Source organism: Dreissena polymorpha, chromosome 12 (genome assembly GCF_020536995.1).
Source record: "Dreissena polymorpha isolate Duluth1 chromosome 12, UMN_Dpol_1.0, whole genome shotgun sequence".
In the NCBI taxonomy this organism is placed as follows: Eukaryota; Metazoa; Mollusca; class Bivalvia; order Myida; family Dreissenidae; genus Dreissena; species Dreissena polymorpha.
In genome coordinates this window covers 74,240,814-74,301,761 of record NC_068366.1, presented here as the reverse complement: position 1 = coordinate 74,301,761, position 60,948 = coordinate 74,240,814, and the positions used below count along the sequence as shown (strand labels likewise).

Sequence of the window (60,948 nt, the reverse complement as noted above, 5' to 3'; positions counted from 1 at the left end):
TTGCCAATACCAATTTAAAGTTATACCACATATATACCAATAATAACACTTTAAATTGTAACACGAGTCATTTCACATTAACTTCATCAAAACCTGTGGAATTTTTGGCTAAACAATTAAGACAAGGGACAAAATTGTCACAAAACCAGGTTTTCAATGTGAAAAAAGTCTGATAAAGGGAGACAACTCAAACTTAACTGATTGTTTATAATTAACCCCTTTGTTTAAAAAATAAATCTATTTTTAATAGACCTTGGAGATATTGATGTAATTTTTTCGTGCGACACACAGTCCCATGATGGTGAACAAATGTGCCGAATGATTTTAAAATCTCGCAATGAATGGCATAGTTATGGCCGGACAAGCTAATTTATGGCCATTCTTGAACTTGAAGTGTGACCTTGACCTTGGAGATATTGACGTTATTCTTTCGAACGACACACCGACTAATAATGGTGAACAAATGTGCCAAATGATTTTAAAATGTCACAATTAACGACAAAGTAATGGCCGCCAAGCTTGTTTCGCCCGCCCGCCAACATTCGCCAATGTAATAACCTTTTTATGCCCCCCTTCGAAGAAGAGGGTGTATATTGCTTTGCTCATGTCGGTCTGTCGGTCGGTCTGTCGGTCGGTCCGTCCAGCAGGTGGTTGTCAGACAATAACTCAAGAACGCTTGGGCCTAGGATCATGAAACTTCATAGGTACATTGATCATGACTCGCAGATGACCCCTATTGATTTTGAGGTCACCAGGTCAAAGGTCAAGGTCACGGTGACCAGAAATAGTAAAATGGTTTTTGAATGATAACTCAAGAACGCATACGCCTAGGATCATGAAACTTCATGGGTAGATTGATCATGACTTGCAGATGACCCCTATTGATTTTGAGGTCACTAGGTCAAAGCTCAAGGTCACGGTGACCCGAAATAGTAAAATGGTTTCCGGATGATAACTCAAGAACGCATACGCCTAGGATCATGAAACTTCATGGGTAGATTGATCATGACTCGCAGATGACCCCTATTGATTTTGAGGTCACTAGGTCAAAGGTCAAGGTCACGGTGACCCGAAATAGTCAAATGGTTTTCGGATGATAACTCAAGAACGCATATGCCTAGGATCATGACACTTCATAGGCACATTGATCGTGACCCGCAGATGACCCCTATTGATTTTCAGGTCACTAGGTCAAAGGTCAAGGTCACAGTGACAAAAATCGTATTCACACAATGGCTGCCACTACAACGGACAGCCCATATGGGGGGCATGCATATTTTATTTTCCTTCGGAAATTCTGGTTAAAAATGCGCTCTATGGAAGACTTGATTAAAAACAAGATGTGTTTGTGAAACACAATGTCCCCCTTTATGATGTTTGACCTTGTAGGATGACCTTGACCCTTTACCACTCAAAATGTGCAGCTCCATGAGATACACATGCATTTCAAATATAAAATTGCTAGCTTCAATTATGCAGAAGTGACATTACATGAGCAATTTTGACCCATATATTTGACCTTGAAGGTTGACCTTGACCTTTCACCACTAAAAATGTGCAGCTCCATTAGATACACATGCATGCCAAATATCAAGTTGCTATCTTCAATATTGCAAAAGTATGCATAAAATTAGCGATTTGGGCCACATATATTTGACCGCTGACCTTGAAGGATGACCTTGACCTTTTACTACTCAAAATGTGCAGCTCCATGAGATACACATGCATGCCAATATCAAGTTGCTATCTTCAATATTGCAAAAGTACTCATAAAATGAGCGATTTTGGCCACATACATTTGACATCTGACCTTGAAGGATGACCTTGACCTTGACCTTTCACCACTCAAATTGTACAGCTCCATGAGATACACATGCATGCCAAATATGAAGTTGCTATCTTGAATATTGAAATACTGCAAAAGTGTACATTAAATGAGCGATTTTGACCGATATATTTGACCTTTGACCTTGAAGGATGACCTTGACCTTTCACCACTCAAAATGTGCAGCTCTATGAGATACATATGCATGCCAAATATCAAGTTCCTATCTTCAATATATCAAAAGTTATTGCAAATGTTAAAGTTGGCGCAAACCAACCAACTGACCAACCAACAGACAGGGCAAAAACAATATGTCCCCCACTACTATAGTGGGGGACATAAAAACACAACTTTTATGCAATGAAATACTGAGCAATCTTAGGGAGATAAATTTTTATAGATCAATCACTTAATTTGGTGGGCTATTTTTCTTAAATGTATAGTTATAGCAAAAATAAAGAATAAATATTTTGGTTTTCTGTGGGAATTGCTAATACACCACTGGAAGGGAAACCACACTTCAACAAATACTACTTAGAAACAAACTGGGGGGGGACTTATGGTTTGCGCTCTGTGTGTGAGTCTGTCACACTTTTCTGGATCTTGCGATAACTTTAAAAGTTCTTCATAATTTTTCATGAAACTTGAAACATGGACAGATGGCAATATGGAGATTATGCATGCCATTTCATTTTGTTCCTATATCCAGAATTCTGGTTGCTATGGCAACAAATAGACAAGAAATATTGCTGAAAATGGTGGATCCTGTGATAAGTTTAAAAGTTCTAAATATTTTGTAATGAAACTTGACACATGGACAGATGGCAATAAGGAGATTATGAATGTCATTTCATTTCGTTTCTAAATAAAAAATTCTGGTTTCTATGGCAACAGATAGACTAGAAATATTGCTGAAAATGGTAGTTTCACCGGTAGGGGACCATATTGCTTGACAATAGTCTTGTTATAATTATTTGTATGCTTCCGAACGAGGGCATATAGTGATCACACTGTCCATCCAAGACTGTCTGTCATACTTTGTGGTTAGGTTTCTAAAAATGCTCATAACTTCTATGTCGCTTCAGATGTAACCTTCATATTTGGTATGCATGTGTATATGGACAAGGACTTTCCATAAGCACACAAATTTTGACCCCTTTGACCTTTACCTTAGGGTCCGCATTTAGGTTTCAAAATCTGTGTTTAGGTTTCGAAAAATGCTCATAACTTTAATCAAAGCGTTTTTCGGGGGCATATGTCATCCTATGAAGACAGCTCTTGTTTGTATTCAGATTTAGGCACATTTAAATATGCTATATTTTAACAGCTACTTAAATTAAACAAAATCCAATATACATATACAACCATTGTAAATAAAAAGGTATACACAAGTTTGAATGCTGAATCACATTTTGCAAGTTATATATTGTAGATACAAATGAAAAAAAAAAGAAAAAACAAACAATTTCAACATGTTAAATATTGAAACAAAAACATTTAACAGTGTAATGAGTCGTGCATTAAACTTAATATTACGTAAAACGGTTTGAGAAAGAATTCAGAGTATTAGCACAACAAAGGACATGACTCTTCACTTCACTAAAACTATAATCAGGAGACATTTCCATGTTCTTCAACAAATCAACGCTAATTGCCAGTCACAGACACATCGCCATCTTGTGAGCATTTGGATATGTTCAGAAAGAGCAACAATTTGATAAAATTGCACAATAATTTTCACAATATTGCCTTTAAAAAATGTGAAAACGTCTATAATTATACATACATGTTTATATGACACACTAAACACAGCTACTGTTTGTCTATACAAGAAAACAAACTTATTGTAAGAATAAAAGACAGTTGTAATACTATAACTGACATTCCAAGATACAAATGGAAGACTGCTTTATATAAGCTTATTCTAATTAAAATACATCACAAAAGATGACACTAATTCCTTGATTGAAAAAGCACTGTAGTTTCACTATGCAGGAGTGTAAAAACGTTGAAGGGGCATACATCCAAGTAGTTACATAACATAGTTATCTTATTATTGCTATATATATTGATAAGAATCGTACATATTTATCGCTTACTGCCATATCAAACTGCCAAACATTCATATGCGGACATACATTACATGTAGTTTATGTGAAATCAAAAATTGTTGCTAATAAGACACTTTCTTCATAAAGAACTAAATACCACAATCATTAGTCACACACTAACAGGCCTTTTAAACAGTCTACAAAAGTCTGCCCAATTTCAAAACCTGAATCCATGACTGAAGTCCTGACTAGAATTCTCTCTGCCTTGAGAAGTTTGTTTATTCACCTTACTATTTTATTGTATGGAGTTTTCATCATCTGAAAATAAATGCAATTATCATAGCTCCTACAGACGTCATTTTTCATTAGATTAGCTTAGGCACATGCTTATTCATCGCATATTGCGGAACAATGAAAGAGAAAATTATATTGGAACACAGCATAATGATCTATATCATGCTGAAAGAGGTAAGTTAAAAGCTGTGTAGCTAATAATACTGGTGAAAAAGCTAGTGTCTTGTCACCTTACCCATCACTACCACAACCATGCACACAACAGCTTCACCATCCTCATTATCACCATAAATATCATCATAAACACTATTGTGATATCAACATGGACAGCTGCAGCAACAATATCAGCTTTACCATAAATGTTAACCATCATCAACATCAACAACATAGCATCACCATCATCATGAACAACAATTTTTCAACTATTGCTTGTTTGCATAGTTTTGGAGAACACAACTAGATGATATACCTGTCAAAATTATTCTACTTTTTCAACAGAATTGGAGGTGTTTTAAAACTTATGGGAGCAGTGTGGAAAGGTCGTGTAAGCTACACTGAAACAAAATAAAACTAAAACAAGAGATGTGTTTGTCAGAAACACAATGCCCCCAATTGCGCCGCTTTGAAGCCATAAATTTGACCTTTGACCTTGAAGGATGACCTTGACCTTGAAGGATGACCTTGACCTTTCACCACTCAAAATTTGCAGTTCCATAAGATACACATGCATGCCAAATATCAAGTTGCTATCTTCAATATATCAAAATTTATGAAGAAGGTTAAAGTTTTGGTTAAAGTTTTTGAATTATTTTTTTTACCTTTGACCTTGAAGGATGACCTTGACCTTTCACCACTCAAAATGTGCAGCTCCATGAGATACACATGCATGCCAAATATCAAGTTGCTATATTGAATATTGCAAAAGTTATGACCAAGGTTAAAGTTTTGGTTAAAGTTTTGAAACACACACACACATACAATGACAGACAGGCTAAAAACAATATACCCCCGATCTTTCGATCCGGGGGCATAAAATGGTTGCCATGACAAAGGGGATATGGTGTCTGCCTAGAAACCATGAGGTCATTGGTCCGATCCCCAATGGTGGAGTGTTCTTTAGATCTGCCCCAAAAGACACTTACTGGTTCTACCCAGGTAATGGACTCCATAGGGTTTCAGTAAGCTTAAGGCTTTTGTTGCATTTGAGCTAAAATAAATAGGTTTAAATTAAATCAAAGTTAAAAATACAAAATATTTGTGCACACCTAACCTAGCCCAGAGTAGGTCTTGTATGTTGAGTCGTCATTGATGAGGATTTCCTGTTCCCTGTCGTCTACGAGAGAGTCATGTGACTCATTGTTTCGATACAAGCAGTAGTGCTGGACGATGAACAACACATCGAAAAGAATCGAGAAGAAGCCAAGACCAAATTTGGTCGGATCCCCGAAAATGGAGCCCCAGTCATCTGAAAAATGTAAAACAAGATGGGGCGATTGTTATAAGAGTTATTGCAATAAAGCAGAGTTGGCTAATCTGATTTCTGATCTTATAAATCTGATGTTCTCTATCTTTCTTTTGTGCACATTCCCACACTACTGTGTTGCATAATGGGAGTTAAATGCAAAACCTCAATAATATACCGACACTTACCACTATTGTATGACAGCAACACCTCAATAATATACCGACACTTACCACTATTGTATGACAACAACACCTCAATAATATACCGACACTAACCACTTTTGTATGACAACAACACCTCAATACTAGAGCTTTGTCACAGACACGACATATACCCCCACATGCCGCATTGACACAGACTATTTTGCGTGCTGTCTTCACAAAACAAGAGAATCTAAATGGCGATTTTTAAAAATTATTATGCCATAATTATTTATGGCCATTTTGACCTTTGAAATCTTGAATTCTTTCGCATGACACACTGTTCAATGACTGTGATCAAAATTAATGTACATAGTCATTTTAAAATCTCACAATTAATGACATAGTTATGGCCCGGACAAGCTCATTTATGGTAATTTTTCACTTTTGAACTCTACGGATGCCCTTGACCTTGAAGATATCGACATAATTCTTTCACATGACACATTGTCCAATGATTGTGAACAAATGTACCACGTAATTTTAAAACCTCACAATGAATGACATAATTATAATGGCCCGGACAAGATCATTTACGGCCATTTTTGACCTTTGAACTCACAGTGTGACCTTGACCTTGGAGATATCAACGTAATTCATTTGTGCGACACACCGTCCAACAATGGTGAACAAAGGTGCAAAATGATTTTAAAATCTCACAATTAATGACATAGTTATGGCCCGACAAGCTCATTTATGGCCATTTTTGACCTTTGAACTCAAGGTGTGACCTTGACCTTGGAGATAACGAAATAATTCTTTTGCGCGACACACCGGCCAATGATGGTGAACAAATGATTGTAAAATCTAACAATGAATGACATAGTTATTTCCCGGACAAGCTCATTTATGGCCATTTTTGACCTTTGAACTTAAAGTGTGACCTTGACCTTGAATATATCAACGTAATTCTTTCGCGCAGCACACCGTTCAATGATGGTGAACAAATTTGCTAAATAATTTAAAAATCTCAAAAAAAATTATAAAGTTATGGCCTGGACAAGCCTTTGACCTTTGAACTCCATGTGTGACCTTAACCTTGACTTTTTTCACATGACACACCGTCCCATGATGGTGAACAAATGTACCAAGTTATTTTAAAATCTAACGTTAAATGATATAGTTATGGTCCGGACAAACTTTCGGTCAAAAACACACTAAGTGACTCTGTGACCTAGTTTTTGACCCGGCATGACCCATATTCAAACTTGACCAATAAATCATTTAGATACAACTTGTGACCAAGTTTGGTGAAGATCGGATGAAATTTCGGGACAGACCGACAGACCAACCGACCGACCAACCGACCGACAAAGTGACTCCTATATAGCCCCCATTACCAATGGTAATGGGGGTATAAATATACCAACACTTACCACTATTGTATGACAGAAGGAACATCTGCAGCAGACTTAGTGAGCCTCCTGTAAAGTCCAGTAGCACGTTTCCAATACTCCAACCGTCCGTGCTCTTCCGACGGAAGTTCATATAGGCCTTAAATTTAGGAAGCATTTTAATCATGACATAATTACATGACAGGACAATGAAGACAATATATAATAATTTGTTTATCAATCGTTATGATTGCGTCAATATAATTATCATCATCAAAATCTTGACCACAGTTTTCATACTTTTTATCATCATAATTGTCTATTATCATAATTGATGATCATTGTTGTCGTCATTGTAATCATGATCATTATCATCATGATCAACACCACCATCATTATTGTCATTTCCATTATCATCATCATAACCACCACACCCAATCTCACCATGACAACCATCATCATCTTCAGAAAATAATAGTAAAACATCACAAAGTATATTACTAAATGAGCACAGAACAAGACTACCCTCTCACCTGCGGTATGTACTTGATGAGGGTCACCCCCAGTTTGATGTACGAGAAGTAGTAGAGATATGTAAGCCATGTGATCTTGTCACAGAGCGTCACAACCAATGAGATGCCTGCAAACAGCCACGCCCCTGTCACAAGCAACAGGCACACTTTGGAGACCTTCTGACCGCCTCTCTTTGAAATAGAAATATGTGTTTCGTAGGAATATAGCTTGCCAGCATTAGCCTGATGGTTGTGAATTCTATGTGTAGCAATTATATGCTTGAATTTTTTCCCTATAGTTAATGTTGGCTTTAGAACAGTCTAGACCAAAATACAAAAATCATACATCACATTTAATTATAAACTGTCTCAATGAATCATTTATTTTATAAACAGTCTCATCAAATTAAAACAAGATTTAGTGATAAATGTAGCCTCTAGAGTGGTTGAAAAATCAATATTTTTTAAGATTTGACAGTGTAACCTAGTTTTAAGACACATGTTGCCCAGAAATGAACAAGACCTTCATAATCCCAATTGAAGGATTTTTTTCTTTTCTCTTTTTACAAGTTGTTACAGTTATTTTACTTGGACTTTACTCCCTATGCCTAATACTGTACTTTAGATATTGAATGTCATACATAAATAACATATCAAACCATACAAACACGTCGCTTCGAGGTTTAATGAATGCTAAATTGCATAAATCTTATACATGTGTATTCATTAAATATAAAATATCGCACAATTTTTCAAATATCGTATAAAAAATCAAATTGTGTTACAAAATCTCACCTCATACATGAAACACTGTGCTATTGTTACTATGGTAATAGCAATGGCATGGAGGGTGAAGATGACATCATTCAGCTGTACAGGATTTATCCCCCTTGGATGATTATTGTGATAGGCCTCCTGAAATAAAATACAAGACATGCAAATACTATGAAATCATGGCTACCAGCTAGTCAAGGGCCATGCATCTTCTTTAAATTCATATTATTGTTTAAATTTAAATACAAAAGTACCTTAAAGATGGTACTTCAACAACATATTTCCTGATATGTATGAACTGATGCAGTGCCTAATTGCACCACTGACCAAAACCCGACATGCCAAATAAACATTTTGAAAAATAGGATTATTTTTCACTGGTCATTATCAATACAGAGGATTTCATTAACAAAAACAACAATTTGTTATTGATCCAACCATTATATTTAGAGAACAAGAGCACCGCATAACGGGTGCCACGCTCGGCTGCGAAACGAAAGCTTGTCAGATTTTTTATTTTTTTTAAGGTCACAGTGACCTTGACCTTTGACCTAGTGACCCAAAATGGGTGTGGCGTGTAGAACTCATTAAGGTGCATCTACATATGAAGTTTCAAAGTTGTAGGTGGAAGCACTTTGATTTTAGAGTCAATGTAAAGGTTTTAGCACGACGGCGGACGACAAGCAGGCTATGACAATACCTCGGGTTTTCTCCGAAAACAGCCTCGCTAAAAATTGTAGTTTGTACAATGAATTAAACATTCGATTAACACAAAATAAAATTAAGAACCACATACATGTTGATAAACTTATTATTAAAGTTATGAAATATGTATATTTTGTACTGAAACATGATTGGTTTGCTCAATACAGAGTGCAATGGTGTACAGAGAAGTTTCAAAGCCAACAGGGTGCAAAACCTATGGTCCTTGAGTTTAAGAGCAATACACATTCCCACATTACATATGTGCTCCAGCATTTTCCAGTTAACCCTTTACCAATTAAATTAAATTTAATTAAAGACCTTTCTTACTAGATTTTAGTTGTAAAGGCTTTATTTCCAATCCTCAGATACTGATAGCAGCAAACAGCATAAAACCTGAACAGACTGCGAGTTACTCACAGGCTGTTCTTGGTTTTACACTGTTTGCACATAGCAATTTTCACTTTGCTTCTGAGTTGGAAACGGTTAAACCAGTTTGAAAAGTTATCAAATGGTTGAAAAGCATTATGACTAAAAGAAAGCTAGTTTGCTTCAGTAATATTTTTAATTTATATATATGTACTTGTGATTATAGACAATACAAAATTATTATGACTGGCACAAATAATTTCTCTGTTCACTGGATAAACTGTGTAGCTAGACAACTATAGAATTATACAAAGCAAAATTGAGCCAATGAGCCTTAAGGTTTTAGAGAAGATTTGTAAACTTTGTATTCTTTTAATACGACCTTCATATGCAGTTGATTGGAATGATTTTAACTACTTTAGAAGAGGATCATTGCAAAAAAATGTGAAGCAGTTAAGAAGATGTAGTTTGAAGCAAGAGTGTTGACTGGGAAAATTCATACATCACCATAGTTCACCATGTGATCAAAAAGAACACAAAAACAGGCGGCAGAAGATGCTTATGTTTACCTTTACAGATGGTACCCAGTACATTCCCACATTGAAGAAACCGTAGGCTAGGAAGCCCGTAATATTGTAGAGAAGGAAGTCAAAATTCAGGCCAACAACACTGCAATTATATAATAAAGGTGTATCACAGCCAAAACTTATCCCATATGTACACAAGACAAGAGGGCCTGAAAGGCCCAAAGTCGCTCACCTGAGATTACAAGATATTATTGGGACAAATCTAATGACCAAGTTTCATGAAGATCGGAAAATAAATATGGCCTCTAGAGTGTTAACAAGATTTTACTATAGCCATATAAGGAAAAATGCCCGCCCTCTGATGGCAATGTTTTTCAACCAACCAGCATCATTTTCGAACTAATCCAAGATATTATTTGGATGAATCTTCTGACCAAGTTTCATGAAGATCGGACAATAAATGTGGCCTCTAGAGAGTTAACAAGATTTTACTATAGCCATATATAGCCATAAGGAAAAATGCCCCGCCCCTTGGCATCCATGTTTTTCAAGCAAATGTTACCATTTTCGAACTCATCCAAGATATCATTAAACCAATCTTCTGACCAAATTTCATTAAGATTGGACAATAAATGTGGTCTCTAGAGTTTTAACAAGACTTTACTATAGCCATATAAGGAAAAATGCCCCGCCCCCTGTCAGCCATGTTTTTCAACCAACCGGCATCATTTTCGAACTCGTCCAAGATATTATTGGGATGAATCTTCTGACCAAGTTTCATGAAGATCGGACAATAAATGTGGCCTCTAGAGAGTTAACAAAATTTTACTATAGCCATTTATAGCCATATAAGGAAAAATGCTCCGCCCCTTGGCAGCCATGTTTTTCAAGCAAAAGTTACCATATTCAAACTCATCCAAGATATCATTTAGACCATTCTTCTGACCAAATTTCATGAAGATTGGACAATAAATGTGGCCTCTAGAGTGTAAACAAGGTTTTACCATAACCATATAAGGAAAAATGCCCCGCCCCCTGTCAGCCATGTTTTTCAACCAACCGGCATCATTTTCGAACTCTTCCAAGATATTATTGGGATGAATCTTTTGACCAAGTTTCATGAAGATCGGACAATAAATGTGGCCTCTAGAGAGTTAGCAAGATTTTACAATAGCCATTTATAGCCATATAAGGAAAAATGCCCCGCCCCTTGGCAGCCATGTTTTTCAAGCAAACGTTACCATTTTCTAAATCATCCAAGATGTCATTGAGACCAATCTTCTGACCAAATTTCATGAAGATAGGAAAATAAATTTGGCCTCTAGAGTGTAAACAAGGTTTTACTATAGCCATATAAGGAAAAATGCCCCGCCCCCTGGCGGCCATGTTTTTCAACCAACCGGCATCACTTTGAAACTCGTCCAAGATATCATTGGGATGAATCTTCTGACCAAGTTTCATGAAGATCGGACTATAGCCATATATAGCCATATAAGGAAAAATGCCCCGCCCCTTGGCAGCCATGTTTTTCTAGCAAACGTTACCATTTTCGAACTCATCCAAGATATCATTGAAACCAATCTTTTGACCAAATTTCATGAAGATTGGACAATAAATGTGGCCTCTAGAGAGTGAACAAGGCAAATGTTGACGTCGCACAACGGACAATGCACAACGCACGACGGACAAAAGGCGATCACAAAAGCTCACCATGAGCACGTTGTGCTCAGGTGAGCTAAAAAAACACAAATGATTAGCCCCAAAAGTTGTGATTTTTTTTTACATAAACAGACGTTCTTCTTTAACTGAAAAACATGTTACAATTGAAGCGGAAAATAATACTTCATATTTTCCAGTTTATTTCATATCAACTTTACATGCCTTAAAAAAAACACTAACATTTACGATGATTAATATTAACCACAACACCCACCAGTCCCCAACAAGAATTGTCCCCCTTTTAATTGTGTTAATCACCAAGTAGCTATACCACTAGAACATATCTTACACACTGTTAACACTTCAACACTGTTGTTGTTTATATGTTGTAGTTTTTTCTTCCAATTTCAAAAGTGAGAAAATGTTTTATAAAAAACAAATCAACACTAGAATGTACTGGGTCCAACTTCAAAGGTGCTTCAAAGATGTGGTGCAAAGCAGGTGGAAGAAAGGAAAAGTCTCCAATTAATTGTGTTCAGGTGTGCTGTAATGTTGTTTTTTGTTTCAGAGAAAAAAATTAAGTCCCATCTAAATTAAACTGTAAAAACATCATGATCTATGAGCCACGTTATGCAAAAATGGGTCTTATGCCTTGAATTGCTGGAGTAGTCCCAACAACCAGAATGCGTGATTGCACATGCTGGTCTGGAGCTACACTGAAAGCACATGACTTAAGACCCATTTTTGCATAACATAGCTCATATGTAACTTGTTACATATCTAACCTATATGGAAGTCTTGGCATTTCAATCTAGTTTCTAGATGTGAAAAAGACAAATATTCACGAAGTGATATCAAATAAAGCAAATAGGTAGATAGATGCTAATGCATATGTTATATTATAATGTATTCATGAATACATATATGCCTTTAAATAATGACAAGGAATAATTCTGGAATGTTCTTAAAGTTAAGTAAAAGTTAAGTCATGATAAATATCACAAATGGAAACCGACATAAAAAGATGATTTGGACATGGTAATTGAATGTTAAAGGTTTTAACCCTTTGCATGCTGGGAAATTTGTCGTCTGCTAAAATGTTGTCTGCTGAATTTAAAAAATTAGCATTTTCTTCGATTTTTTTCAAAGAACACTATTAGAATAGCAAACAGTTTGGATCCTGATGAGACGCCACGTTCTGTGGCATCTCATCTGGATCCAAACTGTTTGCAAAGGCCTTCAAAATTCGGTTCCAGCACTGAAAGAGTTAATGTAAAAAATGCTGATACCTGCACACTTGGGACCCAGTACATTGCAGTATTGAACATACAGTAGGCAATATAGCCTGTGATGTTATAGGCCTGATAGTCCAGGCTCAGGCCTTCCACGCTATGGAAGACAAATGATTAGGCTTCTACATGATGTAAATTTGACATCAGTATCAACATCAGTGCAACATAACCTCACCGAATATACTGTACATATACATAGCCAGGACAAATAAAGAACTTAATTACTGAAATATATTAAAATTGCTCTGCATAATTTTTCAGAAAAGAAAAATATATTATATGTAATAAACAGTATCAGCACCACAAATTTTGCTGATGTTATAGTGTGTGGACAAATTATTGATAGCGTACACTCAATACAATTCTAATTTATTCATGTTTTATTCAACAGTTCCACCCAGGTTATGCCAAAGGTAGTTTAAACGGACAACATTATCCGCATTAAGCGCATTTGTTGAATTTGTTCGTTCAAAGGAAGTCTCTCCGTAACAAAATCCTCTTAAGGCGAAAAGTGTCATCTGGGTTTAGCCTGTGCACACTGCACAGGCTAATCTGGGATGACACTTTACGCACATGCATTGAACCCAGTTTTTCCACAACAAGTTTCCAGGTCAACGATAATGTGCTGTGTTCATACCTCTTCCTAGCGAAGTTCACATACACCTGGGGGTAGAATGAAATGGACCACGCAGCAAAGTAGATCCAGCCAATCACTGCGTTAATGGTGACGAGGGCACTGCTGATCACCACATCAATACGGACAAACACGCTCTTCAGGCTGTGAAAGTGGGGCATTGAGACTTGTGTAAATATCAGTATTTGTTTATACCAAAGTTGCTGAAAAAACAAGGTGTCTAAAAAAATGGTATAAATATCAAGTAAAGATGATTTTCATGCATAAGTGATACCTATTTTATTTCTGGCTTGTTAAAATTGTCTGTCTGTCTGTCTAACTGTCTGTCTGTCTACTATCATTGATAAAAAAGGCATTATTGTGATTTTTAGCTTTAATCTTATATTTAGATCTTAAAATGGTAAACATCTAATACATGGAGTCTGATGTATTATTGTGGCATTTCAAAATGACTAAAGGTTATTTAGGCATTGGAGTGTCTTGCAAAAACTAACGGTAAGTTACTATAAGGCTTTTTTCATGTATTATCCTAAAACACACTATTAGTATTATGTGCAATTGGAATAAGACAATTTTTCAACAATTCTTTAAATACTGTTTAACTTGTTGCATTAATTATTTTTTACAAATTATAAGCAAAAAGACACAGTCATGCAAACATACAGTATAACTGAAATTGATTAAACCAAAAAAACTTCAAGCTTATATCAATTAACAAGAGCTGACCCAAGACAGCGCACTTGAACTTGACTATTTTCGGCTTTGATAGAATGATTTTGCTTACAGTCAACTGATATAATGAAGAAAAATTAGATTTTTGAAGTTGATTATCTGTCGCAGTTCTATAGAATATGCAAACTTAACGCTGAAACTTTATACATTAAAACAAGAAATGTGACCATGTCAAGAAACTAGATTTTCATTGTTTTACCAACGACAGTAAGTAGTGCTTTATTTCAAATAACTTTTTTTAATGATTTTTCTTTAAAATTTCAACTAGTGCATAAAAGACAGATTTGTATGCTGCTTATGGCAATGTGAAATACATCAGAATTACTATATTTGATAAGCCTGTGTTCTTGTTAAACAATTCGGTATTTACTGCATTCTTTGTACAAAGCTAATCTTCACGCAACGTGAAATTTTGTCAAGGATGTATTCTTCTAACTTAAAAAATATCGGCACAAACTGCAAAAAAACTGTCTTTTATGCACTAACAATTTTTGAAAATGTATTTCGATATCTTGGTGCGTTAACATTCTGTCCAGCCCGTATGTAAAACCCTGGAAACCTCGTTGATTCTGCACCATGACCTTCATTTCAAATAAATTATTTGAGCGGAAACACCAACATTTGGGTGAGTAGAAAAGCTTGAACTATTCGGTGAATAGTTGAGCTAACTATAAATCTGTAATAAATGAAACCCAGTTTATGACAATAATTTAAATACAGATAAAATATTTGACAACAGGGCCATGATGGCCCTGAATCGCTCACCTGACTAACCAAATACAATCCCCACTCAGAATTCATCAAGGTAAACATTCTGACCAAATTTCATAAAGATTAGATGAAAACTGTGACCTCTATTGTCAACACAAGGTTTTTCTATTATTTGACCTAGTGACCTAGTTTTTGAAACCAGGTGACCCAAATACAATCCCAACACAGATTTCATTAAGATAAACATTCTAATCAAATTTTATAAAGATTGGAATGGATGAAAACTGTGACCGCTATTGTCTACACAAGGTTTTTCTATTATTTGACCTAGTGACCTAGTTTTTGACCCCAGATGACCCAAATACAATCCCAACCCAGATTTCATCAAGATAAACATTCTGACCAAATTTCATAAAGATTGGATGAAAACTGTGACCTCTATTGTCTATACAATGTTTTTCTATTATTTGACCTAGTGACCTAGTTTTTGACTTAGTGACCTAGTTTTTGACCCCAGATGACCCAAAAACAATCCCAACCCAGATTTCATCAAGATAAACATTCTGACCAAATTTCATAAAGATTGGATGAAAACTGTGACCTCTACTGTCTACACAAACAAATTGTTGACGGTTTTTCTATTATTTGACCTAGTGACCTAGTTTTTGGCCTCAGATAACCCAAACACAATCCCAACCCAGATTTCATAAAGATAAACATTCTGACCAAATTTCATAAAGAATGGATGAAAACTGCTACCTCTTCTGTCTACACAAGGTTTTTCTATTATTTGACATAGTTTTTGACCTAGTGACCTAGTTTTTGACCCCAGATGACCCAAATACAATCCCAACCCAGATTTTATCAAGATAAACATTCTGACCAAATTTCATAAAGATTGGATGAAAACTGTGACCTCTACTGTCTACACAAGGTTTTTCTACTATTTGACCTCGTTTTTGACCTAGAGACCTAGTTTTTGACCCCAGATGACCCAAATACAATCCCAACCCAGATTTCATCAAGATAAACCCAGATTTCATCAAGATAAACATTCGGACCAAATTTCATAAAGATTGGATGAAAACTGTGACCTCTACTGTCTACACAAGGTTTTTCTATTATTTGACCTAGTTTTTGACCTAGTGACCTAGTTTTTGACACCAGATGACCCAAATACGATCCCAACCCAGATTTCATCAAGATAAACATTCTGACCAAATTTCATAAAGATTGGATGAAAACTGCGACCTCTATTGTCTACACAAGGTTTTTCTATTATATGACCTATTATGTGACCTAGTTTTTGACCTAGTGACCTAGTTTTTGACCCCAGATGACCCAAATACAATCCCAACCCAGATTTCATCAAGATAAACATTCTGACCAAATTTCATAAAGATTGGACAAAAACTGTTACCTCTACTGTCTACACAAACAAAATGTTGACGGACACACGCACGCACATACGGACGCTGGACATCACACGGTCACATAAGCTAACCATGTCACTTCGTGACAGGTGAGCTAAAAAGCAATCAATTATTATTATAATTATTATTATTACAATTAAAATAACAACAGAATATAACAAACAAATATGAAAAACATAAAATGCAGTTTGGTTTCAAAAATCATGAAAATACACAGTCCATTCCAGTTTGATGCCTAATGTGAGCTTTATAATTCAGTGTTCCATTAAAATTGAAAGATCTGTCTTTAAGTAAGTATTTTGTACTGGTAAAATGACAAAGTGCAGAAATTCGACCAAAATTGGTTTTGCGGCAAAAATTATTTTCTTTCCAATTTCCAATCACCTACATATCGATATTCTGAGATGTTTATGGTCAGATGGACAAACAGCCCATTACATGGCCATAGTTGTGGACATCATAACAACAGATTTAACTTACTCATTGATTTCCTCTGAAGTGGAATTCAAGCCTAGTATCAGGTTACCAGGGTTCTGTCCCTTGATTACAACTTCCTGAGCCAGCTTGTCTCCCTTGGATATGGATATATTACCCAATGAAAAGATGTAATTGTCTTTTCCTTGATTGAAGTCTGGATCCCCATTACCAATCTGATACGTGAACTCGAGCAGAGCTTCATTTGTGAAACTCTCACTTGCAAAAAAAGCAAAAACGTGTATAGCACAAAACTCCATAAAGTCAATTTCTATAAGGTATATTACTCGCCATAAGTAATTAATTGCTCAATTGAAGATGATACCCGACACCGTCTTTCATGTACTGTTTAATAACCGCTGGATATTTAATTACATAAATTTTAAAACTGTGATTGCTTGTAAATCAATCTGTGATAAACGCTAACTTCAAGACTGATGCCAATCAAAAATAATGGTCGCCAGTAAACCCTGCCCTTATACGCATTCTCGTTACTGATTTTACGCTGAACAGCACAGTTTGGGACTGGAAAGTTTCCTGAGAATTTCTCGTGGTGCATCTGTGTCAGCATACATGGCTGTGTAATGTGACTTATTATTCAATACTCTAATATCTCTTATCAGTGGGTGATCTATTACCCCATACAGCTTTTATGGCGATTAAGCACTGAGCGCGGTTAACAGAGGTTTATTTAGTTTATTATACAGCAGGACTTTTTTTCTTGATTTGGGGAAACTGCCTGGCCTTGAATTTTGGAGAAGAAAAAAACTTTAAAAAAGATATCAACAAAACTGAAAACGGTGAAGAAATTTCCCAAAGTAAGCTTGAAATTTGGGGAAAATTGCATCATTTTAAAGAAATTATTTTAAGGGAAAGGGCCTTTCTTTTGGGGGAAGGGGTCTATATACGGCCCTTGCAAAACAAGGAAAAAATCTCTTTACAGCAATATTCTTTATGATTCAAAAATAAAAATGCAGTTAAACATGCACTTATGAACAATTGGAATACAATGTAATGTTATTTATAATCATATTAAGTTTAACAATGTTTCATTTTTCCAAATGTCATGGGTTTATATCACGCTATTGAAACATAATTTTGATCCGAAGAATGAATTATTTTTTCAAATTGTTATTCTAAGGTTTTATTTGATGTACGCGTTACCGGTACATTTCAACGAAGGTCACTGGTACTAACATTTGCGAACTTTAATAGGGTTTAATAAGCCAACAATTCAATAATGCTATTGTTATTTTATTGCAAAGCCTAGTGGACAATGGTCATTGATACATGGTTATTGAAAATGTCACCATTTTTGATCCAATGAGCCTAGTCCTATCGATTTATTTGGGTAAATTGGTCAATATAAGATCATCCATTAGAGTGGTGTTTAAATTTTGTCTATATTCTAGCAATAAAAAATTTACACAGTAAAAATTTCAACTTCGCTTACCTTGTAGTCTTTTAGGTCACAGAAATTAACACATTTTAATATTTTAGACCCTAAATATATATGGGATGTGACAAGAGTTAAAAAATTGTGTTAGTAATATTAAGAAATAAAGCCATTGATATATAAATAGAGCGCACAATAAACCTAGTGCCCAGTTAAAATTGCTGGCTTTCTAATTAAACAAGGCCATTAAGTGATCTTTAATAAATAAATATCATATTGCAAATAAATAACAAGAGTGCCACTGATGTGCTGTCTTTTGAACAAAACACAAACATCAACATTAGAAGATTTTTTCAGTAGTATATGTACATGATTGTAGTAAAATGACTTTTTTCATGACAAGGGTCAAGTTGACCAATTGATTGCGAATTAAAGTAGTTCGACTTACTTTGATGAGAGTTTTACAGTGGCATTCTTCCCCACTATCACCTGTAAATCACTGTCAGAAAACGACACAGATATATGGGATGCTGAGGCTGCAAGAGAAATTGACATTATTTTGGGACAAGTGATTATAATGTTGGCTTTATTAATGTTAACATTATGTAAGGTTAAGGTGGTATCGGGTCGTTTCAACCTAAAACATGTTCGCCCTAGGTCACTCTGAGTCGTTTTGCATTTACAAGTGGGTTGTTTCGCCCTTATTTGATTGTAATATAATATTATGGTTTTGTAAATGTTGTTTCGATCTGAATTGTATTTGTTTAACATATATGGGAAACTTAGACACAAATTTGATTATTGCGCAATTATCCGTTTGATTGTAATTGCAATTAATTAGCAGAAAAATTATGATACATTATGTTACAAACTACATGTAAGTATCGTGATTAATAAGTTTGGCAGAGGTATGATGAGTTGATTTGCCAATTAAAATTATTTCAGGACCAGTTACCATTATCCAACAAACTTAGATCGGAAGACATTTGATAAGATGATTGGCTAATTCATAGCATATAAACATTAAAAGAAGATATTATAAAGGCGTTATATTGTTTTTATAAACTTTAAGCCAGTTTGAATCTTTTGATCTCAAGATATTCGCCGAAAGTGTATATAATAAGCAACATGGCTATGGCATTGTCATTCATGAATTTATATATCGACACATTCTTATGGCAGACAAATTGTGTATTTCTTGTGAGCAGATAGTCACACCTCGCCAACATTCCACCACTTGTGATTTATGTGACAGATGTCACAAAGGACATGTGATACAAGTACGATATGACCCAGGCTTAAGGGCGAAACGACCAAGGGCTAAGGGGTATTAGGGTGAAACGACTAACGAGCAAACAGGTATTAGGGCGAAACACCCTGATTTGGTTAAGGTAACATAATGTTGGGTTATAATATCTTGGCCCAACATAATAATTAATATATCAACTTAACCCAGCATAATGTTAACAAAACATTGTTACAATTTTACCCAACATGATCTTAGGTAACCTAAGATAATGTTAAGCAGACCCGATGTGTCAACTAACCAAACATATCGGTTAACCTGAACAAAAGGCAGTTTTGGCGTTCCATACCAGGGGTTTTTCAGCACTGTCTGCGCCTCCGGAAAACGGAGGCATTCCCAATGCAAATGGACCTGATCCCAAACCAAAATTATAACAAAAATTCCCAATTTCCGAAAAAAATTCATTCTTTTTTTTTTTTAGAAAGAAGTGTCTTATGACTTATGATTATTAATGTTCCAACTCGTCCAGCTGATGTGTATCATACCAACAAGCACTGCTGTGGTTGAGCGAGGATTCAGCACATTAACCTGCTGTGCTCCCCATTTCACAGCACATTCACACAAACCAAACTTACTCATCTGATGCTTAACTGCATTTAAGGTCAAAATAACAAATTTATTTGTTAAACCTCTGACTTATTTAAGCACAATAAATTCACAATGTTTTCCCAAAATGAGCCGTTTTATCGAAGCAAAAATTCCCAAAATGGACAATTTTGTCGATAAAAAATTCCCAATTTGGTCAGACTCCTTTTCCCAAAATAGGCAGAAAAACCCCTGCATACTTTCGATAAAAAATTTCAACTTGAAAGATACAATGTAGAACAGCAGATGTAATTATAAAAGTTAAATAATGAACAATGAACAATTCCATAAATAACTAACAACAAATAAGAATTTATCTGATCACTGTACACTATTGCTTAAAATTTTACCTGTAAGGGAAACAGCAGCTAACACTATTAATGTGTACATTTTCTGCTGTTCAGTTTTCACTATCACATCTTGTTTTTTGTCCCAGAATGACCACATGATAGGTCATGTGACTTTTCATTCACATGAGCGGCATAAAACAAGTAATAATGAGTAAATATTATTTGAAAGCAATCTACAGTAACAGAGTTTAAAAATATAACAAATAAGTGATAGTAAGATATCGGGTATACTTTTGTTGATTAGAATCACTGTAACATTTCAGTTGCTAACTCCTTTTCTTTTTTCAATTAATGGCATAAGCGACAAAATGGCTGCTCTTGTTAAAATTTCAAGGTTAGCATTCTCTTTTTGCATTTTTATCAAAAAGGAGATTAAAAATGCAAAATAAAATTACATTTTCATGAATAAACTATTATGTCATATTTACTTAATAAACAGTTTTTATGCTGCACTCAAATACAACTTAAAAACGTGAAAAAGAAATACGTTTTCGCGTCGTGTTTAGGTCGATATTTTATTTTAATACCATTATTTGCATAAATATATAAATAATGGGAGCAAGTCCAAAGTCATTAATATTAGCAATCGGAAATCAGGGGAGACAATTTTCAGATATGCAAATGAGTTCTGACCTCAAGACCCCTACTTACTATTACGTGTTTTAGAGAAACAATGCGACTATTCTGAATGATAATGTATTAAATTATGCAAAGGGGAGGGGTTATAGTTGATGTATTCAATGAAAACGAAACCAGAAAGTTAAAAAATCAGGAAAAAACTTACACGGAATTCTTTAGGAGCCCATATGATAAAGTTGGCATGCAAATACGCGAGTGAAATTGTGATTTTCTTGAAGACGAATTCCTTATAAAATTATTTCATGCAAGTTTTATGGGATTAAAATACCTATTGATACTAAATTCCTCAGCTGAAAAGAGCGAGTGAAAGTACGTCAGGGGAGGTAACCTGCTCCCAAAACAAAAGTTAACGCGCGCAACACAGCAAATTAACACACAAGGTATTCGAGGTATTATTTAATTTGCAATGTCAATTTTATTTCAAATCAGATTAGTATACCATTTGCAATATAAAAATACTGTTACTACGTGTATATTGTTGTAAAATATTGTATTTATATTCCAACCACTTTCGTCCCAAAAAATGTTCGTACCCATGTTTTCAACGATCACAATGATTTGTGTAAGTTCTTTAACTTTGTTATCGTAGAAAGCATCATTTGTATGTCCCTTCACATGGGGGAGACATATTGTTTTTGTGCCGTCTGTCGGTCTGTCAGTCTGTCAGTTTGTTAAACATTTTGGCATTTGACATAACTTATGAGTTTTGTCTAGACTTGAGCTTTGTTGAGCCATTGCAGATAGCAACTTCATGTTTGGCATGCAAATGTTTGTAGCAGTTTCACAAACTCATCTTGCTATCAAATTAACATTTTAGTACGTTATTTCAGGACCACATGTCTTGACTTTGTAGTTATAGTTCTCGTTCGTGTCAAATATTGAGTAAACAGTTAACTTATAAAAAATAGAGATGGTAATAAATTAACTTTGTTAAATAAATAGATTTATTATCCCCACGTTTTTCGGAGAAAAAGTGGGGATATTGTGGTGATGTGCGTCTGTCCGTCCGTCCTTTTGCCCATCCTGGCCACCTGCTCCTCCTACACTATTAGCACTAGAACCGTGAAACTTACATACATGGTAGCTATGAGCATATGTGCGGTGGTGAGAGTGACAGAATTTTGATTTGACCCCTGGGTCAAAAGTTATAGGGGTTTGAGCGGGCCGGGTCAGAGATTTTCACTTATTTTTATGGTGCATTTGCCATAACTTTTGCAATTTTGATGATAGCAACTGCATATTTGGCATGCATGTGTATCTCATGGAGCTACACATTTTGATTGGTTAAAGGTTAAGGTCAAGGTCATCCTTCAAGGCCAAAAAACAAATCCAAGGGAAGTAATAAGCTTTAAAGGGAGGTAAGTCAATAACCTGCCAAATGATATAAACATTTTAAATAAATCAAAGTGGCGCATAGAGTTACACAGTATTGGTGCAGAGATGTATTTAGTATTCAATTGTTTGTGTTAACTCATCTGTGAAATGGATTAACTCATCCATCTAATGTTTACACAAAGGATTATTAAATATTGGCGCAAAGGGACACCTGTATATGAGAGAAGAGATAGAATGCAGTCAAGCATAAAAAGCATGAGAAACTCATGGAATAGAGCCTCAAGAATCTTTTAAAGGGCTGAAACTTTCAATTGTTCAATTACACTTTGAGAGTCAAACATGTTCAAGTGTGAAAAATGTGAGAAACTATTTAAAGCAAAAAGGATTTAGAACAGGCACATCAAAGACATGAAATTCAACATTTTCATTGTTGTGTACAACATTGCGATAGAAAATTTCTGAGAGACTTCTATTTAGTTAACCATTTAACCTCAAAACGTAACTTCCAAAACAGAAGCAAGAAGATTGGCTATAAGAGAGCATGTTCAGCTATCTCGTAAGTCATTCCAATGAGGTGACATGTTCATAATGGACATCAGTGAAGTTGATTCAGTATTAGATTTGTTAGGAGAGCAGGATGAGGAGGAGAAATTAGGGTATAGATTTTCACTCATTTTTTAGGTTATTTAAAATCTTCATTTCTACACCGAATTACTTCAAATTTATACTTAACATCTCTTATGACAATACGGTCTATCTCAACTATGCATGGCCTCATTACCAACCCTGGGGCGCCCCTGGGTCAAACATGCGGCATGGGGATACGCGTTGGCCTCTGCATAACTGCATAACCATTTCTAGTAAATTAATGATATGAGGCTTAAATTTTCAAAACTTTTCTTCTTTTATTTCAGTTGTTAATACATTCTACTGATGAGCCAAGATTTAGCAATAAACAAGTTAAAAATCATGAGAAAAACACAATATTTCTCTCCTATTGTAATCAGAGGGGGTAATCACGTTACAAACAAGATGGCGACGTCCATGCCGAGGCAGATAATTTTCGTTGATTTATACCCTTTTTTACTTGTATTATGTTTTCTTTATCCGCTCACTTTCCAGCCATATTGGGAAGAAAGTTACTGGCTTTTATTTCATAGTAATATTCGCTCTATATCTTGACTTTACTCAGTGCAAAATTTCTTAGCGGGATGACCTAATTAGGGCTCCACTATGAAAATTTGCACCAAGTAAAGTCCAGATATAAAGCGAATTTAAATACGAAATAAATGCTAATCACTGTTTTACTGATATGGCTGGAAAGTGAACGTCATTTAAAAAATAAACAGAAGTAATAAAGGGTTTAAAACGGCGAAAAATGACTAATGACTGTCTCATCATGGATGTCGCCATCTTGACTATCACGTGATTACCACCTCTGGTAATGGAAGTGGGTGGGGAAAAGCAATACCATTTGTAAACCATATACTCGTGTGTATTACTATTTTATTACTATATATGTTTGCTGTGTGTCTTCAAACATATTCATTGATGCAACTAATATCATCTATAAGATAGTTTATATTGAAATGATGAGACAAATCATTGTTATTCCTGCTATTTCAATATTTTCTGATATTTCCACATGCCCCTGATGGTCTTTGATAGGCGAAAAATAAATGAATTCAACTGCTTGGATTGAATGTTTCAGTTGGAATTTGTTCATACATAACTGACATACAAATAGAGCACTAGTTTTAGTTCCCAGTGTTTTCCATTGCTGATATAACATATGGGGTCAGATTTTTATGCAAAAATAAAAACAGCAGAATTTATACAGCCTTTTTTCTCAACTTCTATTCCGTCAATTGTTTTTTTGTTTTCTGTTTATATGGTCAAACTATGCATTTTTATTTTCCTCACAAGTCACAGATTCAGGAAAAATATAGTTATGTACATAATATTTAACTATTAAAATATGTGGTTGTTGCTATTAGTATATTATGTTTCTTTTAGAATGTGAGATTACATGGCTATGCCAATGTCTGCATTGATAGACTTAACAATTGCATTGGTTCCTTTGCAATATGTTTACAATTTTTCACATGGACTAACGCGTTTGCCACTGGGAATATTAGTTCTTATGTTTTTTTTAAATAGCCAATCCATAAGTTCTTACGTAATATTTGCAGGCCAAAAATAATATTTCTACATCTTTACCACCCTGGACATTTGACAATGGTTTGTTCCAATATAGTACTCTTGAATGAAAGAACAAACTAAACAAACAATACATGGTTGAATCAGTTTTCTTTATTGAACTGGTATTTGAGATTTGTCTTAAAAAATACAATTATTTTGACATAAAAGAGGGTTTCCCAAAACTTTAATTGTGTCCAATAATTAATACTGTATTTGTTTGAAACACAGTTAACACCACACATGTTCCAGGTCATTCACTGATTGTGTTGTAGTTGTCCAAAGCCCATAACTCTTTCATGTAAATCAACAGATTCATGCCCTGTTGGGGTTTTTGAAAATGTATGTTAAGGCTCCTTCCAACAATTCAATATCTCTGTACATGTAATAATGTATTTAAGATATTCAAATAAGACTTAACAGTACCAACAGCTTTAGGGTCAATTTTGTTATTCTGAACTCAAAAGTCACATTGATAAACAGAATTACCACCCAGTGTAGCAAACAGGCATGAAATCACTGATTGGAAAGAAAGCTTGGATTTTTTTTAAACATCAGATTATTATCAAAAGGGGAATATAGACCTTAATATGTTAAAATGAAATTAAATTTAACCAGATAACATTTAAATGTTACAGACAAGTTCCACAGCTGACCTGTTACACCTGGCCATGTTTCACAGTCACAACAGATCTTCCCACTTGGTCGTGCTGTCATGCACAGAGCCGACATAACAGCTACAAAGCAGGAATAGCCCGTGTGAACAAGAAAGACTTTGTTCGTACCTACCCTGTACTAGTAGTCCAGCCTGATGGGTCTTCATTATATATTCGATACAAGGAACCAAGGCAGATTTTGAGGGTAAAATATTAACTGTTTATTAAGTTTTAAGATAGGTTGATGAATACTTAAATTAAGAGGGGAATTTAAGTTTATTTTTTACTACAGCTTAAAAAAGTAGCAGATTGTTGGTATTTTTTTTTAAATAAGCAGGGTGATTGGCCACCTTCCAATAATGTTGAACTATTAAATGTAAGCTCCATGTCACAAAATGTGGTTACTGTAAGAATATGTGTGCTACATATCAAATGTACATTACACTTGTAGTATCTCCCATGAGGGTATTTAGACAAATATGCTTGACTGGCCCTATATGTCTGCATATTAGCTACCTACATATGATATTACGATGCAATGCCTTTATGCAAACTCAAGGTTACATGTATTCACCAGCAATCAGTTTTCTATTTTTAGCTCATCTATTTTTTGAAAAAAAATTATGAGCTATTGTCATCACCTTGGCGTCGGCGTCGGCGTCTGCGTCGGCGTCTGCGTCGGCGTCGGCGTCCGGTTAAGTTTTGCGTTTAGGTCCACTTTTCTCAGAAAGTATCAATGCTATTGCATTCAAACTTGGTACACTTACTTACTATCATGAGGGGACTGGGCAGGCAAAGTTAGATAACTCTAGCGTGCATTTTGACTGAATTATGTGCCCTTTTTATACTTAGAAAATTGAAAATTTTGGTTAAGTTTTGCGTTTAGGTCCACTTTTTTCAGAAAGTATCAATGCTATTGCATTCAAACTTGGTACACTTACTTACTATCATGAGGGGACTGGGCACGCAAAGTTAGATAACTCTGGCGTGCATTTTGACAGAATTTTGTGCCCTTTTTATACTTAGAAAATTGAAAATTTTGGTTAAGTTTTGTGTTAAGGTCCATTTTATTCCTTAAGTATCAAAGCTATTGCTTTCATACTTGCAACACTTACTAACTACCGTAAGGGGACTGTGCAGGCAAAGTTATGTAACTCTGACTGGCATTTGGACGGAATTATGGGCCCTTTATACTTAGAAAATTGAAAGTTTGGTTAAGTTTTGTGTTTTGGTCCACTTTACCCCTAAAGTATCATAGATATTGCTATCATACTTGGAACACTCGCAAACTATCATAAGGGTACAGTAAAAGGACAAGTTGCATAACTCTGGATGTCATTTTTACGGAATTATGGCCCTTTTTTGACTTAGTAACTTTGAATATATGGTTAAATTTTGTGTTTCGATCCACTTTACTTCTTAAGTATCAAGGCTATTGCTTTCAAACTTCAAATACTTTCATGCTATCATGAGGTTACTGTACCTGGCAAGTTGAATTTTACCTTGACCTTTGAATGACCTTGACTCTCAAGGTCAAATTATTAAATTTCACTAAAATTGCCATAACTTCTTTATTTATGATTAGATTTGATTGATATTTTGACAAAACTACTCTTACCTGACATACCACAATAGACTCCACCCAAACCATCGCCCGTGCCCCCCCCCCCCCCCCCACAAACCCCCCCCCCCCCTAATTTTTTTTTTTTTTTTTTTTTTTTTTTTTTAAGATCATCTCACAAATGACCACCACACCCTCACACTATACCCCCCCCCACCCCCTCCCCAATTTTATTTTAAACGGTTAAAAAACAAAACTATTTATTTTGATTATTTTATGTTTGAAATACCGTCCAACCATCGCACCCAAGAATCCCCCCCCCACCCCCCCTCCCCCCCCACCCGAATCCCCCCCCCCCCCCCCTATTTTTTTTTTTTTTTTTTTTAAGATCATCTCACAAATTACCACCACACCCTCACACTATACCCCCCCCCACCTCACCCCCCCCCCCCATTTTAACCAGGTTTTCCGAAGGAAAAAACTGGTTATTAGATTGGCGAATGCGGGCGGGCTGGCTGGCTGGCGGGCTGGCTGGCTGGCTGGCGGGCTGGCGGAATAAGCTTGTCCGGGCCATAACTATGTTGTTCATTGTCAGAATTTAAAATCATTTGGCACATTTGTTCATCATCATTGGACGGTGTGTCGCGCGAAATAATTACGTCGATATCTCCAAGATCAAGGTCACACTTTGAGTTCAAAGGTCAAAAATGGCCATAAATGAGCTTGTCCGAGCCATAACTATGTCGTTCATCGTCAGATTTTAAAATCATTTGGCACATTTGTTCACCATCATTGGACGGTGTGTCGCGCGAAATAATTACGTCGATATCTCCAAGGTCAAGGTCACACTTTGAGTTCAAAGGTCAAAAATGGCCATAAATGAGCTTGTCCTGGCCATAACTATGTCATTCATTGTGAGATTTTAAAATCATTTGGCACATTTGTTCACCATCATGGGACGGTGTGTCCCACGAAAGAATCACGTCAATATCTCCAATGTCAAGGTCGCCACGACTAAAAATAGATTAAAAAAAAAAAAAAAACTTACAAAGGGGGTTAATTTTTTTGGTCATTTCAAAAGTTCAGTTTGAGTTTTCTCCCTTTATCAGATTTTTTTTTCACAATGAAAACCTGGTTTTGTGACAATTTTGTCCCTTGTTTTTTATAAAACGGTTAAAAAACACAAATATTTATTTTTATTATTTTATGTTTGAAATACCGTCCAACCATCGCACCCAAGACAGTATATTTTATAATTGCAATTTTATTACAGTTACCCGAAGACCTCACCAAGCTTACAGAAGAACAGAAAGCTGAAAGGCGTCGTAAACTGTACCCAGTGAAGAAGATTGAAGTGAAAGAAGAAATTGAAGATGACTTTGACCCGAATGAATATGCTAAAATGTTATAGAAATAAAATGGAAAAAAAATGGATGTGATAATGTTTTGATTTCACGGTTTTGGGAACTGTCCATTGTTATTTTAAGCAATGCATGAGCCTTATGTACAGGTGAGTTCTTCGTAGACATAATATTTTTTAATCCTGTGCCAAGGGATATTGAATTGGCGTTGTCCATCACTCTGTCAGTCTGCCCGTCAGTCTGTCCATCTGTTCGTCACAAAAAATTTCAGGACTATCTCAGAAACTATATAAGATATCATCATGAAACTTCATGTGTGAATAGATACCAATCAGGAGAAGTGTAATGCACAATAACCATAACACTACATTTTCTTAAATAAGAGTTATTTCCCGTTGTTTTTAGCTCACCTGAGCACACCGTGCTCATGGTGAGCTTTTGTGATCACCTTTTGTCCGTCGTGCGTCGTACGTTGTGCGGCGTCAACATTTGCCTTGTTAACTCTCTAGAGGCCACATTTATTGTCCAATCTTCATGAAATTTAGTCAGAAGATTGGTCTGAATGATATCTTGGATGAGTTCGAAAATGGTAACGTTTGCTTGAAAAACATGGCTGCCAAGGGGCGGGGCATTTTTACTTATATGGCTTTATATGGCTATAGTAAAATCTTGTTAACACTCTAGAGGCCACATTTATTGTCTGATCTTCATGAAAATTGGTCAGAAGATTTATCCCAATAATATCTTGGACGAGTTCGAAAATGATGCCGGTTGGTTGAAAAACATGGCCGCCAGGGGGCGGGGCATTTTTCCTTATATGGCTAGAGGCCACATTTGTTGTCCAATGGTCATGAAACTTGGTCAGAAGATTCATCCCAATAATATCTTGGATGAGTTTGAAAATGATGCAGGTTGGTTGAAAAACATGGCCACCAGGGGGCGGGGCATTTTTCCTTATATGGCTATAGTAAAACCTTGTTAACACTCTAGAGGCCACATTTATTTTCCGATCTTCATGAAACTTGCTTAGAAGATTTGTCCCAATGATATCTTGGATAAGTTCAAAAATGGTAACCTTTGCTTGAAAAACATGGCTGCCAAGGGGCGGGGCATTTTTCCTTATATGGCTATAGTAAAATCTTGTTAACTCTCTAGAGGCCACATTTGTTGTCCAATGGTCATGAAACTTGGTCAGAAGATTCATCCCAATAATATCTTGGATAAGTTTGAAAATGATGCAGGTTGGTTGAAAAACATGGCCACCAGGGGGCGGGGCATTTTTCCTTATATGGCTATAGTAAAACCTTGTTAACTCTCTAGAGGCCACATTTATTGTCCAATCTTCATGAAATGTGGTCAAAAGATTTGTCTTATTTATATCTTGGATCAGTTAGAAAATGGTTACGTTTGCTTGAAAAACATGGCTGCCAAGGGGCGGGGCAATTTTCCTTATATGGCTATATATGGCTATAGTAAAATCTTGCTAACACTCTAAGAGGCCACATTTATAGCCCGATCTTCATGAAACTCGGGTCAGAAGATTCATCCCAATAATATCTTGGACGAGTTCAAAAATGATGCCGGTAGGTCGAAAAACATGGCAACCACGGGGCCGGGCATTTTTCCTAATATGGCTATAGTAAAACCTTGTTAACACTCTAGAGGTCACATTTATTTTCTGATCTTCATGAAACTTGCTCAGAAGATTTGTCCCAATGATATATTGGATGAGTTCGAAAATGGTTTTTGTTGCGTCAAAAACATGGCCACCAGGGGCGGGGCATTTTTCCTTATATGGCTATATATGGCTATAATAAAACCTTGTTAACACTATAGAGGCAACATTTATTGTCCAATCTTCATGAAATTTGGTTAGAAGATTGGTCTCAATGAAATCTTGGATGAGTTTGAAAATAATTATGTTTGCTTAAAAAACATGGCTTCCAAGGGGCGGGACATTTTTCCTTATATGGCTATAGTAAAATCTTGTTAACACTCTAGAGGCAACATTTACTGTCCGATCTTCATGAAACTTGGTCAGAAGATTCATCCTGATAATATAATGGACGAGTTAAAAAATTATGCCGGTTGGTTGAAAAACATGGCTGCCAGGGGGCGGGGCATTTTTCCTTATATGGCTATAGTAAAACCTTGTTAACACTCTAGAGAGGCCACATTTATTTTCCGATCTACATGAAACTTGGTCAGAAGATTTGTCCCAATACTATCTTGTTATCTCAGGTGAGCGACTTTGGGCCTTTCAGGCCCTCTTGTTTAGTGTGGTGTAACAATTCAGGGCTACATCTAAGGTACCATACAAGACTTCAACATGAAACTTCATGCGCGTATTGATATCAATGAGGAGAAGTGCCATGCTTAAGAACCATAACCCTTCACTTTCTTTAATAAGAGAAATTGCCCTTTGTTGTTTTTGTATGATGTAACTTGTCAGGGCTATATCTCAGATATGCTAAAAGATTTCAACATGAAACTTCATGGGTGTATAGATATCAATGAGGTGAATTGCAATGCATAACAAGGGACAAAATTGTCACAAAACCAGGTTTTCATTGTGAAAAAAAAATCTGATAAAGGGAGAAAACTCAAACTGAACTTTTGAAATGAACAAACAAAATTAACCCCCTTTGTAAGTTTGTTTTTTAAAAAAAATCTATTTTTAGTCGTGGCGACCTTGACATTCGAGATATTGATGTGATTCTTTCGTGCGACACACCGTCCCATGATGGTGAACAAATGTGCCAAATGATTTTAAAATCTCACAATGAATGACATAGTTATGGCCAGGACAAGCTCATTTATGGCCATTTTTGACCTTTGAACTCAAAGTGTGACCTTGACCTTGGAGATATCGACGTAATTATTTCGCGAGACACACCGTCCAATGATGGTGAACAAATGTGCCAAATGATTTTAAAATCTGACAATGAACGACATAGTTATGGCCCGGACAAGCTTGTTCCGCCCGCCCGCCAGCCCGCCCGCATTCGCCAATCTAATAACCAGTTTTTTCCTTCGGAAAACCTGGTTAAAAACAATGACCCTACACCTAAACTTTATTTTTAGGATTATGTCGTATATCAAGGCATTTGCACCCATCCATAAACACAATTTTTTTGCGGGGGATATAAATTCAATGAATTTGCTTGTTCTCCTTCAAAGTGGAAGACTTAAGTGTAAAGCATTGCACTCCTTCATGCATGCTTAGGTCCAAAAGCTTGTTTTTTTTCAACTATCCTTTAAATGCAGGGTAGATCTTGCTCAAACGTACACAGCTCAATGACCTTTATGTGTACTGGGTTTACATGATCTTTTAGAAAGAAATTTGGACTCAAACCTGTTTTGGCTCAATAATGGCCATTTTCCTTTTTATCTACTGAACAGTATGGTAAAATTGTCAAAACCTGTTGTTGGAGCATCAGTGTCGTTTCCTGACATATTTTGATTAATTATTTGATTTGCAAATTTCTTAAATTCTAATGTCAAATTGGAAAATATGTAGGCTTCATGTTGGTTTACCAGTTATTCATATTGATAATGTTACAGGTGTCAGTTTTGTGATTTAAACATGCCTTTTTAATGTGTTTGACAGTCTTTCACTTGACTGAGGGTTAAATATTACTGAATATTTGTTCCATAATTGTCTGTATTGGAAACATGAAAATTATTATCTTCTGGCTTACAGTCACTTTCAATAGATGAATCCAGCAAGAGAATGCTTTCCTGTTGGTACAAAGCTCACAAATGTATTATAATTTCCAAATCACATACCTTATCACCCATTATTATTTGAAGAAAACTAATGGAACAGGTCAGTATTTTTTTAACCAAGGAGTTTCTGGGTTATTCCCCCCCCCCCCATCATGATGATGTTTATAAGTGATTTCAAGCAAAAGAAGTGAAATTGTGGTAGTCATTTTGCAGAATCATCGTATCATCTTTACAACTGACTTGTTTACGGTCTATGTGTGTTAATATCTGCATTCATTGGTGCAATTGTAATGTTAAGTTTAAAGTTAAAGCAAAAAAAATGTTTGATTTATCTAATAATTTAACACTGAAGGAGGCATATGGTCATTAGTCCGTTCTCTATCTGTTCATTTGTCTGTACGTAATGCTTTGCTACTTGCATGGTTAAAGTATTCTATCAACACACCGGCATAGCTAGAACTTATTTTGACCTTGACCTTGTTTAGGGCTCTAATTCAGCAGGTAAACATTCTTGGTTAACCCTAAATGACTCCTCCTTATTAACCTTTTCCCACGTAGAGGGAAAGTTAAAATGGCTATGTGCAAACAGCATTATTTTCAGTATCTCTGAAATGTCAACACATGACTAGTCAACTAAAATATTGACTTACACGAAGATCTATCTACTGATTAAGTACCAGTCAACAAACAAAACAAAAAACAAATTGCATAATAAAGTTTTTATTTAAGAAACTATGACAAAAACATAATAACTTGAACACTTTTGGTGATCTAACTGGCATATTAATGAACAAACGCATGCATCTCATTATCTTTAGTCCCAATAAAGACACTTTGACCAGAAAATAATTGAATGCAAATTATTCATAAATTTGAACACTATTAGTGACCAAACTGGCAAATAAATAAAACAAGTATAAAATGAACTTAACTCACATTCCAAAAAAGACTATTGGCAAGTAGACATAATTGATGTTAATATATTTATCACATGTTACATGATCTTTTATAAAGTGTACCTAATGTTCTTATTTTGGCATAGCAAACAATGGTTTATTGAACTTAATAAGTTTTCAAAATAAATTCAAATTTTAGTTGAAATTTTCACCTGGTAATATAACAAGAGCAAGTACCGCATAACGGGTGCCACGCTCGGCTGCGGGTGCATTTTTGAAGAAATGAAAGCTTGTCAGTTTTTTTTTTTTTTAGAGGTCACAGTGACCTTGACCTTTGACCTAGTGACCCAAATATGGGTGTAGAACTCACCAAGGTGCAGCTACAAATGAAGTTTCAAAGTTGTAGGTCGAAGCACTTTGATTTTAGAGCCAATGTTCAAAACCTTGACAAAATGTTGAGGTTTTAGCACAACGCGGACGACATGACGAGCTGGATATGACAATACCTCGGGTTTTCTCCGAAAACAGCCGAGCTAAAAAATATACAAACATAAATTTGACACTTAAACATAAAATAATTTGAATCATCATTGACATGATTTATAAACTATTTTTCAAAAATCCCTTAAGAAATAAATACTATAAAAAATATTTTCACTGCTAAACCATTAAAACACCTGTCCGCCTCCACTATGTTAGTTGGGTCATAAACAAATCTTGATACCATAATTTCTTTACATGCGCTGTGGAATGAACACATATCTTAACACATGATATACAGAGGGTATTCCTCAATTTGACCAGAACACGTTTCAAATGTAATACTTATTTGGTATATTTCTCCATACCTGCCTGCAACAATTGGTAGAAAATATCTGCTTTTTGTAAAAGCACAAGCTAACAACATTACATACTTTGTTAAAATACTGTTCAACTGCCTACAACAATTGTATGAAAATATCTGCTTTTTGTAAAAGCATGAGCTAACAACCTTACATACTTTGTTAAATACTGTTCTACTGTACTATCCACCTATTTTGCCTTTTTGAAAAGCTCTAAGCTATGTGTAACACGATTTATATGAACTAGAAATGAGTCCATAGGTCACTAATTCCCCCAACATCAATGCAGGTCACTAATTCCCCCAACATCAATGCAGGTCACTAATTCCCCCAATATCAATGCCACCACTAATATCTCATACACATCATGCTGGTTGTCTATATACATAATATTAGTTTGGAAAAGGCAAATATTATTGTGAGCAAGATTACAAAGTCAATTTTGAAAACCAAAATGGAATTTGCATAAAGGGCAATAACAAAAGCTCACTAAGTGAACATTGTGCCATATATATTTAAGCCATATATATATTTAATAGAATATAGGAAACATAACGCACAATGTCATTACCTATCTACACAACACAAAAATACAACAATAAGAATATGAAGTTTGACATTAGTCTGGAATGAAAATTAAGAAGAGATGTGTTTGTCAGAAACAAACTGTGCCGCTTTGAATAATTTTTGTTGTTGATTATATCTATTAAAAAAAATATTACTTCCCTTGTTAAAATGATCTGTACCTGCCAAATGATATAAAATAGAAATTATCTCCCTTTAAATTTTGTTACTTCCCTTGGATTTGTTTTTTTGACCTTTGACCTTGAAGGATGACCTTGACCTTTCACCACTCAAAATGTGCAGCTCCATGAGATACATATGCATGCCAAATATTAAGTTGCTCTCTTCAATATTGCAAAAGTTATGACTAATGTTAAAGTTTTCGGATGGACGGACAGACGGACAGACAGTTCAACTGCGTTATGCCAGCCTACCAGGGGCATAATAACAAGTTTTGTTTTTCTGTATTTTGTCAATTAATATCAGGAACTTAGCTCAAAAGAAATAAAGACTTATTAGCAAAAATCAGTCCAACCATATCTTAACATGCAATCCGTTTTGCCAGGGAGGAACATTTTCATTGCCTCTTGTGACCAATGGGACGAAGCAAAATATTTTGATTAAAAACTGACTGTTTCAAATATCAAGTCTAATTTCTTAAACAAGAGGGCCTGAAAGGCCCAAAGTCGCTCACCTGAGATTAAAAGGAACTGACCTGTTCCTTGCAGTCCAAGATGTCATTAGAACAAATGTTCTTTAATACCAACTTTCATGACTAGTGAACACCCTGGCAGCCACGTTTTTCAACAGACCAGAACCATTTTCATACACATCCAAGATATCATTTAAACAAATATTCTGACAAAGTTTCATAAAGATTCGTGAAGCCATATAAGAAAAAATGCCCTGCCCCCTGGTGGCCATGTTTTTCAAGCAACTGGAACCATTCTCGAACATGTCCAAGATATCATTCTGACCAAATCATCTTACCAGGTTTCATGATGATCGGAAAATAAATGTGGCTTCTATAGTGGTAACAAGATTTTACTATATATATATATATATATCTATATAAGGAAAAATGCCACGCCCCCTTGGCGGCCATGTTTTTCCACCAACCGGAACAACCTTACAAGATGGCCCTAGTTTGCTCACCTGAGAGGAGTCGGTTCATTTAATCTTTACCAAACGTCAAACGTGACCTAGATATTGTCCAGACAAACATCCTGGTCAAGTTTCATCATTATTGAACCAAAACTCTGCCGTATGGAGTGTTTTTGTTTTTGTAAGATTTTACCTGGTGACCTATATTTTGAGTTGACCTACATTTGTACCAAACATCAAACTTTGCTTACAAAAATAAATATTTTGACCAAGATTCATAAAATCTGAAACAAAATTGTGACCTCTAGAGTGTTTACAAGGATTTTGTATAATATAATGAAAATTTGGACAATCTAAGGGCAATAATTATGGCATTATGTGATTTTGCTCATTATCAAACTTGACTGAGATCTTTCAGCAACTTTCATAAAGAATGCTTGAGAAGTGTGAATGCTAGAGTGTTTACAAACCAAATGTGGACAAATGGACGGCTTTGGTTAAAGTTTTGCAATAACTTTTGCATTATTGAAGATAGCAATATGATATTTGGCATGCATGTGTATCTCATGGAGCTGCACATTTTGAGTGGTGAAAGATCAAGGTCATCCTTCAAGATCAAAGGTCAAATATATGGCTTCAAAGCGGCGCAATAGGGGGCATTGTGTTTCTGACAAACACATCTCTTGCATTAATGATAAAATGCATTTTTGTAAGAAAATACCACTTTTAATGATTACAGTAATTATCCTGAATTTAGAGTAATAAATAATGAGAATGAAATCAAAACCTTAGAGAACATGAGATTGCATAAAGCTGCCATTTGCAATTGATATGATCATTTCGTAAAATAGGAAAATTAATATTGATGATCAAACACATGATTAAAATTTGCAACTGTAGTCAACCTTTGAACATCTACCCAGTTTGTCATGAGATAAACAATCATACTGTTAAGTAATAACATTGTATCTTGGATGGGACTTCTTTATGAAAATGAATGACCTCTTTTTTATATAGCTGCCTTGTTAAAGGTAAATTAATTTATAGAGAAATAATCATTTCAATTGAACACACATATCAGAACACATATCTTGTATAGTGTATATGACATTATCAATCTTCTCTAAAATATATAAGTAGTTGCCATTTGAAATGTTGTAAATAAAGTTAATTACAATTTTCACATAGGATAATTCAGTAACATCAATATACTATACATACACATCACTGACCATGTACATGTACACTACAAGGATATCAGTAAAACTGATGGATGCTCCCCAATGATGCTTTGTCGAAATATGGGTTAATTGTGTGAAAAGAAGTGAGACCTTGAGAAAATCTAATATTAGCCTCAGTGACCTTGACCCCAGTGACCTCAAACCTTATCAAAAGGTAGAGGTCCATGCAAGGTGCCTACATGCCAAATATATAAGAGATCCGTCAAATATTGAAGGCGCTATGAGAAACTGTAACCAAAGTGTGACCTTGAGAAAATCTATTATTAGCCTTGGTGACCTTGACCCCAGTGACTACAAATCTCATCAAAAGGTAGAGGTCCATGCAAGGTACCTACATGCCAAATATGAAAGAGATCGGTAAAGTATTGAAGGTGCTATGAGAAACTGTAACAAAAGTGTGATGGAACAAGGGCTGTTTGTAAAACATGCATGCCCCCCTATATGGGCTATAAGTTGTAGTAGCAGCCATTGTGTGAATACATTTTTTGTCACTGTGAACGGTGGTGGTGGTGGTGGTGGTGGTGGTGGTGTAGTAGTAGTAGTAGTAGTAGTAGTAATAGTAGTAGTAGTAGTAGTAGTAGTAGTAGTAGTAGAAGTAGTAGTAGAAGTAGTAGTAGTAGTAGTAGTAGTAGAAGTAGTAGTAGTAGTAGTAGTAGTAGTAGTAGTAGTACTAGTAGTAGTAATAAAACATGCATGCCCCCCATATGGGCTGTCCGTTGTAGTGGCAGCCATTGTGTGAATACGATTTTTGTCACTGTGACCTTGACCTTTGACCTAGTGACCTGAAAATCAATAGGGGTCATCTGCGAGTCACGATCAATGTACCTATGAAGTGTCATGATCCTAGGCAAAACCGTTCTTGAGTTATCATCCGAAAATCATTTTACTATTTCGGGTCACCGTGACCTTGACCTTTGACCTTGTGACCTCAAAATCAATAGGGGTCATCTGCAAGTCATTATCAATCTACCTATGAAGTTTCATGATCCTAGGCGTATGCGTTCTTGAGTTATCATCCGAAAACGATTTTACTATTTCGGGTCACCGTGACCTTGACCTTTGACCTAGTGACCTCAAAATCAATAGGGGTCATCTGCGAGTCATGATCAATCTACCTATGAAGTTTCATGATCCTAGGCTATGCGTTCTTAAGTTATCATCCGGAAACCATTTTACTATTTCGGGTCACCGTGACCTTGACCTTTGACCTAGTGACCTCAAAATCAATAGGGGTCATCTGCAAGTCATGATCAATCTACCCATGAAGTTTTATGATCCTAGGCGTATGCGTTCTTGAGTTATCATTCAAAAACCATTTTACTATTTCTGGTCACCGTGACCTTGACCTTTGACCTTGTGACCTCAAAATCAATAGGGGTCATCTACGAGTCATGATCAATGTACCTATGAAGTTTCATGATCCTAGGCCCAAGCGTTCTTGAGTTATCGTCTGACAACCACCTGGTGGACGGACCGACAGACAGACCGACATGAGCAAAGCAATATACCCCCTCTTCTTCGAAGGGGGGCATAAAAATCTATTATTAGCCTTGGTGACCTTGACCCCAGTGACCTCAAACGTCATCAAAAGGTAGAGGTACATGCCAAATATGAAAGAGATCGGTAAAGTATTGAAGGTGCTATGAGAAACAGTAACAAAAGTCTATTATTAGCCTTGGTGACCTTGACCCCAGTGACCTCAAACGTCATCAAAAGGTAGAGGTCCATGCAAAGTACCTACATGCAAAATATGAAAGAGATCGGTAAAGTATTGAAGGTGCTATGAGAAACTGTAACAAAAGTCTATTATTAGCCTTAATGACCTTGACCTTGACCCCAGTGACTACAAATCTCATCAAAAGGTAGAGGTCCATGCAAGGTACCTCCATGCCAAATATGAAAGAGATCGGTAAAGTATTGAAGGTGCTATGAGAAACTGTAACAAAAGTGTGACGGAAAAATCTATTATTAGCCTTGGTGACCTTGACCCTAGTGACCTCAAACGTCATCAAAAGGTAGAGGTCCATGCAAGGTATCTACATGCCAAATATGAAAGAGATCGGTAAAGTATTGAAGGTGCTATGAGAAACAGTAACAAAAGTCTATTATTAGCCTTGGTGACCTTGACCCCAGTGACCTCAAACATCATCAAAAGGTAGAGGTCCATGCAAGGTACCTACATGCCAAATATGAAAGACATCAGTAAAGTATTGAAGGTGCTATGAGAAACTGTAACAAAAGTCTATTATTAGCCTTAATGACCTTGACCCCAGTGACCTCAAACGTCATCAAAAGGTAGAGGTCCATGCAAGGTATCTACATGCCAAATATGAAAGAGATTGGTAAAGTATTGAAGGTGCTATGAGAAACTGTAACAAAAGTGTGACCGTACGGAAGTGCGGAAGGACAAACTGGCAACTATATGCTCCCCATATATATATATGGGGAGCATAAAAAGTGTGTATGGTTAAACACCATTTGACTCTGTGGAAACATGCATGTGTATTAAATGATCATTTATAAAGACTTCAATAAGTAGACAATTTGACCATACAACAAAGTTTTCTTAACGAAGAAATGCTGTCTGTGGTGCATAAGAACCTTTGCCAGTATATTTGGTAAACAATGATGCACATCAGAAGGAAAATCTCACCGGTAAATCAAAGATGCCATTTAACACAGTCAAAACATAGACAATGCATAATTCAACAAGATGGCGTACTTGCAAACAACCATATGAATTATGCTTCCAATCTCCAGACAACATTTATAAATTACAATTCAACTTCATTACAAAATTGCAAACATTGAAATACCAACATCACTATCTACAGAACATAAATATTTATAAACGTCCCTTCAAATGAACTTCATAAACGAAAAATTGAATGATTAAACCTTCCAATAACAGACTATTAGTCCTGTAGGAATGCTATCTACATAACAGGAACTAATAATTGATTTTGAAAACCAACTTTCATCATACTTTCAACCATTAAAAATGCTGATCAAGCCCTTGAAAATACCATTCTGAGAGCTACAGACCATTCCAGTCATGCAGGAGCTCAATGCTGATCAAGCCCTTGAAAATACCATTCTGGGAGCTACGGACCATTCCAGTCATGCAGGAGCTCAATGCTGATCAAGCCCTTGAAAATACCATTCTGGGAGCTACGGACCATTCCAGTCATTCAGATTCTCCAGTTATTCATCATCGCTGATGCTCATCTGACTCCCCTGTGACTGTGAGAGGTCAATGGACATCTGGCTCTTCTGGGAACAGCTCAGCGAATTGCAACACAGGATCTCCTTCTTTTCATTACTTACACTGGCTACTGGCCCTGCAACAAAAAGGAGAAACAAGAGCTGTCACCATAGGATGACTTATGCCCCCTATAAACGCTTGATAGAAGTTAGGCCAGAATTTTTTAATAAAATGATTTTTGGACCCGCCGACTCCAATTTTTGACGAACCCCCCCCCCCCCCCCCCCCAAAAAAAAACTTTTTTTTCTGATGCCAAAAGGTGGCTTTTAAACACCAAACGCTTGCCGGGTTTTCGAAAAAGTTCAAATGAGTTATAAATCATCATAATAAACCCAGTTTTAATTACCCACATTAATACGTGAACCTCCTTCATCGTGTATATGTGCTGGAATTTACCAACAGATACGCCATCATTGCTTGTGCAAGAAGTTGAAGAAGGCTACAACGCTTTCATCAGCAATGTCTGCTAATTTCCCAATAATTATGCAATCATCAAATGAAATCCTGAATTGAATCAGTTTGTAAGTAAATATTTTATTATTTCTTTACAATTTTATAAAATTGATAGTATTAAAATGACTAAAAAATATTATGAAAGCAATAAGAAAAGAACGATTTTAATTTAACAGGTGCTCGCAATGCGAAACCCATTTATGCCTATCAACTTTAAACATTCCATATTTTATGCACAAATACGGTCATATTTTATAGATTAAAATTTTATGTGTTGTTTAATGTAGTTGTAGTGACGAATTTTTGCATATAATATGTGTTTTTTCGTTATTTTCAATGGGTACGAAACTTCGGTTTTGTTCCGAACTGGTTCGTACCAAAAGTTCAAAAATCGCAAAATTAACAATTTTAAAACGATTTCAAACCATGAATGTCCAAATAAAATAGTCAAGTTTATCGGGGTTATTATCGGATTAACAGCTCCTTTATGACATTGAACTATCAAGTATGTTATCCTGGGATAAACTGTCACGAAGATCAATAATTATAACGATTATTAGGGACGCTATTTCTTTAACCAGTACCATGACAAAAACACATGTTAACTTGTTTCAACAGGCATTTGTGTTTAACAGTTCCATATTAAAATGTTCTGGGAGCGATATTTTTTAATTAAGATACCAACTATTTCTGAAATCAAAAGTAGGTCCTTCACTCAATGTACTATATTTCGGATATGTTAAAATTCTGACATATATAAAGGTAGTGACATTTATGTGTTGATTTGTTGTATATAGTTTGTACAAATATGTTTTGTGTTATTTCAGACAACAAGAATGGATGGTGGCAATTGTCCTGGGCCTTTCTGTCAAGAAATAGATGTGAAAAAAATATTCATTTAATTGAACCTGGAAATCAACTACAACAACTAACAGAAAACCTTTTAACAAAAGGTGTTGTTTTAGAATTTGTGAAATTTGATAATAAACAGAAGTTGATGTATATCATGTGACCAAATGACCGAATGTATAAACTGTTTAACAATTTGAACTGAGATGCTTTATTTTCTGATGTTTGATTTATTTTTCCTTTCAGATGATATATATTTGTGTGATTCTAGGTTTGAATAAATAATTCTGAAACATTTATGCAGCATACTGATACATTATTATTCACGTTATTATATTGTGTTGGTTATCTGGTTTATCAAGCGGAAAAAAATGTTATTTATATATAAAAATAAAGCTTTTAATGTTAAGACTTATGAAGGTACTTGTTATTTATGTATTAACATACTTCTCAGAGTAATAAAAATATAGTAAATGCCATTATTCATTAATGTAGTAAGGTTCCTTAAATGCTTGTCCTTATTGATTAAGTTTCAATTACGGGCGGTTTTCACACCGCGATAAATGCGACATTTTTTGAGCCAGTGAAACCCCTGAAAAGCGTTTTATTACGCTATTTGTATTTGTCTGGGGTATTGATTTTTACTGGACAATAAACTAAAAATGTTTCTTTTAAACCTCAATAGCTTATTGGTTGTTTGTTGAGATAAAGTATTTTTAATGCAACATATGGATTCCTTGTGAAAAAAAAAACATCAAAAAATCACCAAAAAGTTTATTATAGACAAGTGAAAAAATTGCTTAACTTTTGAACTAGTTAAGATATTTTTAAAATTCAAACTAATTTAAAGACTGCACATCAAGGGCTACAGTCTGATTATGATCATTTTGCTCATCAATATGTTTGGAAAAAATCACTGTGGTTGCTTAGTAAAAAGAACTTCATACCATAACATTTTTTTAATGAGTGCATATTTGGTAACCCATCTTTTTTTCTTTTTCCGTCCTCCTACCCAACACTTTTAGAAAAAAAATCCGAAAATCATTTTAATAATTTTTTTTGGCCTTATGAGCTTTTTTCGAAACCTAAACGCAGATTTCGAAACCTAAACGCGGACCCTAAGTTCAAGGTCAAGGTCACCGGGATAAAAATTTGTGTGCGTATGGAAAGGCCTTGTCCATATACACATGCATACCAAATATCAAGGTTATATCTGAAGGGACATAGAAGTTATGAGCATTTTTCGAAACCTAAATGCAGATTTCGAAACCTAAACGCGGACCCTATCTTCAAGGTCAAGGTCACAGGGGTCAAATTTTGTGTGCGTATGGAAAGGCCTTGTCCATATACACATGCATACCAAATATGAAGGTTATATCTCAAGGGACATAGAAGTAATAAAATTTTTTGAAACCTAAACGCAGATTTTGAAACCTAAACGCGGACCCTAAGTTCAAGGTCAAGGTCACAGGGGTAAATTTTTTTGTGCGTATGGAAAGGCCTTGTCCATATACACATGCATACCAAATATGAAGGTTATATCTCGAGGGACATAGAAGTTATGAGCATTTTTCGAAACCTAAACGCAGATTTTGAAACCTAAACGCGGACCCTAAGTTCAAGGTCACAGGGGCAAAAATTTGTGTGCGTATGGAAAGGCCTTGTCCATATACACATGCATACCAAATATGAAGGTTATATCTCAAGGGACATAGAAGTTTTGAGAATTTTTTGAAACCTAAACGCAGATTTCGAAACCTAAACTCGGACCCTAAGTTCAAGGTCAAGGTCACAGGGGTAAAAATTGTTGTGCGTATGGAAAGGTCTTGTCGATATACACATGCATACCAAATATGAAGGTTATATCTCAAGGGACATAGAAGTTATGAGCATTTTTCGAAACCTAAGCGCAAAGTGTGACGGAAAGACGGACGGACAGTCCGATCACTATATGCCCCCTTTTCTTCGAAAGGGGGCATAAAAACATTCAATGGGGTGTGATTATAGTTTTTAAAACACATGTGGTAAGGAATATACCCCCTACCTCCCTTCCTGAGTACACCAAAACTCTTTATTGATGCTGAAAAAGACTCTTTCAAAGAGCCTTGAAAAAAAAGAGATGTGTTTGTCAGAAACACAATGCCCCCTAGTGCGCCGCTTTGAAATAAAATTTCAATATGTCATTTGGCAGGTTTAAAAATTATCTCCTTTTTAATTTATTACTTCCCTTGGATTGTATTTTTTTACCTTGACCTTTCACCACTCAAAATGTGCAGCTCCATGAGATACACATGCATGCCAGAAATCAAGTTGTGATCTTCAATATTGCAAAAGTTATGGCCAATGTCAAAGTTTTCCGACGGACTGACGGACGGATGGACGGACGCACAGACAGTTCAAATGCTATATGCCACCCTACCGGGGGCATAAAAAGTGTGACAGAAGGAATTACATAGCGCCAATTAAATAACCGCTTGAAAATTGTTCATAATATTAATATACATAATACTTGAATAAAAGACACCACATATTGGTTTTAATTTTTTAAGAATATACATCAATAGTTGAAAATATGACATAGGGCTGCTATTTTCAAAATCAGTTGCTATAAAAGTGAGTTCTTTTGAGATCATTCACACATTTGGGTCATTCAACGGGAAAAACTTGATAAAAATTTGCATAGAAGTTAAAGAGGAGATGTCAAAACAATTTATTTAGGACTACTGGTAAACTCTAGAGTGGAAAAAAAATACAACAAAGGTCAATTATTCTGTAAAATACGATCACAGCACATATTCCTTTAAAATCATATATGCATTAAAGTAATTAAGGTCATTTGGCTGTGAACTTATGACCAAAATTTGTCATGCTGACGCAGTTAATGAAAAGTTGAAGACTCAAATATTTTGGGAGTAGTATTTCCATAGTGTAATAACAGACAAACGGTAACAATTCAGCTAAATCTGATTGCAGCCAAAATTTACTCCTTTATGATTATCTACATGATAAGGTCATTCAGCTGTGAATGTTTAAGCAAGATCTGGCAACTACTTTCAGGTAATTATTCAATTATTGACTAACAAAACTACCATATTTGGAAGAGTTACAAATAATCTTTATAACAAGGAAAAGAATTATCATTTATGCAAACTATGAAGAAGCTCCTTTACAAAGGAGTTGAGGACACACAAATCTATTATGGAACAAGACTATTGCCAAGCAATAAAAGTCCCCTACCGGCTCCACCATTGTCAGAAATTCCACCATTGTCAGAATATTTTTTTTATTTGTTGCCATAGCAACCACAATTTTTGACGTAGAAACAAAATGAAATGACGTGAATAATGTCCATATTGCCATCTATCCATATTCCAAGTTTCATGAAAAAATATTAAGAACTTTTAGAGTTATCGCAGGATCCAGAAAAAAACACCATTTTCAGCAGTATTTCTAGTCTATTTGTTGCCATAGCAACCACAATTTTTGACGTAGGAACAAAATGAAATGACGTGCATAATGTCCATATTGCTATCTATCCATATTCCAAGTTTCATGAAAAAATATTAAGAACTTTTAGAGTAATCGCAGGACCCAGAAAAGTGTGACGGACTGACTCATACAAAACCATAAGTCCCATCCGGTGAAACTGGTAGGGGACTAAAAACAGACGAATGGCAATAATTCTTCCAAAGCTGATTGCAGACATAATTCCATTTCTTTACCATCATCACATTGAAATAATTTAGCTTTTAACTTTGGGCAAGAGCAACTCAGCTGTTTAAGGGGAGCTGAAAACACAATCTTAGGACAAACATACTGATGGATGGATAATGCAATACTTAATGCCTCCCATTGTGGGTGGACATAAACTCTTATGGTTTATAGTAGCAGCATTACCAGCTTCATAGATGTTTCCCAACTCATCTGGCAAATCAAGATCACTCTGGAGTCCAACACGCTTCAGACTGGTCGCATGATCTCGGATGAAACAGGCTAACTGGTCCACGTTCTGGACCGCTTGTTTAGAAAGGTCATCCACCCAGGTTAATTCAGAGCCTTCCATGATACCCTCCGAACATGACCTTGACCTTGTCCTAAGCATGGATGCCCCTGAAGGCGCCCCTCTGGACTCATCAGTCACTTCCTGCACGCTGAAACAACATTGGTATACATTCTTTGATGAAATATAACCCATTTATGCCTAGTGGACACCTCCATCTTTCTATATTGGATCAATTTATTTCCAAAATTAGGGATGTCTAGTATATTCATTTCTATGTTTAGAATATTTCTTACAGAAATTCCTTTAAGCAAACAGCGCAGACCCTGATGAGGCGCCGCATTATGCGGCGTCTCATCTGGGTCTACACTGTTTGCCAAGGCCTTTTTTCTAGACGCTAGGCATAAATGGGTTAATATCATTGGTATACATGTTAGAAAAAGTTATGGACAAGGATGAAATGAGTTTTTTTATGTTGAAAATTTTGGTAATCAAGAATAAAGTATTGGTATCAAAAGGATTCAGATTTCATTTGTATGACGACAAATAAAGTCTTGACTGATATTTATAACACAAAATTATAATAGAGATTAGAACTACATACATAATTTTTTCCTATTAAAGGGGATTATAAAATATCCCTTAATCACAAATATGATTTTATTTTTTCTTGTTAATACCTGGATCATTTGATAGTTTATTTTTCATAGAATAATCAGTTATTTACCATCAAAGTCCATCGTATACAGATGTTATATCTGTTTGAAGAAAGATCTAGGATTATATGAAAGCTGCTGAATATAGAATTAATTGAAGCTCCTTTTAACCTCCCCAACTGCAAGCCAAAACAATAGAGCCTAAAAGGCCCCAAGTCACTCACCTGAGGTACTGACCTTTTCTGTGCAGGCCAAGATATCATTAGAACAAATGTTCTGACCAAGTTTCATGAAGATTGGACAATAAAGGTGATTTCTAGAGTGTTGACAAGGTTTAACAATAACCATATAAGGAAAATTGCCTCGCCTCCCTGGTGGCAATGTTTTTCAACCAATCTGAACCATTTTAAAACTCATCTAATATATCATTAAGACAAACATTCTGACCAAGTTTCATGAAGATCTGGCAATAAATGTGGCATCTAGAGTGTTTACAAGGTTTTACTATAACCATATCAGGAAAAATGCCCCGCCCCTTGGTGGCTATGTTTTTCAACCAATCTGAACCATTTTCAAACTCATCTAATATACCATTAAGACAAATATTCTGACTAAGTTCCATTAAGATCGGACAATAAATGTGGGCTCTAGAGTGCTCCACCCCTTGGTGGCCATGTTTTTCCACCAACCGAAACCATTTTCGAACTATTTTAAGATATCATTGGGACCAATCTTCTGATAAAGTTTCATGAAGTTGGGACAATAAATGTGGCTTCTAGAGCGTTAACAATGTTTTACCATAGCAATTAAAGGTAAAATGCCCCGCACCCCCGCGGCCATGTTTTTCAACCAACCGAAACCATTTTGGAACTCATCCAAGATATTATTGGGACAAATGTTCTAAACCGAGTTTCACGATGTTCTGAAAATTAATGTAGGCTCAAGAGTTTTAACCAGTTTACTATAGCCATATCAGGAAAAATGCCCCGCCCCCTGGCAGCCATGTTTTTCGACAAACCGGAACCATTTTCAAACTTGTTTAAGATATTATTGGGACAAATCTTCTGACCAAGTTTCACTAAGATGGGACAATACATGTGGCCTTTAGAGTGTTAACAAGGTAATTGTTGACGCCGCACGATGCACAAAAGGCGATCACAAAAGCTCACCATGATGAGGACATTGTGCTCAGGTGAGCTAAAGATGCAAATAGCTTATCTTATAATAAAGAGTTGATAAATCCTTGACATTGTTAACTGAGGTATCATATTAATGACATCCATAACTAAATTTAAATATTATATTTAGCAAATGCATTAACTCAATATTATCGTACTTATGTTAAATATTCATACAGTATTCATAATACTTGTAACACACTGAAAACAGTGTTTACAGGTTTTTTCCAACAACTAAGAAACTAACCGATAAGATTTAAGTTGAGTAAAGGACCCAGGAGGACTAACTGGTTGTTTGACCGTAGTCTGTTGTTGACTGTGCTCTGAAAGAAATAGAAACATTATCACATCAACTGGCAAACATGCTGTGCCATGGCAGTGTAATATACAATTTGTCCACTTTGATTTAATAATCTTTGTTTTCTACCAGTGAAAAAAAATCATTAACTTTAAGACATGTTTGAACTTTAAACCAATATTTTAAGAAGCAACGTTAAATATACATGTATGTTATCTTTAACATGCATGCTGTACCTACAAAACGGGCTTTAATTCTGCTTTATTGTTTGTCAGAGTTATGTATGTAGGTCACACAAAATGACAAACATATGAAGTTTCAATGGAACATCTTTTATTAAGTGTAAACCTTAACCCTTGAACTACCCCTATTCCGCTAAACAGGTATCAGCAGAATAACTCAAAATATTCAATAACACGTTAAGCAAATATTACACAAATATATTGGACTAAAATATTACACAAGGAAATGAAACTATGAATGAATTTAAAATAATAGATTATTTTCATAAGAGTTGTGCATAAGCATTGTACAAAAGATTTTGGCATAATTTATAGAAAAGTTGACTTGTTAATGACATTACAAGAATTCTTCTGTATGCAAATACACAGAACTTTTCATAAACACACAAATACATTTGTGTTTACCTAACCAATGCCTGCATTTCTTTATCTTTCTTGATTAGTTCTTTATTTAATTATTTTAATTATTCTTTTAAGCACATTATAGGCCTGTCCCACCATAGAAGTGAAAAGTGTCAACCCAAGCCGGGACTCAAACCCAGGACCACCATAGAAGTGAAAAGTGTCAACCCAAGCCTGGACTTAAAGGGGCCTTTTCACAGATTTTGGCATGTTTTGATGTTTGTCATTAAATGCTTTATATTGATAAATGTAAACATTGGATCTAAAAAGCTCCAGTACAAATTCAAGAATAAAACTAAGGGCTCGAACCACCGACCCCTGGAGTCCTGAAGTAAAAACGACTTAGACCACTCGGTCATCCTTCCAGATACAATATTAGATGTATTTTATACTTTATATAAGCAATCCTCGTAGTTTCACAAAATATAACGACAACAACAGAACTCTACAAATTATTAATTCGTTTTGCGTCGCAACGCTTTATAATTTTGAGGTTTTTAAATCGTCAAAAGATGCATATAATGGCTATTTTAGAGCATGGTAAATGTTCAGTATTACTGTTTCCTTGCAAATAGAAAATGGCTATGTGCAAACAGAATAAAACCAGAACAGCCTGTGAGCAACTCATAGTCTGTTCAGGTTTTATGCTGTTTGCTGCTTATCAGTATCTAAGGTTTGGAATTGAAGCCTTAAAAACTTGAATCTAGTAAGAAAGGTCTTTAATAAAATGTAACTTTCTAAGGGACTAGAAATGTGTGAAAATACGTATCTAAGTGGTTAAGGGTAAAACTAAGGTACATCTATAGGCATACATGCCATCCGTCCCGGATTGTCCCGGAAATGAAGAACGTGTCCCACAGTCCCGGAAATCTGTCAAATGTCCCGGATTTTACAAAATCCATATATACATGTACCTTATCTTAGGCTTATCTGCATCTCGAATCACTGTGTTCCCACTAATCCGCAGCGTCTCCATGGCAATGCCTACCCGAATAGGTGACTACGCTACGTGTCAAAATCGATCAATTAACAGGGGTTCTGTCAATTGTCTCACATTCGCAGTCTAACTGAAAAGGCGTCATTGTTTAATGTGGTTGTTAATTGGCTTTAATATACTGATTTTATGGCAGTTTGTTGGCGCACGCTTTGAATTAGCGATATCACTCGTAAGCAGTGTACCTGTAGTAAGATCATGCAGACGATGAGCGATGTAATTTTCCTAAGCCTGTGCTTGTATGGCAGTTTGTTGAATTAATTAAGCACAACTGTAAATGTTTTGTTCGATTCTCAAATGAGAATTATTCAATTTGTAATCCGAAACACGCTTCTGAATTTTAATGCTTACGTGACATTAACAAATTCTAGCGTCAAATAAACAGTGCTTAAGCCTTTGTCTCAATAAAAAGCGCGCTAAAAATTATGCAGTCATGTAGAACGTCGCATGGAAAGTGTGGTTGTATTTTGTGTTGTATACAAACATGAACATCACGTCAGGCAATTTACGCGTGTTCAGTGGAAAAAACTGCCCCGATTGGACGTTATTTAGTCACATCTTTAAATAGTAACAAATGCGTTACAAAGTTTTTATGCGGCCGTGGATACGCCCACCCATTTCCTGCAGAGATGTGACATGTAATTAAAAGCAATTTGGTGGCCCAGCACGTGGCTTGTATCTAGTAACGGAAGTAGTAATGTTTAATTTGACGTTAATAGATCTTGTGTATTTGACGTTAATAGATCTTGTGTATTTCGGATAGTCTTTCGAACTTATTTACGCTGTGAAAAAAATACGTATCAAAAATGCATATATGTCAATATATCTTGCTATAATTATGTATACATGTCCCGGAAAATCAGCAAAAGTCCCGGAAAATTGAGCTCAATGTCCCGGAATTGGTCTGAAAATTTATGGCATGTATGTCTATAGGTATACTTTGACATCATCATTTATCTAACCACCAGTAATAATTACCAAGACGCTTATCATGATAGTGTCTGATCTTCAGCATTAGATCTTTTCTCCCACATTGGCACAAAAGATGTTCCAAATAATCTGTGTTGACCTCATTTACTAGGTCCAGGTCCCTCATCACGTGCACAACATCGTGCGCATTTTTCATGGCATAAATCGCCCTTTTTGTTGATTGACCGTCACACCGAAGTGCCAGCTTGAGGGCCGACACCTGCCAACAATTGTATTGTTTATTGTCAATTAATTCTATCTGATATTTTGCAATTGTTTACAATTGACCTAGTAAATATCCTAAGCAGTTTTTAAGGAGTTATTTTAATATAATCATAGGTATTTTTCTTTGTTTTTTCAATTATGTAACTTTAGAATAGGAAATCAGTATGATAATTTTCTCACATATAACTGTATTTCATGTTCTGTAATGTTCTTATCACACTAATAGTACAATAAGCACTTTTCCATGACCTTTTCACTTGAAGTGTTTTTTAATGACTCAATTTCACTGTTCTTTTAACCTAAGCTAATGCATGCATCGACACAGATTTATTTTTTTGGAAAAAAACAACAAACTACAAACAAAATAAGCGTACAATGTCGAGTTAAAATCAATTCAAAAGATGAAATTACCGGTATAAGTGCAGGTATCTAATTAACTTCTCATTTGTGAAAATAAATAAACATAACAGGTAAAACTGCAAATAAAGAATTGTTGAAATATGTACACATCAAATTGAGAAATTCTAGTGGAGAAATCCTGATACCGTAATCATCAAACATTTAGGACAGCTTTTAACCCGAAATGTATGAATTACATATTTATATTAACTATACACAAAATATATTTCAAACCCAATGCATTTAAAATGTACATGTATGCATACAATTGGGAGAATATTGAAAAGCATAAATGAATCAATAAATGATATTTGTTGGTTTTCCTAGACTATCAATTTTAATAAGGGAGAGATCAGAGAAATAAATAGTGTGAGGAGTTTTATTTTCTATGATCATAAGTGAATAAATTTGATAATCTACTGCAAACCAGCAAACATTCTTGCTATGTAATGTTTTTTCTACTACATATTTAAATTTAACACTGATGAATTTTGATGAATAATAATGCCATGACACTGAAAAACAATGTCAGTTCACAGCGAAACAGTGACAATTACCGGTATTATTTTTCATTGTTTGAAACTGTGAATTATTGTTTTTTAATCAATTATCTTTGTCTATAAGCCAAATAAAAGCATTTAATAAATGAAATAAATTACATGAGTGCTTTACTGTTTGAATATAGTAATTAAATGGTGTTTATCTGAAATGCAAGGTCCTTTTATTCCATTATTTATAAATTCATGTTCACCCATTTCCCTACCTCATTGTCAGTCAAAGCAAATGAGACTTCTAACATCAAGGCCGTGAATGGCTGTGACCTTCTGAGGCTGGCTCTCCCAGCTGGGCCCATTACACGATGCATACCTAAAATTGAGCAACATTTTATTAAAACTTTGTCATGTCAACTACATTTGCTTTGTTCCTTGCTGATTGACAATGGGTTTCTTGCTATGAATATAGGAACACATAATAATGTTTCCCTCGTCATGATGCACCTGGAGGCTTGGTACATTTACATGCATTTGGAACTTGAAATGCAGAGAAAATCGTACCTGGTAAATGTACACACACACACACAAACATTCATAATGCAGTTAAACTTAAATTGGGATTTTATAATATCAATTGATAACTTACATTAGATACATTTAGAAATTCATGCAAATTTAAATCACAGGTTCCATTGGCTATACAATATTCCAACAAATTTGGCCTCATTTTAAAAAGTAGGACTTAATTCGATCAATTCAAGAATTTATTACCCACTAGTATTTTTCATTCAAGAAATTATTACCAGATCTTGGCTGTAACCATGATATTAAAAATATTTGGTACTAAACATGTATTTATATATGCTTAAGCTAATGAGTACTAAAAAACATAAATAAGCAGCAGGTTGTTATGCATACTGCAAAAAAACATATCTTTATAACTTAAAAAGTTTGCAAATTGTATTCAGATTAATTAAATGTCTAAATCACAATGCATTGCATAGTTGCTAATGAGAAGATGTGTGTTCTAGTGGTCATGCACTTTCTTTAAAATCCATTGGTCACAGCTTTGATCCCCAGCTACACATCCAACTTAATAATTCAGAGCTCCAAATATTTTTTTTTCAGTCAAGTGGGTATATACCCATACAATTTAGAATCCATGTGGAAAATGACAAGAGCAACAAGAGATTGCCAAGCAATATGGTCCCCTACTGGTGAAACTTCACCATTGTCAGTAAAAAAAATTTTTTTTTTTTAAATATCTTTTTGTTGCCATAGCAACCAGAATTTTTGACGTAGGAACAAAATGAAATGACGTGCATAATCTCCATATTGCCATCTATCCATGTTTCAAGTTTCATAAAAAAATATTAAGAACTTTTAAAGTTATCGCAGGATCCAGAAAAGTGTGAGGGACTGACTGACAGACAGACAGACAGACAGACAGACAGACAGACAGACTGACAGACAGACTGACAAACAGACAGACGGAGTGCAAACCATAAGTCCCCTCCGGTTTCACCGGAAGGGGACAAAAAGGATCAGAGGTCAGAATCTCCCCGTGAGAAGGACCAACATTGACAGGAAGGTCGGCCACAAATGCTTTGGTTTAAGCATATGCAAAGGAGAGCAACACAACAGTACAGTCACAAAGGAAATTATTTAGAGAGAGAAGTCCAGATGAAAGAAAGAGAAAGCATGAAGTCATGACAAAATAGATCACATTAGACAAAATGGAGAATGCTATAAAACTGCTGAAAACAATTACCGGGTATTCAGGATCTGATAACATCACTAATAAGTGATCCAATATAGCCCTCTCACAGCTGTTGGACATCTTCAATGTATCAGGTCACATGTCCAGGTACCCCAGAGCTGGAAGGAGACTAGAATGATCCCTAACGAATGGGAAGAAAAAGTCAAAACTCCTGAGCTACTGTTCCACCAATCTGGTTAACTGACTAAGCAAGAACAGGGAGTGATTTGATAAACAGGACATGCAGTTGTACCAGGAAAGAGAGAAAGCATTATAGTGTCAGATAGAGACAAGTACAGACCACCAAGACACATTCATTATGGGCAAAGAAGGTAACCCATGCTGTCTTCATAGATTTACAGAAAGCCTAAGACAAGGTGTGAAAGGACAAGCTCCATGAGCACCTTCTTCGTGTGGCAATAATGTGTTTATGGACCACGTCATACATGCACAACCAGAGAGCCTGTGTGTCAGTAGATGGTCTCTGCATGAAAAAAGGTATCCCACAAGGGAAAGTTTTGTCGATGACCCTGTTCGTGTTTTTTATCAACAAAAGCATACCAGAACTACCTAAACAGTTCAAGAAGACCAGTACACAAATGACCTTGTGCTCAGGTGAGGCCTAAAAAAAACAACATGTTTGTTTCAGGTTACAGGCTTAAAAAAATGAGGGTCGGTAGGTCAGGATTTTTTTTTTTTTTTCCTGTAGGATCTGATATTAACTGGTGGCAACAGTGTGAATCAGATATGCGTCAATAACCCCATGTCACTATCAATCTATTATTTCAGGGGTTTATTACAGTTTTATGGCTTTGTTTTACCTACATGTACCACATTAATTGGTCCGCACAGTGTAATTCTCCGCGATAAAAACATGGCAAGTTACGTAAGTGACTGATGATAACCAACGAGTATTAACCTCCTGGAAATTGTGCCTATAATGCATAAAATTATCAAAACATTTTTTCGACACGTAAAGCGTTTTAACAAATCAATATTTAATTCATAACAAATATAACACAAGTATAAATGTTCCGTTAAATTCCCAAATGAGAATAATAATTTGCAATCTGAAAAACACTTCCGATGTTTTAATGTTAACACGACGTTGACAAATGCTTCCAATATAGTCATCATGTATATTTCTCGACAAAAGAGCGCAAAAATTATGCGGTAATGTACAAGGTCAAGGTATATGCATGGAAAGCGTGCGTGTATTGATTTTCTGATACAAACTTTGCAGCGCAGAGAACATTGAATTCTGTTGATTTTGGTTAAAAGTTTTGTTGGTATTTTTTAACACAATTATATCCCGAATAATTTGATATTTCCTCTAAATTAATTTCAAATCAAACACGCCATATCTTTATCGTCACGGTCTTTTAGGTGAGTAATTATTGAAACAGTAATTGTACTGTATACTGATTCAAGAGAACATCTGGACGGAACTGGATTAAGTGTTGGGCGTTATGAAAACACGCATAGCACGTCTTCTGACCTATTGTGTAGAATAATGTCTGCGTTGTTTGGACAAAAGAGATTAACATGTGTGAATGCAACTCTGCCGATTTGGTGACTCCATACTTACCGGTAATACATTGTTTTGAATGTCATTATTTTAATCAATACATTTGCGATCTAAACCCCAGCCTAATAGCGTAAAATGCGATTTTTATTTTTTGGGGGGATAAAAAAATTGCAGTTGGGGGTAAACTGACACGGTCAGTCGGGTAACCTGAAACAAACATGTTTTTTTTTAGGCCTGAACAGAATGTTATGCAAACATATAGAATGCAGTTGCCTTAGCCTAGGTCCAAGCAGGAAAAAATCTCAGACCCACTTTTTACACTCTCCATCAAAGATAAAGTTCAGCCTGACAAATGTTCAACTGTAGTTCATTGCACTAGGCGATTCACGACAGACAATAATACAGGTGCAGTTGATAAAAAATGCACCTCTCACGTAATATGCATTGTTAAAAGTGAGTCTGAAATATGTGTCACAAAAGACATATATATATTCTCTAGGTCTTCTGGTGTCACCCTACTCCTATTTTAGTGTCACCCAGAATATACTTAGTCAATAATCGCGAAAACGTATGACTCATTTGGAATTTCTTTTTTTTACTAAAAAACAGCAAGGCGGTAATTGAAAATTAAAGGTGCAATTGATTTAAATAAATAGTTTGAAACATGGCGTATGCTGAGTCACTAAGAATATTGCAAGTGTGCGTTTCTTACTTAATTTGTATTTAACTTTTGCTGATCACCAACCAAACTTTCTTTTGCTATCTGTTGTACAACATATAATGTGCGAAATTTATTGTGCATTTTTTTATTCAGTCTGGTTAACATCAATTAAAGGCTTCTACAAGTATTACCCGTTTATACTTCTTGAAATATAAATATATTAATCATAACATTTCGGCTTATATCGTGTGTGGGTTTAAAAATATTTAGTAAGGCAATGTAAATAAATTTCGTTTAAATATAATTATATAGAACACAATCGTGAAGCGGGTTGTTTTGAATGGTGGACTTGTCACAACTTGACAGATTCGAAAATGTGTATTGGTTGATACACAATCAATAGAAACATAAGCATAGCCTATTGTAATCATGTATTAATCGTGTAGTGGATGGAATTGTATACATGTTGTGTATCTGTTTTGCTGATTTAGTTAACATAGTAAATTATAAGATCATGAATTCGATCTCCGTTCGCATACACACAGACAATAATTATCAGAATTGACGTGCTACATATATCGAATAGTTTATATATCTACATAAATATTCATTTGGTTAAAATGGCTGACGAACTTTTCTCTAAGCGTATTCCTGTGGTTTTCAAATCACAAGACAGAGAAGACAGGTATTATTGCAATACTTTTGTAATATTTGTTCAATTTGTTTATTTTATTAGTGAGACTCCGTAATTATTTTCTTGATTATCCCCACGCTTTTTGAAAAAAAGGTGGGGATATTGTGGTGATCTCCGCCGTCCGTCCGTCTGTCCGTCCGTCTGTCCGTCCGTCTGTCCGTCCGTCCTGGCCACTATCTCCTCCTACACTAAAAGCACTAGAACCTTGAAATTTACACACATGGTAGCTATGAGCATATGTGCGACCCTGCACTATTTGGAATTTTGATCTGACCCCTGGGTCAAAAGTTATAGGGGTTGGGGTGGGGCCGCGTCAGAAATTATCACTCATTTTTTTAGGTTATTTTACATTTACTTCTTTATTTCTACACCGATTCACTTCAAATTGATACTGGACCTCACCTATGACAATACGGTCAATCTCAACCATGCATGGCCCCATTCCCAACCCTGGGGCGCCCCGCCCACATAGGCCACACCCACCAAAAATTTCCATTTACTATAATTTTTTCATTTCTACACGGATTCACTTCAAATTGATACTGAACTTTTGTTATGACATTAGGGTCAATCTCAACTATGCATGGCCCCAATCCCAACCCTGGGGCGCCCGCCCACATAGGCCACACCCACCAAAAAATTCCATTTACTATAATTTTTTCATTTCTACACGGATTCACTTCAAATTGATACTGAACTTCTCTTATGACATTAGGGTCAATCTCAACTATGCATGGCCCCATAACCAACCCTGGGGCCCCGCCCACATAGACCACACCCACCCAAAATTGCCTTTACTATAATTTCTTCATTTCTACACCGATTCACTTCAAATTGATATTGAACTTCTCTTATGACAATACAGTCAATCTCAACTATGCATGGCCCCATTACCAACCCTGGGGCGCCCCGCCCACATAGACCACACCCACCCAAAATTGCCTTTTACTATAATTTCTTCATTTCTACACCGATTCACTTCAAATTGATACTGAACCTCTCTTATGACAATACGGTCAATCTCAACTATGCATGGCCCCATTACCAACCCTGGGGCGCCCTGCCCACATATGTCACACCCACCCAAAATTGCCTTTTACTATAACTTCTTCATTTCTACACCAATTCACTTCTAATTGATGATGAACTTCTCTTATGACAATACGGTCAATCTCAGCTATGCATGGCCCCATTACCAACCCTGGGGCACACCTAGGTCAAACATTCGGCGTGGGGATACGCGTCGGCCTCTGCCGCGCCATTTCTAGTTTTAATTGATTCTAATTATTTTACTGGTACAGAAACTGAAAAAGTAACATATTGAAACAAAATGTTAAATGACAAAATGACTTGAGTAATGTATTTTTGTAATAGAATATTGAGCAAATGTAAATAAAATAGAGAATTATGAAAAAACGAATGTATCCAACATGCATAATGTATACATGGAAAATTACCAAACATACATGTATAAATGGCTCATATCACCCATATTATCAAAACTGGTCTATATACCCTGGCAATTAATAAAATAAACATTTCTTTAAACTGGATGACGTTCGATACACATAAAATAGTAACAATTAAGACTAGTCAGCAAAATACAACAGTATATAGTCATACAATACACACAAAATAGAAACAAGTAAGACAAGTCAGCAAAATTCAACATAGTAGTCATACGATACACAAAAAATAGTAACAAGTAAGACTAGTCAGCAAAATACAACAAAGTAGTCATACAATACACAAAAATTAGTAACAAGTAAGACTAGTCATCAAAATACACCATAGTAGTCATACGATACACACACAATAGTAACAAGTAAGACTAGTCAGCAAAATAAAACATAGTCATATGATACACACAAAATAGTAACAAGTAACCAGTTCCTTAAATAAATGAAAGAAAAAATTTCCTTTAATCAAAGTTTTATTTTAACATTCTATTCAACCAAACTGGAACAATTAAAGTATTTGTTAATAACTTGTTATCCCCACGCTTTTTGAAAAAAAGGTGGGGATATTGTGGTTATCTCCGCCGTCCGTCTGTCTGTCTGTCTGTCTGTCTGTCCGTCCGTCCTGGCCACTATCTCCTCCTACACTAAAAGCACTAGAACCTTGAAACTTACACACATGGTAGCTATGAGCATATGTGCGACCCTGCACTATTTGGAATTTTGATCTGACCCCTGGGTCAAAAGTTATAGCGGTTGGGGTGGGGCCGCGTCAGAAATTATCACTCATTTTTTTAGGTTATTTTACATTTACTTCTTTATTTCTACACCGATTCACTTCAAATTGATACTGGACCTCTCTTATGACAATACGGTCAATCTCAACCATGCATGGCCCCATTCCCAACCCTGGGGCGCCCCGCCCACATAGGCCACACCCACCAAAAATTTCCACTTACTATAATGTTTTCATTTCTACACGGATTCACTTCAAATTGATACTGAACTTTTGTTATGACATTAGGGTCAATCTCAACTATGCATGGCCCCAATCCCAACCCTGGGGCGCCCGCCCACATAGGCCACACCCACCAAAAAATTCCATTTACTATAATTTTTTCATTTCTACACGGATTCACTTCAAATTGATACTGAACTTCTCTTATGACATTAGGTTCAATCTCAACTATGCATGGCCCCATAACCAACCCTGGGGCCCCGCCCACATAGACCACACCCACCCAAAATTGCCTTTACTATAATTTCTTCATTTCTACACCGATTCACTTCAAATTGATATTGAACTTCTCTTATGACAATACAGTCAATCTCAACTATGCATGGCCCCATTACCAACCCTGAGGCGCCCCGCCCACATAGACCACACCCACCCAAAATTGCCTTTTACTATAATTTCTTCATTTCTACACCGATTCACTTCAAATTGATACTGAACCTCTCTTATGACAATACGGTCAATCTCAACTATGCATGGCCCCATTACCAACCCTGGGGCCCCGCCCACATAGACCACACCCGCCCAAAATTGCCTTTTACTATAATTTCTTCATTTCTACACCGATTCACTTCAAATTGATACTGAACTTCTCTTATGACAATACGGTCAATCTCAACTATGCATGGCACAATTACCAACCCTGGGGCGCCCTGCCCACATATGTCACACCCACCCAAAATTGCCTTTTACTATAACTTCTTCATTTCTACACCAATTCACTTCTAATTGATGATGAACTTCTCTTATGACAATACGGTCAATCTCAGCTATGCATGGCCCCATTACCAACCCTGGGGCACACCTAGGTCAAACATTCGGCGTGGGGATACGCGTCGGCCTCTGCCGCGCCATTTCTAGTTACTTCTAACTTAACTGAAAATGTAAAACAATATACTTATGTATTACTCATTCCAACATTTTTATTCTAATGATGTAAAACATATTTATATTTACCAAAACTAACAAATGTAAAACAAATTATGTAAACAGTCTTTATAATTCTACTGGTACAGCAACTAAAAAATTAACATTTTAAAATAAACTGTTTAATGACAAATCGACTTGAGTTTTCTTTTAAAAAAAAGACAAATTAAAATGATTATAACACGAATATATTGAAAAGTAACAAATACACAATTTAAGCTATTTAGGTAATAAAGGCTAAACATAATATAAAAAAAAACACTGCTTCCATCGGTATGCATAAAAGTTGTGTAAAATAATTAATTACAAGTTCAAAGAGACCTTTTATTAACATAATAAATGATTCCAGTAGAAGACTTAATTCACAGGTTAAACAAACGAGTTATAATAAATTGCGATGCTTCATCACGTTTCATGTCCGCCCTTGCTTTTCTGCCACTGTCACGATCAGAGGCTGTTTGAAACCATTCTCTGCACTCAATTTCAACTCCTGCAGCACTTCAAGGAACCCATGACAGCTTCTGAAAATGGTTATGCAATGTAGGCTCATATTATTAGGATATTCATTTTATGTTCAAACAGAGTTGCAAGAATTAACGATACTGGGCAGTTTAACCAATGACATTTTTTAACACTTTTTATATTACAATGAAGACTATTGCCAGATGTAATTTTGTATATATAAATATTTAGAACTGTGACCAAGTCTTTTTACACATCCCTTGACAACTTATTGTGCCGGCAACAGACAATCGAGGTTCTTCAAAAGCATCCTTTCGTGTCTCTCCATGCCTGTTATACGGTTTGGCGCCCACATTTGACATGCAATGAAATAAAACAAACATTATAAAGTCGCGAAAACATGTGACATTCAATGAAAGAAAACAATTTCGGAAAAACAGCTTTAACAAACATTATTAAATCTTGTGGATAAACAATTAAAATTTATTGTAACCTGAATAGCTAAAAATGTTCACGGCAGAATGTTTTTACCTTGATAATTTCGAAATAATTCAATGCAGCTATCTCGATCCCGCCTGGATCTTCTCTGCACATGTAAAATGTCAAGGGAAACAACCGCGGTGATTTCTTTTGACAACTGTTACTCTTCCTGGACACACCATTGCAATTTTATTTGATACAAAGTATCATTCAAGCTTTTTAAAACAGATATATATAATTAAATTAAATGCAACAAGTAATTAAAACGAACATAATCAAAGTAACCTTTTCTTTTGAGTGTTAATTATGATATCGGGCCTATGTTAGGCCGATATCATACTTTAAACTGACGATGTTTTTAACAACGGGCCGACATAAACGTCGGCCCGATGTCGGCCCAACATCGGCAAACCTCTGCCGATATGCCATCATTTAGCCAATATTGGGCCGATATGGGCATGTTTGTTGGGTATCCCATACTTTATAGAAACTGAAAGAAATGCAACTGGTGTAATGTTTGCTTTATTTATGATTATTTATGTCCAGATCCTTAGAATGATGATTAATACACAAGGCCCAATAGGGATTCATTGTTAAATCAGTTATTCACTACCGCTATAAAAGAGCAAATATTAATAACAGGAATACAAGCCTACAAAATACAGCCAGCTTCTATTCCATGAGGCGGGTAGTAGACAGGGCTTATCAGGTATCATTGACCATTACAATCGGATTATGCAAAAATAAAGTCATTTTAAAGATTTTGTTTAAAATTGAACATTCAATAGC

At 35.6% G+C, this 60,948-nt stretch overlaps 4 protein-coding genes and 1 long non-coding RNA gene across 11 annotated transcripts in view; 2 read left to right on the top strand and 3 right to left on the bottom strand.

The window, feature by feature from the left end:
- Positions 1-382: 382 nt before the first annotated feature.
- Positions 383-20,776, bottom strand: LOC127854183 (cystinosin-like). 2 transcript variants are annotated; one of them, XM_052389196.1, is made up of 10 exons: positions 20,626-20,776; positions 18,833-18,920; positions 16,995-17,207; positions 13,642-13,782; positions 10,096-10,195; positions 8,477-8,596; positions 7,703-7,873; positions 7,212-7,329; positions 5,436-5,635; positions 383-4,194 (listed from the first exon to the last, which is right to left on the bottom strand). In XM_052389196.1, exons 1-9 carry the CDS (start codon positions 20,720-20,722, stop codon positions 5,436-5,438), a joined length of 1,248 nt encoding a protein of 415 aa, XP_052245156.1. In that variant the 5' UTR covers positions 20,723-20,776; the 3' UTR covers positions 383-4,194. The 2 variants fall into 2 exon arrangements, with proteins under 2 accessions (XP_052245156.1, XP_052245155.1); XM_052389195.1 differs by having other exon boundaries at positions 5,441-5,635.
- Positions 15,016-16,533, bottom strand: LOC127854187 (uncharacterized). Its single transcript, XR_008036951.1, has 3 exons — positions 15,897-16,533; positions 15,417-15,739; positions 15,016-15,266 (listed from the first exon to the last, which is right to left on the bottom strand). It is a non-coding gene; the product is annotated as an uncharacterized LOC127854187 (long non-coding RNA).
- A 47-nt stretch (positions 20,777-20,823) lies between the features above and the next one.
- On the top strand, positions 20,824-28,447 carry LOC127854185 (39S ribosomal protein L55, mitochondrial-like). Of its 2 annotated transcripts, none has more exons than XM_052389199.1 (3): positions 20,824-20,959; positions 25,437-25,659; positions 28,289-28,447. In XM_052389199.1, the coding sequence occupies exons 1-3, from the start codon at positions 20,934-20,936 to the stop codon at positions 28,424-28,426; spliced, it is 387 nt and encodes a 128-aa protein (XP_052245159.1). In that variant the 5' UTR covers positions 20,824-20,933; the 3' UTR covers positions 28,427-28,447. The 2 variants fall into 2 exon arrangements, with proteins under 2 accessions (XP_052245159.1, XP_052245158.1); XM_052389198.1 differs by lacking the exon at positions 20,824-20,959 and adding an exon at positions 23,173-23,255.
- A 4,362-nt stretch (positions 28,448-32,809) lies between these two features.
- On the bottom strand, positions 32,810-55,236 carry LOC127852777 (uncharacterized). 5 transcript variants are annotated; one of them, XM_052386737.1, is made up of 8 exons: positions 55,176-55,236; positions 51,446-51,549; positions 50,068-50,278; positions 47,401-47,476; positions 45,217-45,470; positions 39,015-40,093; positions 38,576-38,734; positions 32,810-38,310 (listed from the first exon to the last, which is right to left on the bottom strand). In XM_052386737.1, exons 2-6 carry the CDS (start codon positions 51,545-51,547, stop codon positions 39,957-39,959), a joined length of 780 nt encoding a protein of 259 aa, XP_052242697.1. In that variant the 5' UTR covers positions 51,548-51,549; positions 55,176-55,236; the 3' UTR covers positions 32,810-38,310; positions 38,576-38,734; positions 39,015-39,956. The 5 variants fall into 5 exon arrangements, with proteins under 5 accessions (XP_052242697.1, XP_052242696.1, XP_052242695.1 ...); XM_052386736.1 differs by having other exon boundaries at positions 38,576-38,889; positions 39,030-40,093; XM_052386735.1 differs by adding an exon at positions 52,948-53,054 and having other exon boundaries at positions 38,576-40,093; positions 55,176-55,232.
- A 185-nt stretch (positions 55,237-55,421) lies between these two features.
- The window catches only part of LOC127852776 (spindle assembly abnormal protein 6 homolog), a 57,490-nt gene continuing 51,963 nt past the window's right edge, over positions 55,422-60,948 (top strand). Inside the window, exon 1 of the mRNA XM_052386731.1 lies at positions 55,422-55,809. Within this exon, the coding sequence (XP_052242691.1) occupies positions 55,745-55,809 (65 nt within the window). The 5' untranslated portion in view covers positions 55,422-55,744. The remainder of the gene's footprint in view (positions 55,810-60,948) is intronic.

What these genes read in the sequence shown, in the direction of transcription:
- LOC127854183 (XM_052389195.1), bottom strand. Translation starts at nt 20,722, where the DNA reads ATGTGGTCATTCTGGGACAAAAAACAAGATGTGATAGTGAAAACTGAA. An exon ending in ACTGTAAAACTCTCATCAAA is followed by an intron (nt 17,208 to 18,832) that starts GTAAGTCGAACT and finishes TTTTTTTGCAAG; the next exon opens with TGAGAGTTTCACAAATGAAG. An exon ending in GTGAACTTCGCTAGGAAGAG is followed by an intron (nt 10,196 to 13,641) that starts GTATGAACACAG and finishes ATATAATTGCAG; the next exon opens with TGTTGTTGGCCTGAATTTTG.
- LOC127852777 (XM_052386733.1), bottom strand. Translation starts at nt 51,547, where the DNA reads ATGCATCGTGTAATGGGCCCAGCTGGGAGAGCCAGCCTCAGAAGGTCA. An exon ending in TTGCTTTGACTGACAATGAG is followed by an intron (nt 50,279 to 51,445) that starts GTAGGGAAATGG and finishes AATTGTTGGCAG; the next exon opens with GTGTCGGCCCTCAAGCTGGC. An exon ending in ACTCAACTTAAATCTTATCG is followed by an intron (nt 45,471 to 47,400) that starts GTTAGTTTCTTA and finishes ATGTTGTTTCAG; the next exon opens with CGTGCAGGAAGTGACTGATG.
- LOC127854185 (XM_052389198.1), top strand. Translation starts at nt 23,179, where the DNA reads ATGTTCATAATGGACATCAGTGAAGTTGATTCAGTATTAGATTTGTTA. An exon ending in GATGAGGAGGAGAAATTAGG is followed by an intron (nt 23,256 to 25,436) that starts GTATAGATTTTC and finishes TAAATGTTACAG; the next exon opens with ACAAGTTCCACAGCTGACCT. An exon ending in AACCAAGGCAGATTTTGAGG is followed by an intron (nt 25,660 to 28,288) that starts GTAAAATATTAA and finishes ATTTTATTACAG; the next exon opens with TTACCCGAAGACCTCACCAA.